The sequence below is a fragment of the Lactuca serriola genome, chromosome 2, assembly GCF_051521515.1.
Source record: "Lactuca serriola cultivar US96UC23 chromosome 2, Lser_US96UC23_V15, whole genome shotgun sequence".
NCBI lineage: Eukaryota > Viridiplantae > Streptophyta > Magnoliopsida > Asterales > Asteraceae > Lactuca > Lactuca serriola.
In genome coordinates this window covers 187,582,881-187,643,828 of record NC_136409.1, presented here as the reverse complement: position 1 = coordinate 187,643,828, position 60,948 = coordinate 187,582,881, and the positions used below count along the sequence as shown (strand labels likewise).

The 60,948-nt window shown below is 38.7% G+C and overlaps 4 protein-coding genes across 6 annotated transcripts; 1 reads left to right on the top strand and 3 right to left on the bottom strand.

Annotated features, from left to right (window-relative positions):
• Positions 1-538: 538 nt before the first annotated feature.
• On the bottom strand, positions 539-4,192 carry LOC145087781 (peptidyl serine alpha-galactosyltransferase). The gene is made up of 7 exons (XM_079025844.1): positions 3,587-4,192; positions 3,146-3,316; positions 2,808-3,051; positions 2,525-2,725; positions 1,769-2,421; positions 1,433-1,676; positions 539-1,359 (listed from the first exon to the last, which is right to left on the bottom strand). Exons 1-7 carry the CDS (start codon positions 3,871-3,873, stop codon positions 751-753), a joined length of 2,409 nt encoding a protein of 802 aa, XP_078881970.1. The 5' UTR covers positions 3,874-4,192; the 3' UTR covers positions 539-750.
• A 4,159-nt stretch (positions 4,193-8,351) lies between these two features.
• LOC145087780 (putative membrane protein At3g27390) lies at positions 8,352-11,317 on the bottom strand. Its single transcript, XM_079025843.1, has 10 exons — positions 10,942-11,317; positions 10,745-10,853; positions 10,451-10,643; positions 10,237-10,370; positions 9,868-10,156; positions 9,677-9,783; positions 9,476-9,611; positions 9,197-9,395; positions 8,844-9,087; positions 8,352-8,768 (listed from the first exon to the last, which is right to left on the bottom strand). The coding sequence occupies exons 1-10, from the start codon at positions 11,033-11,035 to the stop codon at positions 8,528-8,530; spliced, it is 1,746 nt and encodes a 581-aa protein (XP_078881969.1). The 5' UTR covers positions 11,036-11,317; the 3' UTR covers positions 8,352-8,527.
• A 630-nt stretch (positions 11,318-11,947) lies between these two features.
• On the bottom strand, positions 11,948-14,355 carry LOC145087779 (uncharacterized). Its single transcript, XM_079025842.1, has one exon. The coding sequence runs from the start codon at positions 14,086-14,088 to the stop codon at positions 12,022-12,024; it is 2,067 nt and encodes a 688-aa protein (XP_078881968.1). The 5' UTR covers positions 14,089-14,355; the 3' UTR covers positions 11,948-12,021.
• Positions 14,356-57,382: 43,027 nt separating this feature from the next.
• LOC145090655 (BAG family molecular chaperone regulator 2-like) lies at positions 57,383-58,208 on the top strand. Of its 3 annotated transcripts, none has more exons than XM_079028787.1 (2): positions 57,383-57,700; positions 57,899-58,208. In XM_079028787.1, exons 1-2 carry the CDS (start codon positions 57,433-57,435, stop codon positions 58,096-58,098), a joined length of 468 nt encoding a protein of 155 aa, XP_078884913.1. In that variant the 5' UTR covers positions 57,383-57,432; the 3' UTR covers positions 58,099-58,208. The 3 variants fall into 3 exon arrangements, with proteins under 3 accessions (XP_078884913.1, XP_078884912.1, XP_078884911.1); XM_079028786.1 differs by having other exon boundaries at positions 57,869-58,208; XM_079028785.1 differs by having other exon boundaries at positions 57,866-58,208.
• Positions 58,209-60,948: the final 2,740 nt, after the last annotated feature.

Here is a 60,948-nt window from a genome sequence, read left to right as displayed (position 1 = left end):
AATTCCATGTGTTTTTATTCAATTTAACCGGTTCAACCGGTTTAATTGAACCGGTTCAACCGGATTTTGTAAAAACCGGCCGGTTCGATCCGGTTCAAAAATAGACATAAAACCGGTGATAGTTGAACCGCTTCCTTCCCCGATTCCTGGTTCAACCGGTTCGACCGGCCGGTTCAAACCGGTTTTTAAAACGCTGCCCTTGCTCTTTACAACTCTTTTTCTAAACGTGCTACTTTTATACTAGAAATTGTCATAGTCAATGGAAACACCATGAATTTCGACCACACTCATCATAACTGAAACAATAGAATATTTCGTCACGTTTACAAGACCCAACAATTGCATTACATATAAGAACATAAACGTCAATCTGGACTATGGATGCCTTAAAACCAGTCCCACAACCAACATAAAAAAAATAGTAAATTATAGTATCATTAAAGCAAAAAAGGTGATTTTGTTTGCACAGGAGACCTTATTTATGGATTTTTCACGACTTAAAGTTTGGAAATCACTACAAATATTCTTCCCAGAAAGGTACCTTAAATGCTATTGTATACATAAAATGATAAAAGGTTAAAGTGCAAGAAAAGACCTTGTTACTTATTACAACAAAAGGGGCTCTGATCCCTTATAAATTACATCTTTCAACTCTTAGAATCTCAAAATCTTTATATAATCTAACAAATTACACATTTTAAGTCATTATCATCTTTCACACCCTTTCAACATCATCAAATTCTTTAGTCTTTACCTATTCCCCAAATTCTCTTTAAACTCACCTCGCGAAGACACACTCCTACTCTTTTTCCCTCTTTTCTTCTGCCTTTTACCTCTAAGTATCACCATCATCACTACCCCAAATCCCAAAACTGAAGACGCCCACAAAAAAATCATCCAAAATCTAAAATCAAGAAATGTCTGACTTGATTCAGAAGGCAACAATGGGTCCACCACCTTTTCAGACCTATTATCACTTCTCTCAAACTTAACCTCATCAACTATCTCCATATCTGGTGGAGGTGGGACCCGGGAACTTATCCTCAGATCACCACATCTCCTCCTTTCATGGTGTGACTGAAGAGCTTCATTCAGTGTCTTCCCGCATTCTATACTTAGCAAGTCACGTTGGTAAGTTTCCTCATTTGTTCGGTCAGCTTCTAAAGTTTCGGGCGGATCAGGAAACTTTGCCCAACAGTTGTTGACCAAGTCAACGTCCCTCCAGTTTGCTTTATCAAAACTCCAGTTCCCAACCCCAAAATCTAATCCATAATGAAAAACCCGATACTTAACACCCGGTTCTGGAGCATACCCAGGGTATATCATAATTTCACGGCTTATAACATGCTGCAACTTCAACTGCACACAAAAAAAAATATATATTAAATTCCCATTTTAGTATTTATGCACAAATTGTTGATAAAAAACTTACCTCAGCTGCACCAAAGGAATATCCATACATTTCACTAATCCACCCAGTTTCATAAATATCACCGGTTATATTTTTCCCATAATGAGCAGTATCAGCTCTAACTTCCTCTGTTTTATGCAACCATAAAAGAGCAAACTTTCTGAGATCATCTATGTGCATTATGATCACACCACCAACTTTATCACAAGCTTCAGGGTGGCTAGTATGGAGTTTTGCAAGCTCGTTGTCACACCCAATAAGGTAACTAACATTATTTACAAAAAAAATATATATACATCAAATTCAATCCATATTCCATAATACAAATTATTTCAGTAAAGATATTGGTTGTCTTACTCGTAAGGAGTTGAAACTGGTTTGCCTTTTGCTGCTTTAAACTCCCATGGTGTAATTGGTCCTCTCATGATCATATCAGCATCAAGAATTACTATAAATTCTGCATCTGTTTTGACATGGTTAAGCCAATGAAGGACTGCAGCTGGTTTATTAATAGCTGGATACCAATCGCCTGTTAATGGATGTCGGCTCATAGAAGGGACATAATGTGTGGGAGCCAAATCATGACCTTTGTATTTTTTTAAATCTTCTTCTGTACAACTAAGAAGCCGTGTAATATTTCCTGGTTGTCCACTGAGTCCAAAGCTGTGCATCAAACCAACTGTTTGCCAATCAAAATACGTGCTACATTCTGTTGAAAAAAGTGTGTGGATTTTTGTAATTTTTGTAGGTAGATTCGCGGGTTTATCTTCATTAATATGTTCTTGAACATGTGTTTCCATTATCTGGAGACTCTTGGGAGTCAAACCTTTCGGCAGAGTCAACTCAGCAAAGTGTTTGCTTTTCAAGAAACTCAAATATTTTGACCATTTTGGTTTTGGGCACCCGAATGCTGTGTGTTGTATTATCAGACCTTGGTTTAGTGTATTAATACATTCTAAATTCAAGAAAAGCCCCCTCAGTTTGTGTTTATCAGGTTCCATTGCTTTCACCTACATAAACTCTTAACATTAAGTATATATTATATATAGAATTATAGTTACAGTATCAGGTGACCTAAAATAAAGAAATTTATAACAAAAAAAAATTTGTTACCTCTCGGGGGAAAGGAGGTTCAGGGAAGAGGCGTCCACAGTCATATACAATATCATCTTCATGGTGTTCTAATTTACTAAAAGACCAGTTTCCAACAGAAAATGGTAAGCCATAATGCATAAGAATAGGTTCAACGCCCTCACGTGGAATATATCCAGGGTAGATCATTAGATTATCATTAATTTTATGTCGAAGTCCCACCTGATAATTCGAAAAATAGCAACTAAGAATTTTGAAAGTATAAATATATCAATTGATAAATGGAATTATTGAAATGAATTACCTCTGCTGCACCAAATGAGTATCCATACATCTCACTGATCCACCCTTTGCCATAAATATCACCAGTGATATTTGTTGACCAATGGGCAGTGTCTTCTCTCACTTCTTCTGTTTTGGAAAGCCACATTGGTGCTAAAGCTCTCAGATCATCTATATGCATGGCTAAGAGCCCACCAACTTTGTCACATAGTTCTGGGTTCTTTGTGTGCAATTTGGCGAGTATATTGTCGCATCCCACTAAGTAGCTATGCAATTTTTCAAACATTGAAGATCCTTAAGTGAATTTCCATCAAGAATGATTGATATATGGAAATTAAGATTATGAAAATGATTATATACCCGTAATAGGCAGCAACAGGTCTGCCTTTCTCTGCGCCAATCTCCCATGGTAGAATTGGACCTCTGATGATCATATCTGCATCTAGGATAACAACCCAATCAACATTTTGTGCATCTTTACTGTGTTTGAGCCAATGAACAACCCCTGCTGGTTTGTTAATCGCAGGGTACCTGTAGTAAACACACAGATTTAAGATTGTACTCTAACAGGATAAGAAGTGAGAATCTATTGCGGATTTCAACACAAATTTAGTGGTTTAATCAAGCTGAAACACACACAAATGAGCCACAAATTGACCAGGCTATTTCATCGCTTAATATCAAATTAATGATATAGTACATCATGCATCTAACCTAATCAATCAAAAGGATATATACGCAGACAAAATCGCAATAGATTCACGGAGAAAAAAGCGTTATTATGGAATTGAATGAAGTTACCAGTCACCAGTTCTAGGGTGTCTACTCATGGAAGGGACTTCAAAGGTGGGAGCCAAGTCCATTCCTCTATAACTCTTTTTCTCCTCATCAGTGCAGCTGAGAAGCCGCGTGATCGGGCCTGGTTGACCGGATTTCCGGAAGCTATGAACGAGCCCCACCGTCTGCCAGTCGAAGTAATTTTGGCATTCAACTGAAAACAATGTGTGGATCCTGTACGGCGCTTCCTGACCCCATCCGATATTGATCAAACACAATACCACCACTAAGGCCAATAACCCTGCCATCATGCAGCAACTCGAAGCGACAATTGAGCTGAGTGAGGTCTCGAAGATCTGGATCGCATGACTTTGTGGGTCAAACGTCGAGTGTTTGTTGTTTTTAAAGAGAGAAAGGGTGGTGATGGAGAACCGCAACTGAGAATGAATTGAAAATTGGGGTTTTAGCCCTTGATTTTCAACTGCCACAACCCCATCGATGTGATATGAACATGGAATGATTATTAAAATGATTTGTGATTGTTACATCTAAGAACGAGTTCGAGTGGCTGACTAGATCAAAAGTCAAAGAGGATAATAGATTCATGAACGTTTGCAGCGTGGATTTGTCTAAGGGAAACCAAAGGACGCACCCGTTTATATAGTGAGCGGACTTTGCACCGTTGATTATACAAGTTCATGTTCATCCGACCGCTAAGGTACAAGTTGATATTTGGTGTTTGAGATTGTTTATATACGTTTATATATTTCAAAATTGTTAACGGTATATTTTAAAGGAAAATCGAGTAAACTAATCATTTTTTTTTTCTTGTGTGTTAAAAAAACCAACTCATTTAAATTATTTTTTGTGAAATAATCATATTCTTCAGAATAGGCCGTTTCGAAAATAATTTCGGACTCGTTTTCTAGTGGGCTGGCCAATTATATTTCCTTCGGAATGGGTTGTTCCGGAAACAATTATGGAGTACACTTACGTATTTCAGAATATATTATGAAAAAAAAAAATTAGACCTCGACTTCATTCTGGATCCCACTTCGACTTTCCACTTCCGATCTCTGACACACGATTTCACTTCCGATTATGATCTCTGAAATGGAAGACGGTCACTATGACCCGGTTGTTTTACGGGTAAGTTCTTTACGCCAACTTAAGATTTATGTTTATATTTATATCATCCAGAATGAACTGAAAATATTCCAGAGTTACAATAGAAGATGTCAGCACTTTAGGACGAATCCATACCTAGTTTAGTTGTTTGTAGAATGTGATTATTCACCAAAGTATTGTTCCGAAACAAAACATTGAATTCCGGAATTCGAAGAACACCTCCGGAATGAACTGAAAACGTTCCGGAGTTGCAATATAAGATGTAATTGTTTTATGACCAACCCCAAAGTAGTTTAGTTGTTTATGTAATGTAGTATACATCGAAATCTAGCGTTCCAGAACATAAAATTGCATTATGTAACGCTCCGGAATGCGATGAACTAGTTCAGAACTCGAAGAATAGGTCTGGAACACTAAAAACTAGTCTGGAATATTAGTCAGTTTTCGTTCCGGAGTAGGTTTGTAACATTTTTTTATCGCAGCACGACAAAGTTTTGATGCATCCATTACACTGTCTTGTAAACCCAAAATCGGCGGGGAAATTCTTACGACGATTAAAGACAGACCGACATGCGAGACCATGTTTCGGAATTCATGTTTTGGAAGGTGGTTAGAAATTCCTAATGTAAATGTGGATCCTTTGCTTCTACATTATGTTTTTTTTGCCACGAAGTTATCATAGACCCCCGAGCGAAGTAGAGGAAATGGTTTTTTGAGATTGGGGGTTACGAGTTGTCTTTTGGGAAGAGATAATTATGTCTTGTCATCGGCTTCCACTTTGGAGATTATTTTCCTATGTCCGGTTCACGTGCCACCTTCCGTTCCCGTGTGTTTCCAATGGTCGCAAGGAATGTCTCTGTTAAATTAGACGATTTGAAGAATGTGTTTGAGTATTCGCTTAATGACTTATTGGATGAGGATGTGTTCCGTGTATGTCTCTTATATCTGTTAGAGAATGGGTTCAATGGGCGGTTGGCTAAACAACCTATTTTAGATGAGTATTTTGCTTTGGTATCTGACTTTGATGAATTCAACAGATATCATGTCGTTGATTTATTACAAATTATAATTAAGGGTAATATTACTAATATTTTTTTAGAAATTTAATTGGAATTTTTTTTATGTCGAAGATATCCATGGGGGAGGATAATTTATGATCAATTGTACTAACAACTAATTACTATATTCAATAAGGTTGATATGCATATACATTCGGTCGAACCGAAAGAGAAACAACCTCAAAAAATGACCTACACCCTCAACATCTTTTTATACGCTTTTAAGGTAAGTACATGATTAACAATTTATTATTCTTTTGTTTACTAACATTCTAATAAATGATTTTTTTTCAGATATGGATTCTTGATACTTTTTCTGAGAGCAGTTTGTTTGGTACCCAACAAAAGAATGTGATCCCTCAGGCTGTTTCACGGTTGAAACCGAGGCCTTTACAAAAGACTAAATTCAACCAGTTTATAAAAATCGACGACATATGGTTACTTATATATTTTATGGATACTGATTCTGGATCCAAGGCCTCTCCTCCAAGATTAGAAACTTCAAGATCTTCTAACGCCTTCACAATGCACAAAATGGACACCAAACTTCCTTCCAAGGCTCAAATGCTTGACAATGGAGGCTACAACTCGATTTAGGGTTTTGATAACAATGGAGGATGATAAGGAGGCCAACTAAAGGAACTTAATGTCTTTAAATAGGGTGCAACACCCTAGAAATTAGGGTTTCCTTCTCAGCCACCAACTCGCCGAGTTGAGGCATCTCAACTTGTCGTGTTAGTTCATTAAACCCTCGTGATTCTTCCATCTTGAACACGTCAAGTTGGTCCCTCTAACTCGCCGAGTTCACCTGAAATGGATTTATTCTTAACAATTTCTCTTCAAGATTTTGGGTGTTACAATAAGCCTTTGCATGGCTAAATGGAGCTCAAAATCAAGCCTTAGCCCCATAGCATTCACTAATGACCAAAAACCCTTGCATGGGTGAATGAGGATAGCCAAGATCCCATTTTTATGACTCCTTAACCTCAAAATCAACAAGAAATGACAACCATAATGTCTGGAGTAGCTCATATTCATATGACTCAAAATTATGGGACAAAAGAACATGAAAATCAAGAATCTAATGAGATCTAACACATGGACCAACAAAATTCAAGCTTTATACCTTCTGGAGTTAAGAAATGTAATGTAGGCTATGGATCTACAAGCTTAAGCTTCAACAATCTACAAGCTTGGACTTCTTTTTCTTCAAAATGCACCAAAAACACACAAAAGGCTCAAGTTTTGCTTCATAGGATTAGGGTTTCGAGTTAGATGCTCAAGAGGGTGGATGTTGATGATAAGAAGGGCCTGGTGTTAAGGTCCTTATATAGGGCTCAAAACCACGAAAATTAAGGTTTGCACCTTACGCTACGCCCTGTGTAGCCTAGGTTACGCCTCGCATATGGCATAAAACTCCCACATGGGCTTAATGAATTATGCCCCGCGTAATTGGCTATCTGCGCCCCGCATAGAGCCATAATTCCAAAATAATAAGCTTAAATAATATAAGGAAATGTACTTGAGAAATGAGCATTACAATTAAGAGTTTAATGCATTAAGCTGACCAAAACAGGTCCCACGACGTGGAGGGTTGGCCACCACGACGTGGCGATAAGAAGTCTTCACGAATGTTTTGTCATGAGGTCACCGTGGCGTGGCAAATGCTTGGCCACGATATGGTGGGCGGCTGATGGACTTTAGACCGTTGTCCGTTGACTTTTTGACCAAGTTGACTTTTAGCTAACTTGAGGGTTTTAGGGCTATAGATTGAGGAATGATCCTTGTTTGTTGTATAAACACAAAAGGAGCCGTTAAGCCCTTTTCTCCTCTTGGCACAAATATGTCGTTTCTTATCTTTTTTGGCATGTCACCGTCAGGGGATGGTGTATGCCATCATTGTTGAGAATATGTTGACCGATTCCCTCCGGTCTTATGGATAGTAAAAAGCATTTATATATTTCTCAAAAAGTTTTAAACAGTTTTTAAAGTTTGTTGGCTTTTTAAAAAGAAAATTAAATGTACTCTTTTTAAAATTATCCAAAATATCCAAATTATCCAAAATATCCTAAAATGTTATTGAAAAAATAAAAATAGACACTTATCATAATTAAATGGATAAAAATATAAATAAAAGAAAAAAATAAAAAGATATTTGAATTTTCTTTTGAAAAAACAATAAATCAATTGGTACTTTTCAAAAAGAATCCAAATACACCCTATTTCATCTTCATGTGCCTAAGAACTTGAAGTGCCTCTTTTGGATTTTTCTTGCGTCGAAATTTGTGATATACATACATATTAACAAATTATGAATTGAAAAATAGAACTATACACGGCCCATCAGATCATATAGTCAAATTATCAATTAAGAAAAGCGAACTGTATTTACTACTGAAAAAGAGGAAATCCATTTTGCTTCTGGCTTTGGAATCTATTTTGCTAACAGTATCAAATTCCATACCATATATGCTTTTGGTTTCATCGAGAAGATGATTTAGGTTGAAGATGCTTAGGGTTTCATCAAGATGAAGATCATTTATTAATTCAAATACTGACAAGTAATTAGTAAAATTAAAATAAATGTTAGGTGGACATCTCTGTAATCTCAAACACTTTCTCCAATACAGGGAGTTTAAATAGATACAAACATGCCATGCCAAATTTTGCATATACAAACTATTTGGTTACATGCTAACCTTCTAGGCCTCTAATAATCAAAATATAAAATACCCATGTTGCCACCTTTTGATCAAGATAGAACAAAAGTAAAACGTAATTATACAACATCACCATCTCTTTCTGTCTCTTGATCATCTTCTTGATTAGTCGTTTTCGTTCTAAAAGATCTTTGGTTACTAAACATCCGACCAAACGTACTTTCCGATCCAGATCCCGATGCCGATCGACGCCCCTTGCCATTTTTCCGATCAAGTTCTTCCAATATCGCCCTTATGCTGTTCTCAAAACGTCTCCTATATGTTGGGTACCTTGATATCGACTTTGTGATTCCTTGAAGTCTTCCACACAAAATTTACATTTATAAGGACAAAATAAATGAACAGAAAAACACATTAAAAAAACAATGTTATTACCTTCGGGCCAATGCATCAAGTTCAGCCCTCCTGAGCTCGGACTCCGGTGGTGGACCAATGTCTGAGTTTTTCAACTTCTCAGCATCACCACTCAATAGAACTAGTTTCCCCAAGTAATCCTCTTCCAATTCCTCCAGATTTTGAGCTTTGATCTGGTCTTTGATGACCAAAAGAGGATTCAAAAACCAATCATAGAACGTATCTTTTGGCCTATTTGCACTAGTAATCTCCGTCACATTGTCCTCTAGATTACAAAAATGAAAGAACATGATCTTTGTTATAAGAAAGTAAAATGAGATTGATTACGGGACGTAGAAAACAAGACAGAACAGAACAGGTTGTACTGTATTTACCTATTAATATACCAGTACAATTGGCTTTTGCAGACCGTAGAAGTGCTTGGAAGAGACAATAAGCCGGGAGACCGACACTAATCACTCTTCCACTAGCCTTGCCGGATTTTGCATCATCAATTTCTTTAACTGTTATTAATCCTTCCAAAACCATAATTTCACCTTGTCGACGACATTCTTGAAATAAGCTATCAAGCAACTATTCGGATTAACATTAGCAAACTATATTAGTATATAATTATAATCCATAAACCAAATGGTTTAAGTAAAGTAACTAACCACCAATGGCTTCAACTCAATCATGGGTGTCGCGAATGAACTAGTCCGAGATGGTGGGTTTTTGAAGGAAGCCGGCCTTGAGAAAGATGGCGTTCTTGAACCAGGTTGCAAACCACCATTACGTCTGTACATAGGTCTGTTTGTACCAAAAATGTTAAAAATTGGTAAAGTAAAGATAATTGGAGGGTAAAAAAATGTTACTTTGGAAAGCAAGATCCTTCAGGCATGTCGAGAATATCATTGCTGTATTCATCATAGATCGATAATGCAGCTACCACATAACAAAGCCCCAGATAGAAAGATGACTCCTGGAAGGATTTATAAAGTTTGGTTGACTTTAAAAGTCAAATTGTAAAATATATGAATATGTGAGATATCAGATATTAATTAACCTGATAGGCAACGACGGCTGCATAAAAGCCAAGTAAGATGCTAGCCACCATGGATCCTAACAAAGCTCCGGCGACTGCAAAAGGCCACAATAAGATAGCGAGACCTGCAAATGGCACACATATGCTCTCCAAAAAGGGCCCTTCTCGACCGATACAGTCGTGAAATAAACGATGCCACCCTTTTACCAACATGTATGGGCTTTTTAGCGCCGCCATAACTGTGATCACCGGAAAATCAACTGCAAACCCTAGAACCCCGACCAAAATTGCTACAGGAACGTAAGCCACCCTGCAATATCCCCCACAAATTGAGTTAAACAACTCGAAATCAAACATAAAAATGATTACTTTTCATGAAATGTATCAAACCTGATCTCAATTCTACCATCGGGAGGGTCTTGTTTCCGGAGATCATCCATCACTGAGAAGTAGGAATACAGACATACATCCGATAAGTCCCTAACGAAAGTTAAACTCCATTTGATAGTATCCCATGTTCCATCCTGAGAGAAAAACGCTGAAATCAACTGAAAAGAAAGAGAAACGACACAGTTTGAAGCAATTTGGTTTAGTGTTTACTTACGATGACACAATGGCGAAACTTATCGGTTTTTCCTTCACTGACGGCTTTAAAAGTGCCAAAAACAGGTCCAAGAAAACCGTACGCTAAGCCACCAAGAATGCTACCCACAACAACGCAAACAGGCCATAAAGCCAAGGGTAGTGCAACCAGTATACAGACCAAAAGCTTCATCACTGGACCTAATCGTTTAGCACTGTAGTAAGGCAGAAAATAATACACAAGATTATTGCACTTTTTAGTTTTTACATACAAAATGGGGAAAAAAGCAAACTTAAATAGGAAAACGAAAAGAACCTTAAAATGCAAAAATAAGCCCAGACAGCATGCGCTGGCCAGAGTCCGAGAACAATCACGGAATTTCCAGTTGTCATAAGAACACAAACTATCGGGGCAACAATGGCGCCTGAAATCAAATACACCCATTTGAATCGCAGGTTAATTCGTGAGAATTTTAAATAGAGAATACTCAAATATGATGAAAAAGGGGCGACCTTTGAGAAAGCCAACAAGCAGAAGGCCAATGAAGTAAGGCAAGAAACAGATGAAGTTCCACAGATGCAACAAAAGCCCTCTCGGAGGTTCCATTATAGCTTTCTGTATCTTTTTCTTCCTTCCTCTTCACGAACTTCGGATCTCAAGAAAACCCAACAGAAACTGGTCGGAATCTTGAAGATTACTGGCGTTGTAATGTGAATTCAATGATTATAAGTGTACATGGGTTGTTGTTCTCTTTGATTGGTAAAGTTTTTGAACTTTAACTAAGAATCGCCAGCGACATAAGCGATATTTTAGCGAGAGAGGGTATTACACAACGAGCAGTTGAGTAACCGTCGAGTGTCTAGACTCTAGATTTATCAACGGACATGCGCTAAAATTTCTAGTACAGTTTCTTAACTGATTCGTTTGTTTTATAATTGATCACTTTTTAAGTCACTAATTATATTTAGAGAAATTAAATATATTTTTATTTTTTTTTAATTATCTTTAAAATGATAATAAATATCTAAAAATTTAATTAATTTTATATATATTATAGTTTGAATAAGAAGAGAAGAAAAGATAGGATGATATTTAATATTTATTACTAATTATGTAATAAAATAGATTCATTATCGGTATTTATGGTTACGTTTTTTGATTTATTATATTGTATTAACTTAATACAACTGATTTTATAAATTGATAAAATAGATTCATTGTTATAATATAGCTATGTCATAGAAAAGTATTGTATCTATATGTCGACAAGACAGCCACTTCAAAAATAGCAATTTAATAATATAATAATACTTTTTGTATTAAGTTGTCACTCAATCTAGTAAAACGATATCTTAAATCGTACTCCAAGAAAATGCGGTTTATGAAAATGTCATCATCATAATTTCACAAGTCTTAACTAACAAACTTAAATAAGAGAAAAAGAATTAAATATGAAAAAACTTTAGTACGTAAAGAAATTAATCTCTTTTCCTACAAACAATCTTAAACATCGTGGAATATTTAAAGCTATTTTATGTGAATTTATATTAAAGAGATTCCAAAAAGCAAACGAGATATTTATTAATGAATCCCTAGTCATTTACAATGTCCACGTATTCTTGATTTACGTCCGTCCTTATCTTACTTTCCGGTGCCGGTGCCGGTGGCCGAGCACCCAACAAACTCAAATCAATACTCGCACCACCGTCAACTGCCGCCTCAACCACCGTGTCATAAGCTTTCGTCGACAAACTCAACCCCTTCCTCCGACCCTTCAAATACATATCATACGCCACCTTCGGTTTCCCATCTTTTACAAGTGCCTGAATCAACATTTCATATGAAACCTCATTAGCTTCAATTTTCTCCACCTCCATACGCTGAAACCATTCATACGCCGGACCACCGTAGTTATTACGAGCACACGCACTGATAATCGCATTGAAAGTAACCACCGTTACCTCCACCCCAGAAACCGGCATCTCACGGATTATCGATTCAACTATATTAAATTTCCCTTGTGCAGCATAAATCGAAGCCATGATCGTATACGCATATGAATTCGGCTCTACCCCCATTTTAATCAAATGTTTCCAAACCCTAACTGCTTCATCATACAATTTACCCTTTTCAAGAGCACTAAGAAGTGCCCCATATGATATAATCGTGGGCTTTTCACCGTTTTCGATCATTCTTGTAAAGATTTGAATAGCAGCCGAAGCTTCGGATGCTTTCGAACAAGCAATTAGAACCGAATTCCACTCTTTACTCCCTGGTTTTAGTCCTTTTTCTTGCATTTTGTTCAGTAATCCAACACCCCATCTCCAAATCCCCTTCCTCCGGGCAGCAGTCAGCAAGAAATTGAAATGGGAAACGATGAGTTCATACGACATGTTGTTTGGTTTTGGTCCTTTATCTAGCAAATCTTCGTAGATTTCAAGAGCTGCCCACCATTTCTTAGCTTTACCAAGTAACCAAATCACATGGTTGCAAACCGATAAGCTTATTTCTGAATCACTCTCTCGTATCCTTTTGTACAATTCTTTCGCAACAATGTAATGATCTTCACGGGTACATGCCCATATGAGCTTTTCATGTTCAGACCTTCCCGTTTTTAGACCGACCTGATCCATAACAGTTAGAAGTTTCAACACTTTGCTGGTGGAATTCTCGATCTGTACTAGCCATCTTCGCATGATTTGGTAGCTGATTCGTATCACAAAATCTTCTAGCTTCACAGCCTCAAGATCCCAATCTATATTCTTATCGTTCTTTCCTATCTCACCATTCTGATACCTGTTTCTGAAATCGACATAAAAATCCAGAGCTCCAAACCCGTCTTCCATTCTTCTGTAAGCCAACAACGCTGTGGAATATGAAGCTGGTGAAGGAGACAAACCCTTTGTTTGTATCTCTTTAAAAAGCTCGAGAGCTTTCATTTCGTGGCCTTGAGCCAAGTGAATCCCCATTAACGTGTTGTAAGTCACGATATTGGGAGATATACCCTCGAGGGTCATATCGGTCATGATTTTTTCTACTTGATCGAATCCGTCTGCTTGTTTCAAGGCGCCCAAAAGGCTGTTGTAGATGAAGAGGTTAGGACCGGGAAAGGATTTGGAAGCATGTTTCCTGAGCTTTAGCCACTCAACAAGAGCAATGGCGGAATTCACCCTTTTATCTTTGCCAAATCCTCGAATCATTGTAGAGTAAACTTGAAGAGGAAGATCACCTTTGTCCCCGAGCACTGTTTCTACATCTGCTGCGGTTTTTGCAGCTCGTAAGCTCCATGCTAATGCACGAGTATCGACCCTTTTGCCCTTGTTTTCAACCAATAATTTCTGATCTTCTGGTTTGTTTTCACCATCTGAATTTGAATCTGTTTTACCCACAGCTATTTGTTCTTCAAATGCTAAAGCCAAGGGGACAACTGAAGAACAAATCGAATGCTTCTTTGGTCTCCAAAGCACATAAAGATCAACTCTCGAGCATCTGCAAGGAAATCCATATCCCAAATCATCACTGGTCTCCCTATAATTAAACCCACTTCTAACACCCCTGAAAAAACTAGGGTTTCTACCTTTTCTCCTCCCAGAATGAGGGGGCGATTCACGATTCAAGAAACCATCAGCGTTTGATGGGCATACACTCAGAGCTTGCATCGTTTTTACAAATTTGAAGCTTGAAATTTTGGGATTGAGATGGAAAGCATGGTTTACAGGATACGAATGAAGTTAGATAGGTTCGATCAAAAGAAAAAGATAAAGAAGATGGTAATATCGGCGATTTGGTAATTGGAAGATTATCTATGATGCAATAAGATTATTGGGGTGTAGTTTACTGGTTTAGTTGCAGGGTGTTTGCTGGGCATTTCACAGCCTTTCATTCAATCAGACAACAGGCAGAATACATGAATATCACAATTTGAAATAAAACTTTTTTTATAAAATAATCTCCTCAGTCCTCACCAGAGTAAATAAAAGGTTTTCAAAAAATAAATAGTAAACCGTTAAGGGGCCTGTGTTAGCCCACTTCAAGACACACGGCCAGGCCGGTCTTGTTAACCCACATAAAAAGTTGATCACGAAAAATTAGTAATATACTAATATTTTGAGTGTCAGAGATGTTTTTATATAAACCCACATAAAAAGTTGATCACGAAAATTTAGTAATATACTATTGTAAAAATAATTAACTATCAACTAAAAAAGTAGACACTATAAACTTAATTTAACATCATAACTATTTTGTTTTGTTGTAATATTTTTGGTTTAAAGTTACTTCATCTTAACATAATTTCCCTTAATTATAATGTTGTGAATACAACTTTTTACTTTTTAGAACAGTTAAATTTATAAATAATTTCCCTTAATTATAATGTTGTAAATAATATAACTTTTACTTTTCAGAGCAGTTAAATTGAGAGCACCTTTAACTGTAGTTTTTTAGTGGTCAAATATTAATAATCAATTAAAAAAATAGTTTTCATTATTGGAGTGTTGCTTTTATCCAATAATACAAAATCTTTTTATTCTAGAAAATGTTTTTTTAGGTTTATATTTTGTACCATTAATCATTTTTGTTGAATAATGTTTCATTTTAATATTTATAATTATTTAGGGAGAATGACTTAGGGATGTATGATATGCTTCTTATAATGTAACATCCAAAATTTCAGGTGTTATTAATTCAGATTTTGTTTTATAAGTTTCATTGGTCACGACGTGGGGATAGGCGTCCTCACAATGCGGCCTGGCCAAGAAAGATCGCTGATGAATTTTGGTGCCTCACGACGTGACATCTTGTCTGTCACGTGGTGGCACCCGTCCGAGGGCAAAACCCTAATTTTTCGGGTTTTAGGCTTTATATAAAAAAATGTGAGTTATGATTTGCTCACCCTCAGCCTGTAACACCTTCCTTTCAAACCCTAATCAAATCTAGTCTCCATTGTTGAGTTTTTGAAGAATTTTGTGGTGTTCTTGGTATCTTGAAGGAGAATGAAGCTTATTTGGTGCATTGTTTCATCTAGCCATCCTCATTAGCAGCAACTAACATATTTTTTGGACCTTTGTAAGTGTTCAAGATTCAAACTTTAGGTTACATGCTCTTAGATCTTGGTTCCATGTCCCGTATTCTTCATGATGTGAGAGTTTGGAGGAAGGGATTCCATAATGTTCGCAACTTCATGGATCCTTGAGGTCCTTTTAGTGTTATATGGTCCAAATCTATGGTTCCTTGGGGTATTTGGTCTCATACTCAAGTTTGAGCTCTCTTCTTCCTTGATTTTGACCTAATTTGGAAGGGACATACATTGGACATACATGTCCATAAATCACTAACTTTTATGGTGTTTTAGGAGTAGGATACCCTTCTGTAAGTTATAGACTTGAGACTTTAAGGGTTAAGTGCTTAATGGTTCACTTCATACCTTAAGTTGCCAATGGGATGTCTTAATGGATAAAGTTGGAAAATTTATCCATCAAGACCTTGGAAGAATCAAATCTAAGCTTTAGAGCTCATGAATCGAATGAAAAGCTGCTTAATCCATTAAGCTATTGTAACACCCGGTTCCTGGTACGTATTTAAATTCAAGTAAGTTCATGTTTTGCTATGAGACTCGGCGACTTGGAGGCCCAACTCGTCGAGTAGACTCGATTGTTGACCGGGAAGTTTAATGATCTACTCGACGAGTCGGGAGACTGACTCAACGAGTAGAAGCTGTCTGGATGAAACCCTAATATTTGGGGTTTACACCTTATTTAAACAACTTATAACGCCCTAACCCAGCCTCCATTGTTCCTCCCAACCCAAAGAAAGCCCTAACTCGAACCCTAAGCCTCTTTTGAGTGTTCTTGAGCTTTTTGGTGACTTTTGTGTGCATTTGAAGTTGGAAGAGACGAAGAAAGCTTGGGAGTTCAAGTGGAATCTAGTAGATCTAGAGTTTTTTTTTCATTCTCAGTCCATTCAAGGTAAAAAGCTTGAACCTTGACTGTCTATCTCTTAGATATTGTTTTGGGGCTATTTTCTACCCTTTTTTATGAGTTTGTGAATTTATAATCGGATTTTGTAAGTGTGTTTGGAGTTACACTTCAGATCTAGAACCATTGAGGGTTCCCATGGTATAAAGGTGCCAACTTTATGGCCATGGGAGACCCATGCTTCTTATATACCTCTTTTATGGCTTTTTGAGCCAAAAACCCCATGCATGGATGTCAAAGATTGGAACTTTACATATAAAATGGACCTTAAGAGGTCAGATCTATAGTTTTGATGCATTAAGACCCATTATAATCAACTGAATAGTTTTGGACAAAGAGGGACTCGGCGAGTCGCTTGGGTGACTCGGCGACTCGAGTCGCATTTTCCCCTGAATGTCTTTTGGTAATGGTCTTTGGTTGAGTGGAAGGAACATTAAGCCTGTTAGGGGTTTGTTATGGACTTGAAGATCGAAGGACTCAACAAATTCAAGGAGGAACTCGACGAGTTCAAGGAAATGTCCCAACCACATGAAGACGGACTCGATAAGTTCAAGGATTAACTTGGCGAGTCATAGACTGAACACCTTCATACGGATGAAGATGGACTCGACGAGTTCAAGGAAGAACTCAACGAGTTAGTTGAAGAAGGTCCCGATGTTTTGTGGAAGGAGACCACGTCGAGCTCTTGCTAGACTCGAAGAGTAGGGACGAGGTTGTAGCATTTCGTGGAAGTGGGGACTCGACGAGTTGGTGGACCAACTCGACGAGTCGATTCAACCAGATGTTGACTTTGACCAAGGTTTTGACCTTTGACTTGGACTTGAGTGACCCTTGTAAGGGTTATGAGTATGAATTGATAACTTAGAAAAGTTTTCATGTAGGGATTAATGAATCGAGGGTAGTTGGTTCCATATTGAGAACGGTGCAGACACTACACGACATCGAGGTGAGTTACCTTCCAGTAGAAGTGGGTCTAAGGCACCAAGGCCAACCCACTATTAGTTGATTATAGTTGAGATGATTGTCTTTGTGATAATTGTCTGGTTTGCTACTACCTTATGTGTTCTATATGACAGTATGATATGCTATAAGTGTTAGTGGTAGTAGGAGGGGAATAGTCCCATGATTCGGTCGTTAGGACCGAAGGGTAGGTTGGACACCCTAGATATGTCTGACAACATGATTATGATATGTTATTATGTGATAGTGGTAGGGGTGAAATAGTCCCCGTGACCGGTGAGATAGACCAGAGGGTAGGCAAGCACCCTAGAACGACCTGACACAGGTAGGTCAGCACCCCAGAATGGCTTGACATGGGTAGGTCAGTACCCCATAATGACTTGACATGGGTAGGTCGAGCACCCCATAATTGCCCGACAATATGTATGATTGTATGGTATGTGGTATGTTGGGGGAACTCACTAGGCGTTGTGCTTACGGTTTTCAGTTTTGGTTTCAAGTACCTCTTCATCTAAGGGGAAGGAGCCAACAGGGTAGCAGCGCATCGCACACACATGATTCTGCATTTGAGAACCCTGGGATTGTACTTTGACATTATACTATTTGACACTATGGTTTTTGGAAACATGTAACTATGGTTTTGTGGTTTGATGTGATATCAGTAATGTTTTACTCAAACAATTTTATAAGTATTATAATTAAAAACAAAAATTTTTGGTCTCGATTTTTGGAATGTTACAACTGTTAAGACCTAGTTCTTACGACGTGACATCTTGGCCGTCACGATGTGGTGACTCACCGAAGTTGACTTTGACCGTTGACTTTTTTGACTTGGTTGACTTTTGGTTAATGTGCTTGCTTTAGAAGGTAGACAAAGGGTTCACCCTGTATGGCTTTTTAGGTGGTATTTAGCATCTATTTTTATCTGTGAGAGCTGGTAACAGTTGATATTGTTTGCAAGGTGAGTCTTCTCATTATACTTTATAGGATGTAGTTGTCTTTGTGACATTTGCATGGAAGACCCTAGGGGTAGCCCGTGGCAATTGTACGAAAGATCATGGGGGCAGCCCATGTCACTTGTGTATAAGACCATGGAGGTATCCCATGGCAGTGTAGGAAAGACCATGGGGGTAGCCCATGACACTTGTATATAAGACCATGGGGTAGCCCGTGACACTTGTATGTAAGACCATGGGGCCAACTCATGGCAATATATGTATGATATGTGGTAATTTGGGGAACTCACTAAGCTTTGTGCTTACAGTTTTGTTGTTTGAACATTTTCTGGTACTTCTAGTTCCAAAGGGAAGGGCCCAGGTTAACTACACAACATTCCCCCTAATGATTTTTCCGCATTGATGATTATTATTTTACTCTGATGATTATGATACATTTTACTATGATGGATTTTGGAACAAATGCTATGTGAAATTGGTGATTTTAAAAATCAAAATTTTATTCGTATTTTGGGATGTTACAAGTTGGTATTAGAGCCTTTGTTTGAGGGTTTCGGGCACACTATTAGGTGTGTCTAAAATCACACTGAGTAATTGATAATCTTTTTGAAAGAAAAATATTTTTTCTAAAAAGATTTTTGGTAAAGAAATGGGTGTAATGCATGAAATCAGTGGATATCAAGTAAGTGATTCCCAAAATACTCATACATGAGTATTATGATTAGTATGCTATTATGTGAGTTACATGCTAGACCAGGGTTAAGGATACCTTCAGGAATTGCATAATAGAATTGTCTGATTTGTATGATGCCTAATAGCCTAGGAAGATTAGATAATATGTATTGATTGGGATCTATATTGGAAAAGTTAATTGCTAAGTGTATGTTTAAAAATTGTATATGATTATGATCATATAGCCCTAGGAATGATTGATTTAGCCTTATTTTATGTTCCTTGTTTGGCTGTGAGCTTAGGGTATAGTCATTTATTCGACAGTCTATTTGATCCCATATTGTTTATAATTTTCCATGCATAAGGCAACCGACGATGTTGGTAGTAGTTCCTAGTATTGCAGTAGCAAGTGAGGCAAGGATTCCTAGGAAAGCCTACGGATTGCTATTGTGGGATATGTATATTGTTTGGCATAAGGATTTTGTGAGTGGTCATGCTTAAATGACTTATAGTATTCAAGATGATTCTTGAGGAAAGTACGAATAGGTGTGGAAGGTAGTATTGGGCCCATACTACTAAAAGCAAAGGATTCGTACTTGTGTCAAGGAAAGTCATGGAGATCCTAAGGAGATTGTAGTTTGAGAGTTTCCTCGAGTATATAGTAATCATTTATATGTTTGTATTTCAGTATGGTAGCGAGCACTCGAGGAGGAGGTTATGGTTTAGGTTTTGGTTCGGGCTTTAGTGTCGAACCGATTGATAAGAGGATACGCGAGTTTATCACGTACGAGATCACTCGCGGTATTTTGGATGCTACTCCTATGATTTTTAATACCATCAAGGAGGGGATTATGGAGCCATCGGATGATCGCGTGGGGGCCTTTCGCACCGAGATCATAGTTGGTCAACTAGGGGCACAAGTTCTCTCTTTTCGGGAGTTCAAGGCTTGTGGAGCCCTAGATTTCTTCGAGAAGAAAGACCCAATTGCTAGCAGATGATGGATTGTTGACATGGAAAATGATCGGTAGACGAGCTTCTTTCCCAAGGGGTCGAAGGTAGGATTTGAATCTTGCCTTCGCAGGGATGGAGCTCATGATTGGTAGGAGGAGATCGGAATATGTTAGGTATGGACTGGTGAGGGTCGAAGGTTATGATGGGTATGGAGTGGTTAGGCTCCAATGGGGGATATGATTGATTGTGATCGCCAGTTGGTGAGAGTTCAAACCTCAAGTGGGGGAGAACTTGTTATTCGTGGCGAGGGTGCTTAGAGTAAATCGGTGGTCTATTCAACTACGAGTGCTAGGAAGTATATTCAGTAGGGGTGCTCCGAATTCCTAACTTATGTGGTAGATATTCGATTGAAGAGTAAGAAGATTGTGGATGATGTGCCCATTGTTCGGGAATTTCCTGATGTGTTTCCTGAGGATTTTTCGGGAGTACCTCTCGAGAGACAGGTTGAGTTTCAGATTGATTTGATTTCAGGTACGGTGCCAAATAGCCAAGGCGCCCTCTCGCTTAGCACCTCCGAAGATACATGAGTCGTCTACACAGTTGCAGGAGTTGTTAATGATGGTTTTCTTGTATTACAACAAAAATGCTCAGGCAAAAAACTACTTAACAATTAAGATTGGGAAAAATCATCCTAATAGGATCCATGTCTTCACATCAAGGCAACATACTTTGAATAACAAAATCTATGATAAACCCTAGTAATTTCGAAAAATCACAAAATAGAGTTACATACCTTAAACTTGTTGTAGGAAAAAAAAGCACTTGAATCCTTTCTTATTGACTTGAGAACCTAGCACCAAAAGTTTCATGCCTCTAATGGTTTGTACCCAAACCCTAGAAATAGGAACACAAGAGGAGAAAAGAGAGTGGGATCATATTTTCGGCTATCCTTTTGGTGTATGGTATGGACAAAATTTAGGCACCCAAGGGGTTCTTATCGTCATCATCTTAGTACAAAAGTCACCCAAGCACTCATCTAGAATCTCCAGGATACCCTCCTTGACCGTACCAAAGATCAAATGAGTCTGCTCAAGAATACTGCAGGTAATATATGATGAAATGAACTCCCGCATCTAATCATCCATATATCCGACCCCAGAGCTTAAACCCTCACCAGCACCAGAACCTCCTCGAATGGCCACCATACTAAAAATAGACCATTCAAACCATCAGGAACACATAAATACATATACATCGAGGAATCCCATATTCTTAAAGCTTCCTGGTATCATCCCAACTTTCCTTGACTTGAGTACAAATCATCTGTTTCTAGTAGTACGAGCCCATACTACCTTCCACATTTATCCGTACTTTCCTCAAGGATCGCCCCAAGTCCTACGGGTCACTTCCTTATCAACCCAACAATTCTCAATATAACACGACTCTAAGCATCAAATCACCTCCTAGGTCTTACTAGGGCAACCCCTACACTACTCTCCGCTATCAGATGCAGAAGGAACTCCCCTAACACCCTCTAACTGGCTCGTGAATATAATTACATATTATTGACACCAGACAATTTTTGAATGAAAGGCCTCACACTACAACGGTTAGACACAAACAAGAGTTGCGCAACAGATTTAAAATCTAACCTTCTAAAATTATCTAGTCTCAATAATATATAACTTAGCAGATTCGCTTACTATTTAGTTGAAGTTAATGGGAATTCCAAAAAGCACAAAGCAAACAAGTCCTATCATTGACCGATCACTACCAGCATATAAGTCTACAAGCTCATACAACAGGCACACAGAGCCATCTATCCTAACATTCTACCATGCAAATCCTGAGAAGATGTTTAGCCCTAATCTTGCATACGATTCATAGATTCACAAATCACAGCATATCATAAAACATGTATGGGTATTTTGGGAAAACTTACTTAAGCTCAGTTGATTGCATGCACCATACCCCTTTTTTTTATTAGAAAACTCTTTTTATAAAACATTTATTTTTTTGAAAAATCTACCAAGTCCTTAGTTTGAGTTTAGACACACTTAAGAGTATGCATGAATCCCTCAATCCAAGGCTCTGATACCAACTTGTAACGTTCCAAAATTTATGCCTAAAAATTTCATTTTAATTATAATAAAACCATAAACAAAACGTGTTTATAAAAACCATACAAGAAAATGAAAGTATGTCAATCAAACATCCCAATACATCAGATTCATATAAAGCGGAAATCATGGGGTATGCGATGCGATCATCCCAAGCTCTTCCCCTTTGATTCGGAAGTACCTAAAACATAAACTAAAAACCAACAGCACGAAGCTTAGTGAGTTCCCCAAAATATCGCATACCATACATATCTGCCAGCTTGAGGCTGTGTTGGGTCTATTTCACCCACGAGTCTATTTCAACTCATGCGTTGGCCCAAGCCATACCGGGTCTATTTCACCCCCAATTCTATTTCAATTCATGTGTCAGCACAAGGCTGTATCAGGTCTATTCCCCCCCCCCCCCCCCCCCGTGTATATTTCACCCCACATACATATAACAAAAAGGCACACATACATATAAGACATACATGAGTCACAAAGACTACAAGAACAAAACATATCCTAGTGTCCTACAGTATAGTGAGCAAACTCATCAGTCTGCTGACAGTCAAGCAAATGATCGGGTTGTGGAACCGGAAAATGCCCACTAAATCACAAGTAAAGAAACCATAATTAAAAATTAGGTCAATAATCCAACATGTGAGTCCAAACCCTAAATCATATCCTTCGGGGAAAAGTTACTTATTCCTTGCCTTATTGGGCCTAGCGAATCAAGGCCCAAATACTACTAGCCACAAGCCCAAAAGATAATCTATATCCAAAATGGGCCCATGCCCTAAAGGTCCATCGTAGAAAAGCTTATGGCCCAACAAGGTCCCAAAGTCCCTATGTCCCACATATGGCCCGAAATAATCCCAAAGCCCACTCTAATGAGTACGCTCAGCGTACCAACTAGTACGCCCGACGTACTCATAACCCTCACATCATCGAGACTTTAGACATGTATGTGCAACGTACCCCAAGGTACCCCCGGAGTACGTTCCAGCTGGCCAAAACCTCATTCTAAGGTCTTAATCAGTTAAGAACCAACGTCTAATTTTAGATATAGGCTTATTAAAGTGCATTAAGCCATAAAGTTGCCAACTTTATGCTTTTGCTTGTCTTTATGAGGAAAATCTTGGATTTAACCACATTATCTTCATGAAACCACCTTCAATCCTTGCATGCTTAAACTTAATCCATAAAGACTCCATTTTTATGCTCAAGGGAGCCTAATGGCCTCTTGATCTCGAATTAAATTCCTTGGGTCTCTTTCTCGAACCCTCTGACCTTGATATTGATCCAACTTCTTCTTCCTTTCCAAATCCAAGTCAATCTCCTCTCTCTGGCGCGCATTATCATATTCTCTAGCGTCTTGCAACTGGATCGGCTCACAAACTGCCGAATATCACTCCTCGGCATCTCATGGTACCTCTCCTTCTTCATCTCCTCATCTGACACATACTACGGAACCAATAACGCCCTCTCACGGAACATAACAGTGATCTCCGCCACCGTCTCAGTAGTCTGGCGAAGGTCCAAAAATTCCCTCGCCAACTACTGGATCTCAATTATAGGTGAAAACGCGGCCTGAAAACCTCGTCACAAAATCCTCCCAAGTCATGGATGTAACACCGTTAAAATTTCAAACAAAATTTCAATTTATTTTAATAAAACATTTCACTTCCAAATCATTCAAAAATCAAATATCCAATATCCTCTCAAAATACATAACCAAAATCCATATCCCAAGATCTCAAAAAAACATGTCATCTGCAAGTGTGTACTAATCAAGTTGGCACCTTCCCGCGGTCATCACTGGTACCTGAAACACACATCACACAAACGGTAAGCATAAATGCTTAGTGAGTTCCCCAAAATACCACGTATAGCACATACGCCTTTCCAGGCCTTAGGATCTTCCGATCCAAGTGTCTTAGGGGATTTCCATCCCGTAACTTTGTTGACCTTCCGGTCCATATCATCTTGATCTTCTGGTCCACATCATCATTCTCATCATAACATATCACATATAGCATGCATCACATATACATCATAAACATCAGACCTTCCGGTCACATATAATTACCCAATCGGGTACGACATAGTGAGAAAACTCACCTTACTGATGTCGGGTAATCACTCGTGCTCGATCTCCCGACCTCTCGTCCTCCTATATCATAAGTGCATCTTTAATTAATACTTTTCTTGACTTATTTTGTCTAACACTAACAAGTCAACACTAGTCAACCCTGGTCAACGATCAACGGTCAACCTTGACCTAACTCGTCGAGTCTTGCACAAACTCGTCGAGTTCATACGTGAATTCATTTCCTTTGAATCCCCTCTGACTCACCGAGTCACTCACCCAACTCGGAGGGTAATCAACTAGTCTAAGACACGGGACAACCCGCCCCGACTCGTCGAGTCTGATCCTGGACTCGACGAGTTCATTCCATGCACATCCTCAAACAACTTCCCGAGGTCAGATCCAGTCCTCTAACCTATAGATCTATCATTCCCAAACCCAATAACCACGTAAAGTTTCTATCTTGATGCACATACGACATCTATTTGGTCATATATGATGATTTAGCCCCAAATACCATAACCCAAGGTCATAACCTCCATTGCTCTTCATAAAGCTTAATGAGTAAGGCTCTCTGGACCTCTATGGATCCAGATCCAAAGCCTCATCACCAAGAGGGACTATTTGGTCATCAAATCTAACCAACAAAGGGTCTAAGAAACCCTAAATCCATATGATCATCATAAGAACAGAAGGAGAGTCGAGTTACTACCTCAAATGTGATGATCTAAGCTTCAAATCCACATAATAGCAACCTCCTTTGTTTCCCCTTGACTTGAATCTCCTTCTTCTTGCTAAACAACACCACAAAAGTCAATAATGGCTTCCTTTCTCTCCCAAATCGCTCAAACACTCTAGGGTTTCTCTCTGAGAACAGGTAGCCGCAAATAGAGGCCATAAGGGCCTTTAAATAGGTCCCAAACCCAAGAAATTTGGGTTTTTTTCGCCAGCTCGGACTCGGCGAGTCACTCTCCCGGACTCGTCGAGTCCCCTCATTAAACACATCATCCAATCGCGACCAGACTCGACGAGTCTAAGCACCAACTCGTCGAGTCGCCTAAAAAAATGAAGAAATTACAATATAATTAATATACCTGGGAAACCGGGTGTTACAATGGACTCAATTTCCTCACCTCCTAAGGCCTGTCCGACCTCCTCCCACCACTTTCGAGCTCTGTCTTTCAAAAGACAGGATGCAAGTCTTGATGGGTTTTTGGGGTTACAAGTTCAATGCCATAAACGGAAAATAATCAAAAACAATTTCAATTAATTAGGGCACATGCAACCTAGTTTGATCTATGTCTTTCAAGTAAAGCAACATACTATGAACCTGTTGGATTATGTGTCTAAGACTATAACTATAATTGGTATGTACTTGAATTGATAATGTCATGGTCCTTTTGAGTTGCCTTCACACGTGCAACTAGATAAAATGATTAATTGAGGAAGAGGAAGAATTTATTAATTGATTAATAAATTGGAATTAATGATTTATTAATATGTTATGGAAATAATATATTAATTAGTAATCATGTTATTAGTTAATATTTAATTATAAATTAATTTAGACTTAATTTTGGGATTAAAGGAATTAATTAATAGTGCGAGGACTAAAAGTGCAATTGTTCAATAGTTGAGCAAAAGGGTCTGGAACCTTCATAGGGAAGGGTGGACGGTTTTTATTATGGAATATGGAAGATTAATCTAGAGTTTCTAGAATATTTTAGCATATATGGGTAATCAAAGGAGGTGGATAATTACCATATTTGAAATTAGGGTTTATCCATAACATCCTTTGTGCACCATATAAAGAACCTTACGGTTATAATTTTCGGCCACACTCTTTGATAGAAGCTAGATCCAAAAATTTGATCTTTCCTCCTCTCTCATATCATTCTCTTGCATTATGTATTTGTGAGCCATTAGAGGTGTTACACTTGTGACATTAAGTTCTCAAGCTTCAAGATCTACAAGGGATTCATTGTTGTTACAATATAACAATCAAGGTATGTAACCTAACCCTAGTTTTACATGAATTTCGAAGATAATATGCCTCTCTTAGGGTTTCTCCTTTTGTGTTCAAGTTTGCATGTTCAATTAGAGAAAACGTAGATCCAAAGCATTAGGGTTGCATGTACACTTAGGAATTGTTGTTTTGCTCAAAACCCATCAGTGGTATTAGAGCCTAGGATTAGTTTTCTGTTGAAAATGATGCAAGTGTGAATTGTTCAAAGGAGAAGGGGAAAAAATCGGTATTCTCTTCATCGAACTCGACAAGTTCACATTGGAACTCGACGAGTTGACATCAAATCGACGAGTACATTGCCCAAACTCGACGAATTGAACTGTCAGATCCTAAATCTTCGGTTTTGATAATTATCTCATGGATTGATTTGGATAATTATCTTAAATTCATTTTAATTGTTTAAAATTGGATATTTTAATCAGTAATTTTGTATCCTTATCATGAATTCATGATTGGGTTAAAGTTTTTGATAAAGATAAAATTAATTTGTTAATTTAATTATTAAAAAAATAAAAAGTTTAACCTAGTATTTTTGGAAAGTTTTAAAAATAGACCCTTGGTTTTAAAGTTTAAAATTTAAATTAAAAAGTTCAATTTTTGAAAGTTTTAAATTTAGAACCCTAGTATTTTAAAAGTTTAAAATACACCCTTATATATATATATTGTAAAATTTAAAAGTTAATATTTATATATATGTATAAGAAAAGTCAGTCTTGCTGTTAGTATACCTCATTTACAAAGTTGGTCTATAAAGGGAGTTTAAAGAAGCGACCTATAAAATGACCGTCATTGGGTATCCACTCTTACCCACCGCTCTCTTGACTAGTGGAGGGTCGTTAGCTGAACGAGTTTGATAGGACACTTAATTCTCATTAATAAGTATAATAGAATATATAAAGTAACTAAATGTTTTCATAAAATTCCGAATCTTAGTTACTTTAGGAAAATGTGAATTTGATGCTAATCCATGAAATTGCACATTACACTTTATAAAAGTTGTTAGTGGAGCGTGTGTGGTTAACCGGAACACTAATATGGACTAATAAAGGGTGGCAATGGGTAGCTCATGAGTTATCGTTGATTTTTGGAGTGTGTGTGGTTAACCGACACATTAATTAGATGATAAATGATATCGAGAGTACCAAGCTAATTTACATGGTTATTTACACCTTTTTTGTGATCCTCGGTATCCCAGTCACAAATGGAAATGGCATAATTGAGATTAAACATGTCATTGAATAGTTCAATGAATCTCAAAAGATCTAGGAGTTTCATTTAAAACTTAATTCGCTTAAAATTTCGTTTTAGTGGCGGTGAAATTGGTAAATTGTCATTTACCTACCTTTAAATAATTTGCAATTGGATTACGGCATCCCTCTTCTGAATTGTGAACTATTTAGTTGGATACTAACCTTAATATTTCATTTTGGTGTTATATTAAGGATTTTCTTATCTAATCAAATCATATCCTTTTTCTTTTTCAGATGTCAACTTCAAACGATGCTTCTGGTTCCTCCAACAACAACCCAACCATTTGTTGCTCTTGAGCATCCTCTCGAAGGTCACCTTTGATGGTTCTAATTTCAATGATTAAATCCATAACATCAGAATGGCCTTGAGGTTCATGGATAAGGAATACGTTCTCAAAAAGAAGCTAAACGAGATTGATGAAACTAAATCTACTCTCGAAGAAATTGTTGAATATAGGAGCCACTGCAATGATGCTACCAAAGTGGCATGCATCATGGTGGCTACTATGACTCCCAAGTTTGAAAGGTTCTATGAGGACTATTAGCCTTATGAAATGTGCTAGGGCTTGATGGAGAAATACCATCAACGAGCCCGTCAAGAAAGGTATGGAATAGTCAAGTCACTCATAACTAGCAAGATGAAGGATGGAGAGTTCGTCACGAGCCGCTTGCAACGCATGCAACGTTATGTGGATTGTTTATTGAAGCTCAATGTTAACTTCGATGAGGAATTGGATAATTACATAGTCTTGCACTCATTGCCTAGCTATTATGATATGTTTGTTATGACTTATCATCTGAACAAGGAGGAAACTACATTGAGTCAACTACAAAGCTTGCTAAGTACCGCTGAAAGTGGGATGAAGGGAAACATTATTGCATCCACTCCGACTGATGCTGCTCCCATCTTGTCCATAGGGAAAGGGAAGGGGAAGCTCCATCGAAACATAACTGCAAGGGAAAGTCTCATGTCAGGTCGTCAAGTAATGTCCCCAAGGGAAAATCTAGTTCTGAAGCTCCCCTGCCTTTGATCCGAAGGAGGCTACTTGATTTTACTACCATGAAAAAGGGTATTGGAAGAGAAGCTACCCCAAGTACTTTCAAGACATAAAGGATGGCAAGGTTAAGCCAACCTCTGCAGGTATGTACACTACTCTATCTATAAACTCATCACATTCGAAATCTTGGGTTCTTGACATAGGGTGTGGTTTTCACATTTTCTCAGACTTGCAGGGACTAAGAAGAAGTGAAGATGTGGAGCATGGTAAGATGAACCTAATTATGGGAAATAGGAGATCGTTGCCTGTTACCAAGATAGGTGTTTATTCTTTAGTGCTTAGTAGTGGGTTATATTTAGATTTAAATAATTGTTGCTACTCGTCAGAAATGAAAAGAAATATTCTTTTATTTCATGGTTTATATAGACAAGGTTTTAAGTATGCTTTTGATAATGAGAATGGTTCTATTTATTCTTATTATAATGGTGTATTTTATTTTGAAGTATTACCTTGTGACGACGTGTATGAAACTGTGATGGTTGTAGACAATTTATGAAATAGTGTGTTGCAAACTGATTCTTCTAATTGAATAAATAAGGCATGATTATGGCATTGTTGTCTTAGACATGTTAACAAGAAACTCATTGCCCAACTCCAAAAGGATGGAGTATTGGAATCGTTCTAATTAAGGTTGGATGATACATGCAAGTCTTGTTTACTTGGAAAGATGACTAAATCACCTTTCACGGGTTCATGTGAAAGAGGTGAGGGATTGTTGGATCTAAGACACATGGATGTGTGGGGGCCCTTCAGATCCTCCACAAGGGATGCAAATCAATTTTATGTGACTTTTACCAATGATTATAGCAGATATGGATATATCTACTTAATCATGCATAAGTCAGAAACCTTTGAAAAGTTCAAAGAATTCAAACATGAAGTCGAAAATCAATTGGTCGTCAAGATCAAGATGTCATATTGTGACATCCCCAAAATCACGGTCACAAAAGACCGATTTTGTTTATGCTTTGTAAAAATCAGAGTACTTCTTTTCATAAAAACGTTGCGGAATTTGTTCCCAGAAAAACACGATAAATACGTTATTAAAACATTTTCGAAGAAACGTATTTTATTCATCTTAAAACGTTTGGGATGTCATCGTTAATATAGAAACATAAGCATAAACAGAACTTACAATTATTTACACTAGTGATCTACATCTCTTTAAATCTCTCAGTGTAATGTCACTTCATATCGTCACCTGTGATATAAATAAACTGAGTGGGTCAGGTTGGGAAACCTGGTGAGTACATAGGGTTTTCAACCCACAATAATATAGTTATTATGTTTAAACAATCAAATAATCAACCCAATTACCCATCCCCATTATCTTCTTTTAGTCTTCCCTAAAGATATTATCTCAAGTGTCATCTCCTATATCATATTTACTTCTCATCTCCTTACATCGTATTTCCTTATATGATTGTTCCTACGAACTTTATCTAAGGATCATCGCCTACATTGCATAGGCAATACTAATCCGGGGATTACTCCCTCAATATGTGTCTAGCAAGAGTTAGGGTATCATCGCATGATTACGCAGCCACAACATCACCTGGACTTGTAAATCATGATAAGGGTTAGTCTATCATCGCATGAATACGTAGCCACAACATCGCCTGGACTCGTAATTCATAATAAGGGTTAGACTATCATCGCATGAATACGTAGTTACAACATCGCCTGAACTCGTAATTCATCACCTACAGGTTACTAGCCTGCTGGTGTTTCCACGGGGTTGTCTATAATAGTCCGTGGTCGCCATCTATACTCTGGTAGATGACTACATCTCCAAATTGTCAGACAAGGTTGTAGTATCCTACATCACCGATTCATAATCACCTATCTATCATCACCTTCCTATCATCACCTATCTCTCATAATTTTATTTCATCACTCACCAACTATTTCATCTACCCATGTTTTATCCCAACATATTTGTAGATATAAAATAAATATACAGTTTAAATCATTTAAAACATGTATAAATCCTTCATCCAGCATAGACAACAAGTATTCAAACAATATGCACACATAGCATGTAATTTATATTAAAATACTTCATATCTATGTGTAAGATGAAAGGGACCATGCACTCACTTGATTAGGTGGTGACTCAGCACTCGGACAGCGCTTCGATACTCTCAAAACGATATTCCTTCGATAAAACAGCGAATTTTATCGAAAACCGGAACTTAATTGGAGCAGCGTTTCGAAACCGAAAAACTCCTTTTTCTCGGGACTCCGGGAGCCTCGGGGCTTCCCTAGGGTGCTAAGGGGCTTAACTAGGGCTTAGGGGAATTTATAGCACTTAGAGAGAGAAAGCTTGTAGAGAGAGAAGTGATTTTGGTGTGAAAAATGAAGAAATCTCGGCCTCCTTTTATAGCCCTGCGAGGCCTTGGTACGCTGGGCGTACCTCGGACCTACGCGGGGCGTAGTCATCAGATAAGAGTGCCAGCGAGGGTCCAGCTGTCTAACACTCGGAGTAGATCAGGGCGAGGGTACGCGGTGCGTACTGGCTTCGAACGCGGGACGTAAGCGAGGGCGACGTGTTCTTCATCCGAAGCGAGATCTGATCAGCGATGGACGGCCCACAATGCGCCACGTCATCAGCTCCTTTATCAGCCTTCGCAAATTGCATTCTCGACTTCTAAAAATCATAACTTTCGCATACGAGCTCCGTTTTCGACGTTCTTTATATCCACGCGAAGGTGGGAACGTACTCTAGAACTTTCGTTTAGACTTCGTTGGCTAATTTTGGTTCGATTTTAAATTTTATATTATTAATAGGTCGGGACAGGATTGGTCCGTTAAATCCTCATAACTTCTTCATCCGACATCCGTTTTCGCCCATCTTTTTCTCGTTACGCTACTCTCAATGAGATCTTCGATTCTCGTTTAGGTCATGTCGGCTAAAAACCGCTCGATCAAATATTCGAATTTCGGGTTGTACACTGCTAGTCCGAAACTTCGAAAAATCATAACTTCTTCATACGAAGTCAGATTTGGGCGTTCTTTTTTATCGATGTTCTTAGTTTAACATATTCTACGACTCCCGTTTAGATCGTTAAAGCTAAATCTCGCTCTATCGTAAATTCACTATTTACGCTTTCCGGTATCGTGCCGGTTCTGTCGCGAAACTTCGACGGGTCATAACTTCTTCGTTATAACTCGGATTTTGGCGTTCTTTATATGTACGGAAACCTCGTGACATATACTACAACTTGGTTGAGATTATTTATTCTAAATAATCTTTTGTCAAAAAGTCGTTTTTGACCCCTACTGCCTCTAATTTGACTAGTCCGGATTTGCGGGCGTTACACATATCCTATAGGGGTGGAGAGTATCTTAGTATCGATTTCCACGGCTACCTCAAGGAATGTGGAATTTTTTCACAATTGACACCTCCTAGGACACCACAACTTAATGGTGTGGTTGAGAGGTGTAATCAAACCTTGTTGGACATGGTTGGTTCCATGATGAGTTGACCTTCACTACCAATCTCATTCTGGGGGTGTGCCTTAGAGACTGCCGCCCACATTCTAAATCTTGTTCCGACAAAGAAGGTTGACAAAACACCTCAAGAAATGTGCACAGGGAAGGTTCCCTCGTTAGCACATATCAAGGTTTGAGGTTGTGAAGCTTTCGCTAGACGAGAGACTCATGACAAGCTTGAATGTATTTTCATTGACTATCCACAAAAGTCCTTTGGATATTTGTTCTATAGACCTAGTGAGAACGTGCTCTTCATAATAGGAAGAGGAGTCTTTTGAGAGAGAGAGCTCATATGCAAATAGGAGAGTGGGAGTACAATTGATCTTGAAGAAATTCAAGAGCCAAGCGATGAAGGAACCTCTAACACTTGCACTCAACCCGAGGAAGAAATTCATGTTGAACCTATTGACGAGTCGTTACCTCTTAGACGTTCCACCCGAGTTAGAATGACACCCGAGTTTTATGGTTTCCATATAACAACAGATGGTGATACATTTAACAGTGATAGTACACTGGTAAATTTGGATGAACCTTCTAACTACAAGGAAGCCATGGTGGGCACTAATTTTGCTAAATGGAAAGAGGCAATGGACAACGAGATCCAGTTCATATATGAAAATCAAGTTTGGAACTTGGTTGACAATGTACCATGTCGAAAGACAGTTGGGTGCAAATGGATCTTCAAGAAGAAGACCGACATGGAAGGAAAGGTGCACACCTTCAAGGCTCGACTGGTTGCGAAGGGCTTTACTCAAACCCCATGGGTTGACTATGATGAGACCTTCTTACTAGTGGCCAAGATTAAATCTATTAGAGTTATGTTAGCCATAGCTGCATTTCATGACTATGAAATTTGGCAGATGGATGTCAAAACTGCTTTCCTTAATGGAAAGTTGGCTGAGGATATTTACATGAGTCAGCCATAGGGTTTTGTGGATGCTAAATACCCTAATAAAGTGTGTAAGCTTGAGAAATCATTTTATGGAATGAAACAAGCTTCTCGTAGATGGAATCTTTGCTTTGATGAGAAAGTAAAAGAGTTTGGTTTCTCTAGAAATGAGGATGAATCTTGTGTATAGGTCAAAGCTAGTGGGAGTATAGTCACTTTCCTGATATTGTATGTTGATGACATACTACTTATAGGAAACAACATTCCAACCCTGCAGGAAGTTAAGTGCTGGCTTGGAAAGTGTTTCGCTACGAAGGATTTGGGAGAGGTTGCTTATAGTATGGGAATAAGGATTTTGAGAAATAGGAGTAGAAGAATAATTGGACTTATTCAAAGTATGTATTTGGATAAGGTTCTAAAGCGTCAAAAAACCAAGTTTTGAGCCATCTGATCCATAGACTCGTCGAGTAGCCTACTGGACTCGTCGAGTCTGTCAGAGAGACTGGACTCATGTCGTGAGTTGGGTGTTTATCAAAAATGAATTTCTTTTCAAGCTATGAACGAACATATAAGCATCAAATACAACTGAAACCAATCAAAGCTCTGATACCGCTGATGGGTTTCGAGCAAAAGAACATCCTATGTGCACATGCAAAACCCTAAATCATTTAGATCTAGGTTTCTCTATTATACATGCAAATAATCCAAAGCTTGTAAACCCTAATCTAGCATACTTTGAAAAATGAGATCTATAACAAAAACAAGTTTAGATGATGCCTTCCAATAGTTGCAAGAATCTTTAATCTTCAAGAAGCTTAGTGTCATAAGTGGAACACCTCTAATGTCTTACAAACACCAAAGCAAGAACATGATCTAGAATAGAAGGGAATAGAGGCACAAAATTGGCTCAAGGACTCTCTGGAATAAGTGGTAGCCGATTTTGGGTGCCCTAGGGGTCCTTAAATAGCTGAGCTACTATGACATCCCCAATTTCACGGCCAGAAAAGATCGATTTGTTTATGCTTTGTTTTTAAAATCAGAGTAATCGTTTAAAGAAAACAGTTGCGGAATTTGTTCCCAAAATAAAATATCATAATAATTTATCAAAACGTTTCTCAAAGAGAATGTATTTTCATTATATAACAAAATCTCGGGATGTCATGTTCCGATACATACCAAAAGCATAAACAGTATAAAATAGACCTTACAACAGTCATTTATAACTACTGATCTATAATTTAAAATCTCTCGTCAAGTCTACCAACTTATACTCTTGTGCCATTACCTGTAATGCAAAGAAAACTAAGTAGGTCAGGCTTGGGAGCCTAGTGAGCATATAGGGTTTTCAACCCACAATAATATAATTATTATATTTAATCATCAAACAATCAACCCAATTACCCATCCCCATTATCTTCTTTATTTCTTAAGGATCTACCATAAGAGTCATCTATTCGTTCACTCCGTATTAGGCACTAAGACAATAGCTGTCAGGATTCTTTATTAGGCACTAAGACAATAGCTGCCAAGGTTCCTTCGTAAAGCACTAATTCCATAGCTGCTATGGTTCATTCATCGGTTACTAAATCCATAGCTACCGGTGTAGGTAATAAGTCCATAGCTACCAACGTTTATCTAACAGTACTAAATCCATAGCTACCAGTATAGGTACTAAATCCATAGCTACCAACGTTTATCTAACAATACTAAATCTGTAACGCCTGTAGATCCGGGCTAATCAATTTAGAGATAATAGGGGTCGAAAATGACTTTTTGGCAAAAGATTATTTATAATAAATAGTCTTAACCAAGTTATAGAATATGCCTCAATGTTTTCGTACATATAAAGAACGCCAAAATCCGAGTTATAACGAAGAAGTTATGGCCGTCGAAGTTTTACGGAAAAACCGGCATGACACCGGGAAGCGTAAATAGTAAATTTACGATGGAGCGACTTTTAGCCTTAGCAATCTCAACCAAAGTTGTAGTATACGTTAAACCGATAACACCCATAAAAAGAACACCTAAATCTGACTTCGTATGAGGAAGTTATGATTTTTCTAAGATTCGGCTTAGCAGTGCACGACCCGAAACTCGAATTTTAGTTTGAGCGATTTTTGGCTTACGCGACCTAAATGAGTGTAACGACCCAAAAATCATGACTAAAAATTTCTTTTAAAACATTACTAAAACTAGATTTATAAAAACATATCATAATTTAAACATAACTTTCGAGTATTAAATTCAAACATAATATCATTATCAGAGTCAAACATTCCCAGGCTAACTGACTATGGTGTGTGCTCTGCAATCTTCCCGAGCTCCTCTTTTGAAAAACCAAGTACCTGAAACCAAAACTGAAAACCGTAAGCACAAAGCTTAGTGAGCTCCCCCAATCTACCACATGCCACACAAAAACATATAAAGCACATATTGGGCCTTGCCCACTGCATCAGACCGAAGTCCGGAAACTGACTGGGACCTTGTCCCCTGCATCGGACCGAAGTCCGGGCTAACTGGGGCCTTGCCCCCTGCATCGGACCGAAGTCCGGACTAACTGGGACCTTGTCCCCTGCATCGGACCGAAGTCCGGACTAACTGGGACCTTGTCCCCTGCATCGGACCGAAGTCCGGACTAACTGGGACCTTGTCCCCTGCATCGGACCGAAGTCCGGACTAACTGGGACCTTGTCCCCTGCATCGGACCGAAGTCCGGACTAACTGGGACCTTGTCCCCTGCATCGGACCGAAGTCCGGACTAACTGAACAGAACATAACATAACATATCAACTAGCATGAACACACGTATACTGCATACTACTTCGGGCCGTAGCCCGGAACACATAACACATAGATCCTGTCTGAGCCACGAAGGCATCAAACATACTAACTACTATATCATATCCACATCCGAAAACTACTGTTAGCTAAACGGGCCGGCATTGTGGCCTTAGACCCATTCCTACTGGAAGGAGACTCACCTGAACTGCTGAGACCTGCTGATAAACCTCTGGCTGCTACTCGGCAATCCCCTAAACCGCTGCTCCTCTAGCTCTCCGAGCTATCAATAACAACCCAACACTTAGTCTAACTGACCTCCAAAGGTTAACCAAGTCAACTCTGGTCAAAGTCGATGTCCTGGTCAAAGTCAATCCTCCAGGTCAACCCTACTCGCCGAGTCACCCTGCTGACTCGCCGAGTCCATAAATCCGGAGTCCTTCCACTCGCGACTCTACTCGCCGAGTCAGCCCCTGACTCGCCGAGTTTACTGATCCTCGATTCCTGTCCTGACCAACTCACTGAGTCCTGGCTCGACTCGCTGACTCGAGTCTTAACTCGAAGGGTTTAGGACCACTCAACCTGACTCGCCGAGTCTAAGAACAGACTCGCCGAGCACACGACAAACTTCATCCAACTCGACGAGTTGTTCATCCAACTCGCCGAGTTCATGCCCATCTTCATCCGACTCGACGAGCTGTTCATCCCACTCGTCGAGTTCCTCCTCATCTTCAAGCTACTCGCCGAGTCCACTCGAAGGACTCGTCGAGTCCACTGAGATCTACTTACATGCAGAGGACTTCCGAGTCATGCATGAGCTCCAAACTATAGATCTACCCTCCCCAAGCCTATTTCCCACGTAAAGTTGCAACCTTTACGTGTAGAGAGTGAGATCTAGGCAAAATACACCCATAGCTAGGGTTTAGGACCAAGAGACTCCAATTTCCACCCAATGGCTGATACTTTATGGGATTGCATACCAAAATAAACATGGATCTGAGGTAGCAACCTCAGATCTGGACCTCAAGCTCAAGATTGGTCTTAAACATGGCTTAAAAGCCCCAAAACTCATAACCAAAGAAGATCTAAAGGAGGGAAACGAATTGATACCTTTCAATGCTCTGAAATGTTCCCCAAACTTCAGATCCAAAGCCACTTGTTGATGCCTCCAAGATTCCCACTTCTTCTTCTTCCTTTAACCCACTCAAAAATGGCTAGAGGCTTGAATGAACACAATGGGGGCTTAAGGTGCGGCGTTCTGGGTGCAAGAGGCTGTAAAGGAGCCCTAGGAAGAAGATTAAGATGCTTAAATAGGCTCCAAGCCCCAGATTTAGGGTTTTCCTCGCACAGACCAGACTCGCCGAGTCCACTTGGCCGACTCGTCGAGTTGGTCTCTTTCTTATCGACCCGGATCCCGCTCCGACTCGCCGAGTCCTTCCTTTGACTCGTCGAGTCCCTCTTAAATTTAGGGTTTCCTTTACTTTCTTGGCTTACAAAATCTTGGGTGTTACAACTCTCCCCCACTTAAACTGAACTTCGTCCTCGAAGTTTATCATGGCCCACCGCCTGCGATCTGCCTCCAATACCCAACACCAGCCGCCTACCTGCGCTGGTCTTCCACCCGGTCCAAATAATCTACCGATATCTGAGTTACCGGACTCCCACCGGTCACTACACTCCATCACAATCTCCTAGTCGCTTCCAGCGACTCCTGAAGATACTTTGACTATCTATAACTGTTCTATCCATTCTGCCGCTCATACTGAAACGATGCTGCTGGAACCAACTTGCTTATCTCCCATCCGATTACTCAACTCCTACTAACTCGAGCCTTCCATCCTGAAAGAAAAGCTCCCTGCCTAGCTATCCTTTTAGATCACTTACACTTGGCAGAAGGCTCAACTGGTCCTGCTGAGAGAGACTTGCTATTTCCAAATCAACCAACTATACCGTCAGCACTTGCATTCCAACACAAAACTAATACTGACCCAAAACCCTGAAACCTTCCAAACACTGAACTGCCTGCAATACTGAATCATGCCTGAAACACTAAAATGCCCGAAACGCTGAACCGACTGAAACGCTGAACGGCCTGAAGCACTGAACTCCAACCCAACTGTGGAGTCAAGGGACTCCTCACTTAGTCGTTTCCACGACTTCTGAACGAAATCTTCCTCTAGGACTAGTTTCCACTAGTTATCTTGTCACTGTGGCTCTAGCAACCTTCCGATCCAACCGATCGGGTCCATATGTCACATCCTGACCTCATCAATTCCACGACTAACAACATGATGGCTCCCAGACTGACGGTATCCCTTAACATATCCAAACCCCAACGATCCACTGCTACTCTGATCTCATGACTGATGTGACGATCTATAGCCCAAATTGCTGACTTAGCCATAACTGATCCATTTGGGGAAATCCGAAATCTAACCCGTGGATTCCCATATCCTCACTGCTGCACCTGAACTGGTGGGTACTACTGCTTTCCCGCGTCTAACACGCGCTCATGCTACCTACCAATCTGATAAAAGGCTGCGACTACGCTCGCGGACTTACAACTCTCTAACACTATCTGGCTGCTAGTGGATGCTACGGCTACCCCCGCAGACTTACAACACCACTACTACTGCCATTTGACTGCTAGTGAATGCTACGGCTACCCCCGCAGACTTACAACACTACTACTACTACCATCTGACTGCTAGTGAATGCTACGGCTACCCCCGCAGACTTACAACACTACTACTACTGCCATTTGACTGCTAGTGAATGCTACGGCTACCCCCGCAGACTTACAACACTACTACTACTACCATCTGACTGCTAGTGAATGCTACGGCTACCCCCGCAGACTTACAACACTACTACTATCTCGAGAACATTCTGACTATCCCTAGTCCCGCTAGTGATTCCTCATCTCGATTTCAAAAGAAAAACAGTCCTTAGACTTTGAATTCTGCATCATCCTCGACATCTTATATCCTTGATATACTTAGCGCTTTGTCGAGGAATCCTTCGGCTTGGTTCCCAAACCAACCGTTTACTAATCCGGATACAAGAAGCTATTGTTGGGAAGTTTCCACCCTCCCAACTCCTGAATCTACGCAACCTGCATGCCGCCTCAGACACTGGTTACCAATACGAAAACATCTCTTGCTACCCGATCTCAAGATCTGCATTCCGACTCTCATGCGTCCGACAGGTGGTCCTCCATTCCTGGATTCCCAACCAGCTTCTAACCATCTCGATTACATGAACTAGCTGCTGGGACAAGTTCTCGAACTCCCCAAATTCTGAACTTCTCAATCCATCCAAAACTGTGCTACTACCATTTCTTCTCAGAGGCCGCACACTCACCCTGAGTCTACGAGACTCTTATCCATGAATACTCGGAGGGTTCTCCCCCACTTCGATCCTGCTTACCCCTTGCTGATTCACACTCAAAAGAGATCCCGATCTTTGCTGCCATTCTATAATCATTCTGCTAAGGAGCCCAAGCCTGCCATAGCTAGGGATCTAACCAATCCATCCCAACACTAACCACTCCGAACTAGCGAAACGAACCAAATCTCTCCCAACCATGCTATAGATATTGCATCCTCCAAAACCTTCTCCATAAGAGCACATCCCCTAACTGCCAACCAATTATCCGAGGTATGCAAATGGCATATAACATAATCACAAGCAAGCCACACAATAACACAATACTTATACCACAATTTGATGCAGAACCATAACAATATAATCATGACATAAGCTGACAGAAAAACAAAAGTTACGTACCTTCATTACTCAGTGCTGCTCGAATTCCTGCTGAAATCTACCGGAAAACTCGGCTCTGAGCCGTGGGCACCCTTGCCGGGCCTCGACGACTGCTGGCGGTACTCGAAGTCCCAAGGGCAGGAGCTGGCACCTGCCCTGCTGGATACAAACTCGGACAGTGGGCCTTCTTGTGGCCCCTCTGACTGCAATGGAAACATAACGGATCAAGCCCCTGGACGATGGTAACAACACAGTCTCTGCTAAAATGACCGATCTGGCCGCACTTGAAACACCCAGCATCGCCACCACTCCTACGCCTACACACACCCATGTGCGTCCTTCCGCACTTCCCGCATCGACTGCGGCTCTGATAGTTCCTCGTCCTCAAATCTGGACCCTTGGGCCTCTTACCCGAACCTGTAGCTACCTGAGTCTCATCGATTTTCCTTTTCCCTTCTGACTCCCTGCCCGACTCTCGCTCCTGCGTTACCCCAACGGCAACGCCTGCTAACTGAACAACAGATGTCTGATCCTGAAGCCTCGCTATCAATCTATCAGTGATCCTTACGACCATGTCGGGCAGATCCTCGCGAATGGCTCGCGAAACTTCCTCAACTATCCAATCATGCAATGGTCTCTCTTGGAGACAAAATTCCCCACTCACCCCTGCCCCCTGATGGCAGGAACTAGAAATGGGATCTCCCTCCCTGATGGATCCCTGAACTCCAAAAGATTCGGGACCTAGACGAGCCCCAATCTGTCCTGAAACTAACCCGGCCTTAAAGGCCTCAAGATGACTGCCCAAGAGCTCCACAATGGCCTCTCTAACTGAACCGAAAATCACTGGAGTCTGATCGATGATGTTGCGCGTAATCTCTGCGGAAATGAAATCCCTCATCTGATCATCAAGCTGCCCGGCTCTGAAGCCCGAGCCAGACCCCTCCTCGACACCTGAACTGCTAACTGGTATCTCGCGCAACGTCACCATGCTGAAAATATAACAAAATCCTGATCAATTTACATACTACTGCTGAGGAATTTCTCACTCACTACCCCATTCCTGGTTTCGTCTTGGCCCCTCTTGAATCGAGTACGGATCCTCTGCTTTCAGTAGTATGGGCCCCTACTACCTTCCACATCTATCCATACTTTCCTCAAGAGTTACCTCAACTCCACACAGTCCCCTTTACTCTTTTACTGATCTCTGCTACTCTCATCCTAGGCTTGCCCCAGGGAACCTCTGACTTCACCCAAACAGTCCTCAGCTGCTGAAGGCCTCCCTGTAACGCCAATTAGCCACCAACTGAATACCATCACATATAATGAGGCTCGGATAATCCTTCGAGTAAAAGTCTCGTCCCTACAACGGTTAGACTCAGACGAGAGCTGCGCAGTAGGGCCAAATCCAGCACTCTGAGATTATCCAACCCTGATCACATGTGATGTGACGTATTCACCTAATGGCTAACTCCCATCACTCAGAGTCCCACAAAGCACAAAGCAAGCAGCATTCGGATAAAGGAAACATACTCAGGCCAAACAATTCTCATAACAAGAAACTGCACTAGCATACAATGCTAAACTCATGCTATCAGGCATAACCTAAACAGGCTATCCTACTGCTGTCTACTCAATACTAGCATGCAATTCTCATAAAGCTGAACACATAAAGCAGGCACATAAGGCATCATCCTAGATCCTTAGTCCTATTCTAGCATGCTGTTCTACTGAAGCTGGAACTGAAACTGAAACTGAAACCGATACTGATAATCATAATATAACTTGTATGGGTAAATTGGGAGTACTTACTTGAGCTCGGCTGATTGCATGCACCACACCTTTTTCTCTTTTCAAAACTCTTTTTGCTTTTTCTAAAATTGTTTTCTTTTCTCAAAATTCTTTTGTAATTACGATTTTTCTTTTGAAAACTATATACCACTTCCTTAGTTTGAGTTCAGACACACTCAGGAGTGCGCCCGAATCCCTCAAACCAAGGCTCTGATACCAACTTGTAACGACCCAAAAATCATGACTAAAAATTTCTTTTAAAACATTACTAAAACTAGATTTATAAAAACATATCATAATTTAAACATAACTTTCGAGTATTAAATTCAAACATAATATCATTATCAGAGTCAAACATTCCCAGGCTAACTGACTATGGTGTGTGCTCTGCAATCTTCCCGAGCTCCTCTTTTGAAAAACCAAGTACCTGAAACCAAAACTGAAAACCGTAAGCACAAAGCTTAGTGAGCTCCCCCAATCTACCACATGCCACACAAAAACATATAAAGCACATATTGGGCCTTGCCCACTGCATCAGACCGAAGTCCGGAAACTGACTGGGACCTTGTCCCCTGCATCGGACCGAAGTCCGGGCTAACTGGGGCCTTGCCCCCTGCATCGGACCGAAGTCCGGACTAACTGGGACCTTGTCCCCTGCATCGGACCGAAGTCCGGACTAACTGGGACCTTGTCCCCTGCATCGGACCGAAGTCCGGACTAACTGGGACCTTGTCCCCTGCATCGGACCGAAGTCCGGACTAACTGGGACCTTGTCCCCTGCATCGGACCGAAGTCCGGACTAACTGGGACCTTGTCCCCTGCATCGGACCGAAGTCCGGACTAACTGAACAGAACATAACATAACATATCAACTAGCATGAACACACGTATACTGCATACTACTTCGGGCCGTAGCCCGGAACACATAACACATAGATCCTGTCTGAGCCACGAAGGCATCAAACATACTAACTACTATATCATATCCACATCCGAAAACTACTGTTAGCTAAACGGGCCGGCATTGTGGCCTTAGACCCATTCCTACTGGAAGGAGACTCACCTGAACTGCTGAGACCTGCTGATAAACCTCTGGCTGCTACTCGGCAATCCCCTGAACCGCTGCTCCTCTAGCTCTCCGAGCTATCAATAACAACCCAACACTTAGTCTAACTGACCTCCAAAGGTTAACCAAGTCAACTCTGGTCAAAGTCGATGTCCTGGTCAAAGTCAATCCTCCAGGTCAACCCTACTCGCCGAGTCACCCTGCTGACTCGCCGAGTCCATAAATCCGGAGTCCTTCCACTCGCGACTCTACTCGCCGAGTCAGCCCCTGACTCGCCGAGTTTACTGATCCTCGATTCCTGTCCTGACCAACTCACTGAGTCCTGGCTCGACTCGCTGACTCGAGTCTTAACTCGAAGGGTTTAGGACCACTCAACCTGACTCGCCGAGTCTAAGAACAGACTCGCCGAGCACACGACAAACTTCATCCAACTCGACGAGTTGTTCATCCAACTCGCCGAGTTCATGCCCATCTTCATCCGACTCGACGAGCTGTTCATCCCACTCGTCGAGTTCCTCCTCATCTTCAAGCTACTCGCCGAGTCCACTCGAAGGACTCGTCGAGTCCACTGAGATCCACTTACATGCAGAGGACTTCCGAGTCATGCATGAGCTCCAAACTATAGATCTACCCTCCCCAAGCCTATTTCCCACGTAAAGTTGCAACCTTTACGTGTAGAGAGTGAGATCTAGGCAAAATACACCCATAGCTAGGGTTTAGGACCAAGAGACTCCAATTTCCACCCAATGGCTGATACTTTATGGGATTGCATACCAAAATAAACATGGATCTGAGGTAGCAACCTCAGATCTGGACCTCAAGCTCAAGATTGGTCTTAAACATGGCTTAAAAGCCCCAAAACTCATAACCAAAGAAGATCTAAAGGAGGGAAACGAATTGATACCTTTCAATGCTCTGAAATGTTCCCCAAACTTCAGATCCAAAGCCACTTGTTGATGCCTCCAAGATTCCCACTTCTTCTTCTTCCTTTAACCCACTCAAAAATGGCTAGAGGCTTGAATGAACACAATGGGGGCTTAAGGTGCGGCGTTCTGGGTGCAAGAGGCTGTAAAGGAGCCCTAGGAAGAAGATTAAGATGCTTAAATAGGCTCCAAGCCCCAGATTTAGGGTTTTCCTCGCACAGACCAGACTCGCCGAGTCCACTTGGCCGACTCGTCGAGTTGGTCTCTTTCTTATCGACCCGGATCCCGCTCCGACTCGCTGAGTCCTTCCTTTGACTCGTCGAGTCCCTCTTAAATTTAGGGTTTCCTTTACTTTCTTGGCTTACAAAATCTTGGGTGTTACAATGAGAGTTGAAGATCTCATTAAGAAGAACTCAACGGTAAAAATATAGACAAAAACGGAGTCCGTATGAAGGAGTTACGAATTCTTCGCGGTCCTTTAACAGTCTAAACGCCTCCTACTGTTAAATTTGAGATCGGTCGAGAATTAGCCGACGGATTCTAAATGAAAGTTGTAGATCTTGGTTTTACCTACGCGTTGAAAAAAAGAACGTCCAAAACGGTGCTCGTATGCGATAGTTATGATTTTTCTAAGTTTGAAGGCTGATACACGATATGGGGTGACGTGGCACCACCAGAATTGGACACGTGGCACCACCAGAAGGCTGCCACATGCCCCAACTCAGCGAGTAGGTCATCTTACTCGGCGATTCCATCAGGCATTGACCCTATAAATAGAGGTGTCGGGTCTTGCCATTTCTTCACACCTCTCAAACCTTATTTCTCTCTCTACACTCTCTCTCTAAGCTCCCTAACCACCCTAAAAGCCTAGGTAAACCCCCTAGCACCCGAAGGAAGCCCCGAGGCTCCTAGAGTCTCGAGAAAAGAGCCTTTCGGCTCGGGAACGCTGCTCCAGCGAAGCCCGGGTTTTGCGAAAAACCCGCTGTAAGTGAGCTACGCCTATGCTATTTTTAATATAGCTTCTAATTATTTATAGTAAAACTATTAGGACATTAAAATAATTATTTGGGCTATTATTATGAGTTATATTGAGTGTTATTTAACTCTTATATAATAGTAATAATAGTTAGACTATTAATTAGTCGCGGTTAACGTTAGACTAAACTCTAGTGGTAATGATACTAGGTTTCGTTAAGGGATAATTATTTTAAGTGTAACGAAGTGTTGTCCGAGTGCCGACTCACCACCTTACCAGGTGAGTGCATAGTCCATTTCATGAACATGATTTTAATACAAGTATTTATTGGAGTATTAATTATATGTTTATGTGCGAGTTAATTGATGTTGCCTGAAATACGTGTTAAAGAACATACCTGATTATATATGATGATTTAGGATAAAGAGTAAACCTAAATTAATTATGAGGAATATTGGGTAGTATTTTCTTACGAGTACAAGTGAGTTATACTCAGAGAATAGAACTTTAGTATATGTCATTTATCCGAGAGCATGGATTAGACATAGTCATTGTCCCTAGTCCGAGAGTATGGATTGGACATAGTCAACTATCATTAATCCGGGGGCATGGATTAAGACATAGTCAGTTGTCCTTAGTCCGGGAGTATGGATTAATACATAGCCATTCGTCCCTAGTCCGAGAGTATGGATTAGGCAATCATTCGTCATTAATCCGAGAGTCCGGATTAGTCATTCGTCCCTAGTTCGAGAGTATGGATTAGGCATAATTATTCGTCATTAATCTGAGAGTATGGATTAGTCATTCGTCCCTAGTCCGAGAGTATGGATTAGGCATAACCATTCGTCATTAATCTAAGAGTATGAATTAGGTAAAATGGTTAATCTTAGGTTTGAGAGTATGGATAGTCTTGTTGTGAGGATCGACGGGGTGGGATAAGAGTTGCTTACACATATATGGCGAAATTGTATGTTTTGTGAGTTCTAAATTATATATATGATATAACATTGTGGGATTGAAATCCCTATGTACTCACCAGGTTTCCCAACTTGACCCACTCAATTTATTTATATCACAGGTCTCGATATGAAGTGACATTACACTGAGAGATTAAGGAGATATAGATCACTAATGTAAATGAATGTAAGTTCTGTTTATGCTTATGTTTCTGTATTGACGATGACATCCCAAACGTTTTAAAATGAATAAAATACGTTTCTTCGAAAATGTTTTGATAATGCATTTATCGTGTTTTCTGGGAACAAATTCCGCAACATTTTTATGAAAAAAAGTACTCTGATTTTTAACAAAGCATAAACAAAATCGGTCTTTTCTGGCCGTGGAAAATGGGGATGTCACAAAATCCATAGCTACTGGGGTTTATCTTTACAGTACTAAATCCATAGCTAACGAGGTTTATCTTTCGTCTCATCCTCAAACTCATCCTTCATCACACACCAACTATTTTGTCTACCCATGTTCTACCCAACATATTTGTAGATATAAAATACATATACACTTTAACTCATTTAAAACCTATATAAAACATCCTTTCCACACTCATCTCAAATAATCAACAATATATAAACACATAGCACATATTTCATAGCAAATACTTCATATTTATGTGTTAGAAGAAAGTGACTACACACTCATCCAAAACATATACTTAATACATTCAAACAATACTTGTATTAAAATCGTGTTTATGAAAGTGACTATACACTCACACATATAAACAACTTTATATTATACACATAACACGTATTTCATGGAAAATACTTAATATTTATGTGTTAGAAGAAAGTGACCACACACTCACTTGATCAGAAGATGATCGGACAGCACTACGACTTGTAGAAGTAGTATTCTGCGGCAAATCTGGAAGATCTTCACAGAAATTGGCTTCTCGCGGGCAGAGCTTCGGCTCGGGAATCGCACTTCTCAGGATCTTCGGGGCTTCGAGACTTGCTTCGGGTCTCGGGATTGATATCGGGGCTTTGGGATATTTCTTGAACGAAAAACGATGTAAAACGGGAGAGAGAGAAGAGAAAATGAGCAAGAAAGTCGGCTGCCCTCGCAAGGTATTTATAGGGCTGAACCCTCGCATTACGTTGGGTGTAATGCTTAGCTACGCGGGGCGTAGTGCCAAAAAACATCATCGCTTACGTATGCAAGGCACTTGAGTCCGAGGGGTTCATGCACCGGGGTACACCGGGCGTACGCCTGTACGCTAGGCGTACTTCGGATAAGATCAATGACTCCTTCGGATATACATCCGAATTAAAGATTAACTAATAAATATTAATCATTTAAAAACTTCGGAAATTCATACCTTCTTCATACGAACTCCGTTTTCGACGTTCGTTATATCCACCCGTAGGTGAGATTACGCTCTACAACATTCGTTTAGACTCTGTCGGGTAATTTTGAATTCATTTTTATTATTAATTTTTAGTAGGTCGGGACAGGAAAACTTCGTTATAAATTCATAACTTCTTCATCTGACGTCCGTTTTCGTCTGTCTTTTTATCGTTGCACTACTAATGACAAGATCTTCATTGTTTCGGCTAAAAACCGCTTGATCACAAATCGAGTATTCGGGCTGCATACCGCTAAGTCGAAACTTAGAAAAATCATAACTTCCTCATACGAAGTCAGATTTGGACGTTATTTTTATGCACGCTCACGGTTTAACGAACTCTAAGAATTTCTTTTAAGTCGCTAAGGCTAAATATCGCTCTAACATAAATTCACTTTTTACGTCATTCAGCGTCGTGTCGGTTCTATCGCGAAACTTCGACGGTTCATAACTTCTTCGCTATAACTCGGATTTCAGCGTTCTTTATATGTACGGAATCCTTGTAACATATACTACAACTTAGTTAAGATTATTCCTTCAAAATAATCTTCCATCAAAAAGTCATTTTTGACGCTTATTGTCCTTAAATTGACTAGCCCTAATCTACGGGCGTTACATGCTTGGGTTTCAGTCAAAACCCTAATTGGATGACTTAGGACCTAAGAAGATTAAAAACCTTCTAGAATAAGGCCACTTGGACGAAATTAGAGTGGGCTTACACTCTAATTTCCGTTCCCTCTTATATCCATAAGGATTCACAGCCCAAAATGAATTATCTTATAACTGACAGGTCCACTCCCCTTTATTTAATTAATCTCTTTTAGCTACATAATTAATTCTTAACTAATTCTTGACCAATATTAATTAAACTATATGATTTCTCTTTTAATATATTATTCATATAATATATTAATAAACCATAATAATCTCTATCTCTCTCTCTCTCTCTCTCTCTCTCCATAAATCATCCTGTCTAGTTGCTTTGGTGAAGGTAACCCAAAAGGACCATGCACAACCGGCTCAAGTACATACCAAATATAGTTACGGGCTTAGACACTAATCCAACAGAAACATGTCACCTCATCGCCACATTTTCCAGAGTGTTTCTTCTTGCACTTATCGCACCATGTCATTTCACCTTTTCCTCCTTCGAACTTCTTCGAACTTGACTTCGAGAATTTTCTCTTCTCGTTGGACCTTGAGTACCCATCGAACCTCCTTTTCTCAACGACTTCAGTTCCATCCAGACCCTTTTCTCTTAACAGGGTCTCAACATTCTTGGCTACTCTAACAACTGCCTTCAACGTGCTTGCCATTTTCACTGTTGGGCCATAGTCTGATGGTAATCCGTTAGCAAATTTCTCTATCTTGGCGAGTTCAGTCGGCACTAGGTATGGAAATAACTTCATCTTATCGGTGAATGCAGTAGCATAGTCATCAATGATCATTCTCCCCTTCTTCAAGTTCTGGAACTCATTTTTTAGATCTATTTCGGAGCAGTAATGCATTTTCAACTGCTTGATGAATGATTCCCAATACATCTTCATAGATTCTCCTTGTGTTATCGTATCTGCTAATAATTTCCACCAGCCTAAAACTCCGGTCTTCAGTTGTCTGACCCCAAAGACGGTTTTCTGCTTATCGCTACAGTTGCAGCTTTCAAATACCATCTCCATTTCGGAGATCCAATCCATAATCTCTACTGGCTTTGGACTTCCGGAAAAACTCAGTGGTTTGGAACCCAAGAAGTTCTTATACATACATCCATTTCTGTTGATTCCCCTCTTTGGTTCATTCCTTCTTGCCACTCGGGGTTCAACTTGACTGACAATGCGGTAGTAATTCCCTTCCTCTAACTGTCCGTCATTTAGTTCTGGTTGTTCAATAAGCATCGAAGGTTCATCCCTGTTATTCAGCAATAGTTTCCTCATTTCTTCCCTCTATTCAGCCATCATAGCTTGTATCATGGATTGTACTCTAGCCATAGTGATTGGCTCTGGTGCAGCTTCTACTATTGGCACTTTCTCTATCCCTTGGGGACGAGGCTGCTGGTTTTTGTCCCCATTTGCGTTTTCGAGTCTACTTTGGGTTCTCACCATGTTGATATATACACCAAAGGTGGTGCATTTAGATCTTCATTTACGATAGACGTTCAAATTCTCCTTATTACTCCGAAACGTTACATGCTAGTTCTAATATCGTAATCAAATGCTTAGAATCCTAAACACGTAAGGTTTCTAGATCTAGTTGGCAACAGACCATAGATCCAAACAAATAATAGCGTATATGGCAAACATAAAGAATTTAGCACATAAAAGCATTTTAGGCATCTTTCCTAAAATAAACTAGTGCTTGTGTCTAAAATATGGTAGACACTCATCTCACAATCATCGCTTAACATTCTAAGTTTAAGTCTAGAAATCCTACAAATTCCTAGTTCTCTTAAACTAATGCTCTGATACCAACTGTGACATCCCCATTTTCACGGCCATAAAAGTCTGATTTTTTTATGCTTCATTTTTAAAATCAGAGTATACTTTTAAAGAAAAGTGTTGCGGAATTTTGTTCCCAAAAAATCATGCTAAATATGTTATCAAAGCATTTCCTAAGAAATGTATTCTATTCTTTTTAAAACTTTAGGATGTCAACGTCAAAACAGAAACATAAGCATAAATAGAACTTACATTCATTTACACTAGTGATCTACATCTCTTTAATCTCTCAGTGTAGTGTAGCTTTATATCGACACCTGTGATACAAATAAACTGAGTGGGTCAGGTTGGGAAACTTGGTGGGTACATAGGGTTTTCAACCCAAAATAATATAATTATTAAGTTTAATCATCAAACAATCAACCCAATCACCCATCGCCATTATCTTCTTTATTCTTAAGGATCTACCCTAAGAATCAGTTATCCTTCATTCATTCATTCCTAAGGTTTATCCTAGGGAATACGCACGAAGTCCATTATTGCTAATGCCATCTATTAGACACAACTGCCAATATTATCCTTTAGGCGCGACTGCCAGGGTTGTGTTGTTCTCAACTTGGTGCAGCTGCCAATATCATCTATTAGGCGCAGCTGCCAAGGTTATGATGTTCTCTATTAGGCGCAACTGCCGATATTATCCTATAGGCGCATCTGCTAGGATGTTTAGAGTTCACCGCGTTTCAAAAGCATCTATAAGTTGTGGTGCAGCTACCAACATCCATCTATATCATCTTTCATACCTCATCATTTATCTACCCATGTTCTACCCAACATATTTGTATATATAAAAAGCATATATAGTTTTAGGTATGAAGAAAAGGTTCAGATCCGGAAACAAAATACATCTACAACCTTGATCAGAAGAAAAATGTTCAAATCTGGAAACAACTACATCTACAGCCTAGATCAGAAGAAAAAGTTTCAGATCTAGAGACAAAATACATCTACAACCTTAATTTGAAGAAAAAGGTTCAGATCTGGAAACAAATACATCTACAACCTAGATCTGGAAACAAATTACATCTATAGTCTAGATCTAAAAAACAAAGAAGTTTAAATCTTTCATCTAGCACAGATCTCAAGTAAATATGCACACATAGCACGTAATTTATAAAATACTTCATATTTATGTGTAAGATGAAAGTGATTAACACTCACCTGATAAGGAGTGATTCGGACAACAATTATGTAACGCCCGTAGATCCGGACTAGTCAATTTAAAGATAATAAGGGTCGAAATCGACTTTTGTACAAAAGATTATTTAGAATAAATAATCTTAACCAAGTTGTAGAATACATCTCAAGGGTTCCGTACTTATAAAGAACGCCGAAATCCGAGTTATAACGAAGAAGTTATGGTACGTCGAAGTTTTACGGCAAAACCGGCACGACACCGGGAGACGTAAATAGTGAAATTACGATGGAGGAATTTTTAGCCTTAGAAATATAAACAAAAGTTTTGGTATACGTTAAACCAAGAACATACAAAAAAAAAAGAACGCCCAAATCTGACTTCGTATGAAGAAGTTATGAATTTTCTAAGATTTGGCTTAGCAGTGCACGGCTCGAAACTCGAATTTTAGTTCGAGCGGTTTTTGGCTTACGTGACCTAAATTAGAGATGAAGATCTCATTAATAGGAACTCAACGGTAAAAAGACAGACGAAAACGGAGTCTGTATGAAGGAGTTACGAATTTTTCGCGGTCATTTAACGGTCTAATCTTCTTGTACTGTTAAATTTAAGATCGGTCGCGAATTAGCCGACGGAGTCAAAATAAAAGTTGTAGATCTTATTTTTACCTACGCGTGGATATTAAGAACGTAAAAAACGGAGCTTGTATGTGCAAGTTACGGATTTTAGAAGTCGGCAGGGTGCTGCTGCAAAAGGTGTGACGTGGCACAATCTTGGCCATGACTTTCTCCCCAAGGCTTGCCACTAGATGGTGACATGTGGCACCAATTTCAGCCATATTTCACCCTATAAATACAACCCCTTCCACCCTCATTTTCTTCACACCTTTCACATTCTTTCTTCTCTTTACTCTCTCTCTAGCCCCGAAACCCCCAGAAAAGCCTAGGGAACCTCCTTAGCATGAGGTTGAGGCCTCGGAGTGCTCGACGAATCCGAGAAGAAGAGCTTTTCGGCTCGGGAACGCTGCTCCAAGCAAAACCCGGTTTTTTATAAAACCCGCTGTAAGTGAGCTACGCCTACGCTATTTTTAATATAGCTTTTATTTAATTATAGCAGCGTTATTAGGAACTTATAATAAGTACTTGGGCTATTATTATGGATTATATAAGTATTGTTTAACGCTTATATAATAGTAATAATAGCTAGACTATTAATTAGTCTCGGCGAATAATAGACTAAACTCTAGTGGTAATAATACTAGGTTTCGTTGAAGGAAATTATTTTTAAGAAGTGAACCGCTGTTTGGGTTCGAAATCACCACCTTTTCAAGTGAGTGCATGGTCCCTTTCATCTTACACATAGATATGAAGTATTTGATATAAATTACGTGTTATGTGTGCATCTTATCTGAATACTTGCTGTCTATGATGGATGAATGATTTTATACATGTTTTAAACGATTTAAATATATATTTATTTTATATCTACAAATATGTTGGGATAAAACATGGGTAGATGAAATAGTTGGTGTGTGATGAAATAAAATGATTAGAGATAGGTGATGATAATTAGGTGATGATGAAGCAGTGATGTAGGATGAAAGATACTATAAACTTGTCCGACAATTTGGAGATGTAGTCATCTACTAGAGTATAGATGGCGATAGGGGTGAGCAAAAACCGAACCGCAAACCAAAAAAACCGCATAAACCAAAACCGAAAAACCGAAAAACCAAAACCGAAATGAAAACCGATGGTGCGGTTTTTAGTTTTGCAAAAACTGAAAATACTCGGTGCGGTGCGGTTTCTAGTCTCACAAAAACCGCAAAAAATCGAACCGCACCGCATATATATATATATATATATATATATATATATATATATATATATAAATATATATATATATATACATATATATATATATATATGCATATATATATATATATATATATATATATATATATATATATATATATTAAGTGTTGGTATTTGTAAGAACCAAGAACTTATGACAATTAAAATTTCTATAAATGTAAATATCTATCTTATCTATCGGAGGATGATTGTATATTTTTAAGCATACATTCAGTGGTATTTATAATAACAAATAATGTTTATGGCATTTTTTTAACATTTAAATATGAAGAGTACTAGTGATATAGTATCATTTTTATGAATACATTAATTGATATTATCGTATGTACTTGTGAAACAAATATTATATTAAATTCGCATTATATTGAAGCATTAGAAACATGTTGAATGAGTGTTAAGTAATTTGATTTCAAACCAATAGGTTGTGGTATGGATTTATCTCCAATAAATGATTACCACTCCTCATTTGAGTCAAAGTAACTCGCTGAGTTACTTGAGTTTTAGTAAAAAGGCAAAACAGGAAAAGAACCGCAAAAAAAAACCGAACCGCAAAAAACCGCAATGAAAAACCGCAAAAACCGAACCGCATAAAATCGAATGGTATGGTTTCTAAATTTCAAAAAACCGAAGTTGCGGTTTTCGGTTCGGTTTTAGCAAAAAAACGCACCAAACCGCACCATGCTCACCCCTAGATGGCGACCACGGATTATTCTAGACAACTCGTGGAAACACCAGCAGAGTTATAACCTGTAGGTGATGAATTACGAGTCCAGGTGATGTTGTGACTATATATTCATGTGATGATACTCTAACCCTTACTATGAATTACGAGTTCAAGCGACGTTGTAACTACGTATTCATGCCTTAGGAAGGAGCATATAAGGAAATGTGAGGTAAAAAGATGAGAGGTAAATATGATATAGGAGATGACCCTTAAGATAATTCTTTAAGGAATATTAAAGAAGATAATGGGGATGGGTAATCGGGTTGATTGTTTGATGTTTAAATATAATAATTATATTATTGTGGGTTGAAAACCCTATGTAATCACTAGGTTTCCCAACCTGACCCACTCCAGCTTATTTGTATCACATGTGTCTATACGAAGCCACTTTGCACTGAGAGATTTAAAAGAGATGTAGATCACTAGTGTAAATGAATGTAGGTTCTGTTTATGCTTATGTTTCTGTATTGACGATGACTTCCCAAATGTTTTAAATGAATAAAACTACATTTCTTCGAAAATTCTTTGATAACGTATTTATCATGATTTTCTAGGAACAAATTCCGCAACATTTTTATTAAAAGAAGTACTCTGATTTTTATAAAGTATAACCAAAATCAGTCTTTTCTGGCAGTGAAAATGGGGATGTCACAACTTCGCTTCTTAAAATTCTTCTTTGATGAAACCAAGAGGTTTGCTTGAAAACCGGGCTCTGCGAGGGCAAAGTTTCCAAACCGAAAAACGTTTTTTTCTTGGGCCATGCGGGCGCTTCGGGGCTTCCTTCTAGTGCTAGGGGGTACCCTAGGCTTGTGGGGGGGGGGGGGGGTGGGGGGGGGAGGCTAGAGGGAGTAGTAAGAGAAAGAAGTAAGGAGAGGTGTGAATTTTCGGACATCCTTCACGTCTTATTTATAGGCCGAGGCCGAAGCCTACGCTGTGTGTTCATGCGAGGGTACGTTGGGCGTACCTCACTACGCATGGCGTAGCCTCGAACGCTGGGCGTTCGTACGGTAGCGTGTTAACCTCCGGATGGAACGACGTGGCTTACTTCGAACCGCGCATAGGAAGACCGCTGAGCGTACCTTCGGTGTACGCGGGGCGTACTTGGTATGTGAGGCGTTCGAAGGCTACGCAGGGCGTGGCCTCACAATCAGTCTTGCAATTTGCTTTTTCGTCTTCTAAAATTCATGACTTTTGCATACGAACTCCGTTTTTGACATTCTTTATTTCCACGCGTAGGTAGAGACGTACTCTACAACTTTCGTTTAGACTCTGTTGGCTAGCTTTGACTCTATTTTTAAAGTTATATTTTTAACAGGCCGGGATATGAAAAGTCCGTTAAAAATTCATAACTTCTTCATCTGACATCCGTTTTCATCTGTCTTTTTACCATTGCGCTACTATTAACAATATATTCGATTCTTGTTTAGGTTGTGTCGGCTAGAAATCACTCGGTCTAATATTCAAACTCCGGGCTGCATACTGTTAAGCCGAAACTTAGAAAAATCGTAACTCCCTCATATGAAGTCATATTTTGGCATTTTTTTCATGCACGCTCTCGATTTAACATATGTTATGACTTTCGTTTAGATAAATAAGGTTAAAATTCCTCTATCGTAAATTCACTATTTACGTCACGCAATGTCGTGCCGGTTCTGTCGTGAAACTTCGACAAACCATAACTTCTTCATTATAACTCGGATATCGGCGTTCTTTATATCCCCAGAATCCTTGTCACGACCACTACAACTTTCTTCATAGATATATATTTTTATTTTTGGCGCTTATTTTCATTCTTGATTTATTATATCATAATAAACAAGCATAAAGCACATATAATTCACATAATATTCGAATAATTCCTTTTTATCACTTCAAAATGAGGTATATTTGTTGACCATAACTATTACATCAGCGCATCCATGCTTAGACTCGAAACACGGGCGTTACAGTTAGTGTGGTATGTGGTAAACAGGTTTATGAGTAATCCAAGGAACGCTCATTGGGAAGCTGTCAAGTAGATAATGTGATACTTGAAGGGAACGACAAATGTTTACTTAGTGTATGGAGCTAATACGATGGTAGACTTTGTTGGATATGTTGACTCTGATCATGAAGGTGATTTGTTGAATCGCATGTCACATACATGTTATATTTTCACTTTGTTCGAATGTGCCATCAGTTAGAAGTCAATGTTACAAGATACCGTTGCTTTATCTACAATTGAGTCCGAGGAAATGTCTATGACGAAAGGAATAAAGGAGGATATATATGGTTACATAGGCTTATTCAAAGTCTTGGTCTGAAGGTGGAGAAGTCGGTATTGTATTGTGATAGTCAGAGCGCGTTGAATCTTGCAAAGAATCCTATGTATCATGAGAAGACGAAGTAGATTGATGTCCGATTGAATTTTATTCGTGATATTTTGGAAACAAACATGGTTCTCAATTCTGAAGATTGATACCAAGGTAAATCCAGCAGGCATGTTAACAAAGTCTTTGCCTATAAAGAAGTTCAAGCTTTGCTTGTACTTGGTTGATGTTCGCAGGAGGTAAGCACCTTCGGGTATTGAAAGCAGGAAGGGAGAGGATATTTTTGTGTGAGGTGGAGTTTATAGGATGCTTAAGTCAAGGTGGAGATTGTTAAATGTGACTCGAGCATCTAGAGCATTCTCATAGAGCATTTGGAGCACTTAGATCTTAATGGAGCACTTAAGGTTCATGGAGCAAGTGACAAAGTAACGGATCATTTGAGATGGCTTTGGAGCGTCAAACAAAGGAACAGATCAAGTGACAAAGGAACAAATCTTCCAAAAGGAGGTTTGGAGCAACTTGGAGTGGTTTGGAGCAATTTAGAATGGCTTGGAGCAACATGTAGCAACTTGGAGCACTTGGAGCGACATGGAGTAACATGGAACATCATGTTGCGCCATGTAGAAGGAAGTTGTGCCATCCTTGGGGATTTTCGCCAAATGATAGCATGATGCGCCATCATATATGAAGTTGTGCCAAGGAGATGTTGAGCCATAAATATGATGTTGCTTCATCAAGAAGGGAAGTTGTGTAATGGAGGAGATGTTGCTCCATCATGGATTGTCTTGATACATGATGCGTCATCTTGATTCCCTTGTTGTGCCATGTTGATCCACATATGCTTTGATGATAATCATGATCAAGAAATACACCATGTTGTGCTACCATGATGGATGTTGGACCATTAGTGTTCGTGATACGCCACTTGTGCATCATGTTGCTCCAATATGGTCAAGGTGGTACATCATGTGTGTTGCTGATGCTCATAGGTTGTATGACATGGAAGAATGTTCTAGATAATGTTGTATGGCGGAATATGATTGGTTGTCACCATTCATGGGACTATGGGCCAATAAGCTTGATCTATTAGGGTTTAAGGTCTGATCCCTCAAGAATAAATAGGGATGCATGCTAGGTCATTTTGTATCTTCAATTTTAGAGTGTTAGACGAATCTCTGTGAAAATTGTACTTGTAACCTCTTTTTGAGAACTCTGAAATAAAGAATACTCTCATCCTGTCCGTGGATGTAGGTCACCTTGACCAAACCAAGTAAATATTGTGTCATGTGTGCTTTTGGTTTTGCTAGTTATCCGCTTTACTTCCTAACAATCACATTATTGTACTATTTCCTTAACCGCCTCAACTAGACCCATGTGTCAGTCCAAAAGAGAAATATTTTGCTATGCAACAAGAAGAATGTCTAAAAGGATTGCAATGCGCCTTCTTAGTTCTCCATGCATGTTTTGTAATTGTAATGTGGTCGTTTCATTTTTGGAAAAAATATATACTAAATTATGATAATAATGATATCTGTAATTTTACATAACGTGACAATCAATTATGAATGTAATTTTGATGCACCAATTGAAATTACAAGAGAAATGCTACCGATAAAGGTCGAAATGATGATTTATGAAGAAAGTTGGTTCAAATATCTTATTTGTTCGGTACGAATGCAGCAAAGATAGACCAACTCACTTTAATATACATAATGCTTTAATTAACCATTTATAGGAAAGCTATTGCAATACATAAACATGTAATATGTCTTATATTTCTATAAATAGAGTGATATTTGATTAAATGTGTTACAGATATAATTTTTAATTTAACAAAGTATTTATTTTAATAATATAACAAGTAAGTCGTAAAAACTAATTAATGAAGGTGTGTTTCTAACAATCTAAAATAAATTAATTGGAACAATCTTTTTGTAATAATAATGTAATAGATCCGGAACCATTTTTGATGTAGAAAATGATGTCAAGATTGAAAGATGGGTTTTATAATTTGTTGCAAGTTATTTTTATATTTGATGGATAATAACATATTTTTGTAAACATTTATAATAAATTAAATATTAACATACATGACAGTTTTGTTTACCTGAGCTTTAATTATATTTTGTATGAGAGCAATACTTTTATTATGTGTATGAGTAGAAAAATATCGGCTGTTATCGTATAAAAGTATAAAACTCGATTAACAACTTTTGGTATCCTATTGACTTGTAGTACATAAAAAAAGGTACATTTACCTTTCTGCCCTTATACATGGCTCCAACTATAAACCCCGTTCTCTAGGGTACTATATAAACAACTCCAACTCTATTGCTCCTTGTATCTATACCGGAAAGAAAAGACCTTTAACAGAAGAAGTTACCAAAGATGATGAAATTGAGATCAAAGAGATTCCAAACGAGCCTTTCCAAGCTACGTGGTGGTTGTGGTGGTGGAGGTGGTGGCGGCAGCGGTGACAACAAGGAGTGTGGTGCAACCATCGCCAGAGAAATCAAATGGGAATTGCGGCCTGGTGGTATGCTTGTTCAAAAGAGAGAAATCGCAGGCCAAAATGTTGAAAAAGGAGTTATTATGGTTAGAGTCGCAACTTGTTCACAATGGCATGATATATCTATCCAAGCAACTTCAACTTTTGGTAAGTTAGGCTCCAAAAATAGTATCATGATCTTAAAGGTGTTTCTTTTTTTACTTAATGTATAAACAACGATTTAATAAAGAGAGTTAGAAACAAGATCTTCCAATACCCTTTTAGTATAATGCTATATATATACTCAAATGATCTTATTTCTTTTTGCAATAGGAGAAATGAAAAGGCTGTTATCAATGGTGACAGGCATGGCACCAAAGGAGCAAAGGGTGTTGTTTAAAGGGAAGGAGCGAGAGGATGTTGAACACCTACACATGGTTGGGGTTAGAGACAAGGACAAGGTTGTAGTGTTGGAAGATCCAGCCATGAAAGAGAGGAAATTACTACATGGATCATTACCTACAACAAATGACATTGACGCTTCTAATCATGCAATTAGTGTATAAGTGATAACACTAATCCATCAAGAAAGAAAGAAAAAAAAACTAATTTCACTATGGATCTACTTTATTTTAGCAATCTTAAAAGGGTAGTGATCATCTTGATGTTATGTTGATCGATGTTGTTTTTATTTCGTTTGGTCAACCTAAACTTAGCCTAAAGTTTGTTGTGTTATAATTTTTTTGTTTTAATTAAATCTATCTAAAAATCTATAATGTTACGAAGAAATTGATCACAACAAAGACTTCAACATAAAAGGTTGTTATGGGCAAAATTTTAAGAAATCTCGAGGTTGCAAACCTTAAACATATCAAAGTCATATTCAAACGATTTTCATTAGCTTTTCTGTTAAGGAACCGCATGTACGATGCTTTAACAATCAACAACCAGTTGTTCCATAAATTTTCTATTGTTTTATATTATTTAACAAATATAAATATTATTTATAACAAAAGTCTATATTACAAAATACACGAAGTCGTAAAATAAAGTCAAGCGTGCACCCATAGGCCAAGAAATCTTGGAAATGAATTAAGGATTCTTGAAAATGAATACACTTTTGAGTAGTTCCAAGTTGAGTTTGTACTAATTACATAAAGACTCTTACGCATGCTTCATCTAAAGTTCAAAATGGCCCACAATTACAGCGAAAACACTTTAATGTTTAGAGGGGCAAATTATATACAAAAATAAGTATTTTTAAGTAAATTTTGTTTCAAGAAATAAATTTTTTAATTTATATATAATAGCTTATAGCTAAATAAATGACATGAATATCAATATATCAATTTTGATTTTAATTAACCAGGGTCTAATATTTGATTAAAAATTTATAACAAAAACCCTCAAAAGATTATGTTTCCTGGGATTAAGATTTCATTTTTCATAGTTTGACCATGTTGTAAATATAGGAAGTGTTCGAAGCATTTGACAGCTTTTAAGAAAAAGTTTGGAAAAATTTAAGGAAGGAGACCTTAACTTTTATAATTTTAAACAAAAAACTAATAATACAAAAACTACTAACTTAAGATTTTTATTTAATTTTGCACCTTTAAAATTAAGTATTTTTTCCAAACAACTTTATAAAAATAAAAGCTACAATTTTTTACCTACCAATTAGTTTTTGTCAAACATGGTCATAACAATATTACGTCTATTATAATATTCTTTATAAATTAAATTGAAAAATCTCCAATAAAGTCTTAATATTTTAGGTCAGTTTACGGTTTAATCATAAATTAAATTTTATTTACAAAAAAATGATAGAATACCGGCTAAAACTTCAAAATAACCCTCTGTGGCCGGTTTCGCAGATTTAGCCGGTATTCCGGTTTTTTTCGTTAATTCGTTAAAATATTGAGACTTTTTCGTTAATTCGGCTAAAACTTCGTAATAACCCTTTTTATCAATATATTAAAAATGATTTGTTTATTCAACCAGTGTATTTTTTTCATTTTTTTATACAACATTGTATATTCAGTTTTGAAGTGATGAAATTTAGAAAAAGGTATCTATACAATCCAAAAAACTAAAAAACTTCATAAACTTGTCTAAAAAGCTTTATCGAAGATAGAGTGCTCAATGATTGCAAGATGAAATGCATACAAAATTATTGTGTGTGTGTGTGTATATATATATATATATATATATATATATATATATATATATATATATTGATTTCAACAATGGTCTAAGTACTGGGATAACCACAAAACATACGTAATAATACTAATTAGGTATACTTAAATCTATAAGATAACCTTTATTGTTAATACTTATTTTCTTCTTCATTTTATTGGTTATTTAAAACCTTAATCCATATGCCCTCTTTCTTTCTCTGTTTCTTTCTATCTATTGCAGAATTGGGAAGTATGCGATAAGGGATACATACACACACCCCTCAGATAGATCTCTGTCTTTCTTTTTTATGTGCACACACACATAAAAGTTTATGATCTGGAAAGTGTGTGCGTGTGTGAAATGAGGGTATCAAAGTTCAAACAAATATGTGCTTTGTGGTCTATCCAAGGCAAGACTAGTTGTTACATTGCTTTTATCATTGACAAATTGAGGTACAAGTTTAACATGAGCATGTTGAAGTACATGATTCAACAGAAAATGAGTATTAACGAGAAAGAATATCCCATAGATTTAAGTATACACGATTTGTATTATTACATATGATTTGTGGTTATCCCAATACTTAGACTAATCGTGAAATCAAAAGAAAACATACACTAATTTTGTATGAATCTCATTTTGCAATCATGGAATACTCTATCTTCCTATAAAGCTTTTCAGACAACTTTATGAAGTTTGTTAGTTTTTTTGCATTGTATAGATACTTTTTTAAATTTCGTGACTTTAAAACTGAATATATAACCTTATATAAAAAGAAATAAACAAAATACACTCATTGAAAAACAAACCATTTTTAATATATTGATAAAAGGGTTATTCTGAAGTTTTAGCCGAATTAACGAAAAAATCCCAATATTTTGACGAATTAACGAAAAAGCCGGAATATTGGCTAAGTCTGCGAAATCGGCCACAGAGGGTTATTCCGAAGTTTTAGCTGGTATTCTGTCATTTTTTGTAAACAAAATTTAATTTGGGATTAAACCGTAAACTGACCTAAAATATTGGGACTTTAATGAAAATTTTCCGATTAAATTTTTCGATACAATATTATTTCTTTTTTCAATCTTTTATGTAAAGTAATTCATGTTTTGTAGGTATCTTATTTGTTTTTAACATTCAAAAATATAATAATTGATCAAATAAGTGTAACTATTTTTTCTTTATATCTATTTAATAATATGATAACAGTCAACACTGTATTGATGATTAATAAT

Coding starts and splice junctions, on each gene's coding strand:
- LOC145087781 (XM_079025844.1), bottom strand. CDS start 3,873: ATGATGGCAGGGTTATTGGCCTTAGTGGTGGTATTGTGTTTGATCAAT. Junction 3,317..3,586: donor CACCCTAGAACTGGTGACTG/GTAACTTCATTC, acceptor TGTTTACTACAG/GTACCCTGCGATTAACAAAC. Junction 2,726..2,807: donor ACTCATTTGGTGCAGCAGAG/GTAATTCATTTC, acceptor TCGAATTATCAG/GTGGGACTTCGACATAAAAT.
- LOC145087780 (XM_079025843.1), bottom strand. CDS start 11,035: ATGGAACCTCCGAGAGGGCTTTTGTTGCATCTGTGGAACTTCATCTGT. Junction 10,854..10,941: donor GCTTGTTGGCTTTCTCAAAG/GTCGCCCCTTTT, acceptor ATTTGATTTCAG/GCGCCATTGTTGCCCCGATA. Junction 10,157..10,236: donor GATGGTAGAATTGAGATCAG/GTTTGATACATT, acceptor GGGATATTGCAG/GGTGGCTTACGTTCCTGTAG.
- LOC145087779 (XM_079025842.1), bottom strand. CDS start 14,088: ATGCAAGCTCTGAGTGTATGCCCATCAAACGCTGATGGTTTCTTGAAT.
- LOC145090655 (XM_079028785.1), top strand. CDS start 57,433: ATGATGAAATTGAGATCAAAGAGATTCCAAACGAGCCTTTCCAAGCTA. Junction 57,701..57,865: donor CCAAGCAACTTCAACTTTTG/GTAAGTTAGGCT, acceptor TTTTTGCAATAG/GAGAAATGAAAAGGCTGTTA.